This window comes from Henckelia pumila, chromosome 1 (genome assembly GCF_033568475.1).
Source record: "Henckelia pumila isolate YLH828 chromosome 1, ASM3356847v2, whole genome shotgun sequence".
In the NCBI taxonomy this organism is placed as follows: Eukaryota; Viridiplantae; Streptophyta; class Magnoliopsida; order Lamiales; family Gesneriaceae; genus Henckelia; species Henckelia pumila.
The window spans coordinates 93,736,354-93,808,031 of record NC_133120.1 but is presented as its reverse complement, the minus strand read 5'-3'; the positions used below and the strand labels follow the sequence as shown (position 1 = coordinate 93,808,031).

Sequence of the window (71,678 nt, the reverse complement as noted above, 5' to 3'; positions counted from 1 at the left end):
GGGGAAACAGAAAGGATCAGTACAAAGTAAGAGGTAAACAGTTCAAGAGGCAAGGAAATAGTTCGTCCAGATCCAGTGGTTCGAAGCAATTCGGTTCAGGACCGAGTTCTGGGTCATCATCCTTGTACTGCAGCAAGTGTGGAGGAAGACACTCACCAGATCAGTGTGTGGGAGTCTTCGGCAATTGTAACACATGTCAGCAACCGGGACACTTCTCTAAGATGTGCCCTCAACGTAACAGAGATAGAGCTCAGAGTGGGAGTTCGTCTAGACCTGCAGCTCAGCCTGAGAGGTAGTCTTCTGCAGTGCACTCTTTCCAGCCTCAGCAGCAGAACCGACAGGGAGGTAACTCTAGTGCAAATCAGCCTCCGAGACAGCAAGCACGAGTCTTTGCATTGACAGAGGATCAGGCTCAGGAAGCACCTGACGATGTCATAGCAGGTAACTGTTCGATTTTCGGTTATTCTGCTCATGTCTTGATAGATACGGGTGCTTCCCATTCTTTTATCTCTGAGAAATTCGTATTATTGCATGCTTTGCCAACTGAATTGTTGCCTACAGTAGTAGCTGTTACTTCACCTTTGGGTGGAGGAATTGTTTCTGTCAGATTAGTCAGGAACTGTGAACTGTGTTTTGAAGGAAATTTGTTAGAATTCGACTGTATTGTACTTGGACTGTCAGACTTTGATTGTATTGTCGGGATAGATGCTTTGACCAAGTACAGGGCAACAGTCGATTGTTTTCTGAAGGTTGTCCGGTTCAGACCTGAAATGGCCGACGAGTGGAAATTCTTTGGTAAGGGTTCTCGATCTAGAATTTCTTTGATTTCAGTGTTATCTATGACTCGTTTGCTACAGAAAGGTGCATAAGGATTTTTGGTGTATGCAGTTGATGTACTGAAATCTAGCCCAGCTTTGGTCGATATACCAGTGATTAGAGAATTTGCGGATGTGTTTCCGGAAGATGTTCCTGGATTGCCGCCTATTCGAGAAATCGAATTCAGCATTGACTTAGTGTCAGGTACTCAACCTATTTCAAAAGCTCCTTATCGTATGACACTTGTTGAATTGAGAGAGTTGAAGGATCAACTTGAGGATTTTATTGCCAAGGGATACATCAGACCTAGTGTATCGCCTTGGGGTGCTCCTGTTCTATTCGTTCGGAAGAAGGATGGTTCTATGCGGCTTTGTATCTACTACCGTCAATTGAATCAGGCTACAGTTAAGAACAGGTATCCTTTACCCAGAATAGATTACCTTTTTGATCAACTGCAGGGTTCTTCTGTCTATTCTAAGATTGATCTGAGGTCAGGCTACCATCAGCTGAGAGTGCGAGAGGAAGATGTTCCTAAGACCGCATTCAGAACGAGGTATGGTCATTTCGAGTTTATAGTCATGCCGTTCGGATTGACTAACGCTCCAGTTGTTTTTATGGGTTTGATGAACCATATCTTTCAGCGTTATTTAGATGAGTTCGTCATTATTTTCATCGATGATATTCTTATCTACTCGAAGAACCGTACTGACCATGCAGAGCACTTGAGGACCGTACTGCAGATTTTGCGTGTTGAGCAGTTGTTCGCCAAGCTGTCTAAGTGTGAATTTTGGTTAGATCGAGTTGTCTTTCTCGGTTATATTATTTCTGAAGATGAGATTTCTGTCGATCCCAGCAAGATTGAAGCGGTTATGAATTGGCCTAGACCTACTTCAGTGCCGGAGATCCGAAGCTTCATGGGTTTAGCTGGTTATTACCGTCGTTTCATCGAGGGTTTCTTGTCTATTGCAAAGCCAATTACCCAGCTGACTCAGAAGAATGCGCCTTTTGTTTGGACTCCAGATTGTGAGGCTAGCTTTGTTGATCTGAAGAGGAGACTGACCAGTGCTCCAATTCTTTCTATTCCGAAGGGTACTGGAGGTTTCACCGTCTATTGTGATGCTTCTAACCGAGGCTTGGGTTGTGTTCTTATGCAGCATAAGCATGTGATAGCGTATGCATCGAGGCAGCTGAAACCGCACGAGACTCGTTATCCGGTCCATGATCTTGAACTAGCTGCGATCGTCTTTGCTTTGAAGATCTGGCGTCACTATCTTTATGGTGAGTCTTTCGAGATCTTTTCTGATCATAAGAGTCTTAAATACTTGTTTTCACAGGCAGAGCTGAATATGAGACAGAGAAGATGGCTAGATCTGTTGAAGGATTTTGACTGTGAAATCAAGTATTATCCCGGGAAGTCTAATGCAGTTGCAGATGCCTTGAGCCGAAAGCTTTGTTCTTTATCTCTTTCTACTATCGGTGTTTCTCAGTTGATCGATGATTGTTGCACTTCTGGTTTAGAGTTTGAAACAGATAGGGAGACTATCAGAGTGTTTGCTATTCAAGCCGAACCGGATTTGTTTGTTGCAATCAGAGAAGCACAGAAGTCTGAGCCGAGCATTCAGGTTTCAGTAGAAAAGTCGGATCTGGGCATCAGTCAGAATTCCAGGTTAGAGATGACGTCTTGTTTGTGAATAACCGTATTGTTGTGCCTGATATTTCGGAGTTGAGACAGCGTATTCTCCGAGAGGATCATTGCAGTCGGTTCAGTGTTCATCCTGGAGGTCGTAAGATGTACAACGATCTGAAGAGTCAGTTCTGGTGGAAGAGAATGAAGGGCGATGTTGCGAGATTTGTATCTCGGTGTTTGAACTGTCAGCAAGTGAAAGCAGAACGGAAGCGACCAGGTGGTCTATTGCACAGCTTATCTGTTCCTGAATGGAAATGGGATCACATTTCTATGGATTTCGTCACGAAGCTACCACGATCTGTTCGAGGATGCGATGCCATTTGGGTAGTGATCGACCGATTGACGAAATCTGCGTGTTTTATTCCGTACAAGATGACGTATCGTCATGATCAGATGGCTGAGTTGTATGTTAGCAATGTTGTGAGACTGCATGGGGTGCCGAAGTCGATCGTTTCAGACAGAGATCCTAGATTCACTTCTCACTTCTGGCACAGTCTTCAGGGGGCACTTGGTACTCGATTGCATCTGAGTACAGCTTATCATCCTCAGACCGATGGACAGTCAGAGCGGACTATCCAGACGTTAGAGGATATGCTGCGAGCGGTAGTGCTAGACTTTGGCACTAGTTGGCAGGATTCTTTGCCTCTTGTCGAGTTTTCTTACAACAACAGCTTCCAAGCGAGTATCGGTATGGCACCTTTTGAGGCATTGTACGGTAATAAATGCCGATCTCCGTTGTTTTGGGATGACTTGTCCGAGTCACCAGATTTGGGATCGGATATGCTTAGAGATATGGCAGAGCAGGTTAAGATCATTCAGACCAGAATGAAGACAGCTCAAGATAGACAGGCAAAGTATGCGAATGTCAGACGTAGACCTCTGAGTTTTGAACAGGGAGACCGCGTTTTTCTTAAGATTTCTCCGTTCAGAGGCACTGTCAGATTCGGTAAGAGAGGAAAGTTATCTCCGAGATTCATCGGTCCGTACGAGATTCTCGAAAAGATAGGCGATCTTGCATACATACTTGCACTTCCTCCGTCTTTATCTGATATTCACGACGTTTTTCACGTCTCTATGCTGCGAAAGTATCATCCAGATCCTTCTCATATCCTTCAGCCTGACGAAGCCGAGTTAGACGAGACTCTGAGCTACTTTGAACGACCGATTCAGATCCTTGATCGGAAAGAAAAGCAACTCAGAACCAAGTTGATTCCGTTGGTGAAAGTGCAGTGGAGCCGTCACGGAGTCGAGGAAGCGACTTGGGAGACAGAGTCTGACATGAGACAGCGTTTTCCAGAGTTATTCGGATGACGTGAGTTCTTCTTACTGTCTTTAGTTCTTTATTCTATCTTATGAGTTGTGGTTCTCATTGATTTCGAGGACGAAATCTCTTCTTAGTGGGGGAGAATTGTAACGCCCTGTTTTTATCTTAAATGAGTTTATTTGAGTTAATCAGAGATTACAGAGTTCTCGAGCCGGTTTGATTTTGATCAGGGTCCTTTTTGCAAATTTTGGATATTTCAGGGACTAAAACGCAAATATTGATTTTTATATATTATCTACACTTGGATTTGATTGGAGAAGCCTTCTCCTCCTTCCTCAAGCACGCCTCCTCCATTGTAGACGCCACTTTTGAGCTTTTGAGCTTTGTGATTTCATCCCGGGCTCGATCCGTCCGTTGGAAATTATTTCTGAAGGCAGATTATCGATCACTGCAGTGAGAGCTCTGTTATATCGTAAGTTCTTCTTCGATCCGATACATTCTAGTTTTTGGATGTTGTTAGAATCGTTCTAGATTCGAGTATATTGTTCTTGGCAGAGTTCTGATCGTTAATTATCTGTCGGTTTTGAAATAGAGCGACGTTCGGAATTGTTATGATTTTTGGAAGCTATTTTCAAAAATGTGAGTTTTGAGATTTGTTGGGTTTGTCTTGTTGTTGTTGTATTAGCATTGAGTTGAGTTGATATCGGTATTGAACTGCTGTCTGCGTTGTCGGTTTGTTCAGTTTATAGCCGTTATGCCGTCGGTTTGAGTTTTGGGGATTTTGAACCGTTTTTGAGTTGTTGGAACTTGGCTTATAAGTTGATCTTGGTTATTGATCATTCATTTGTCTCCGTACAGATTCGTTTGGAGGTATCAAGCCCAGAGTTAGCAGTTGTTTGTTTGTTTCCGAGATTTGAACAAAGAACGGTATAGAGCATTTCCTTGAACCGTTGCCTTGTTGTTGTTAGATTGTATAGTTGTTGATACAGTCTCTTTTGTAGCGTATCCAGAATTGGAAGCTACTGCATTGAAAGGTAAAAGCAGTCATCGTAGCGGGATAGCATACTCGGGACTGTGGTTCTCGAGTTTTCCCTTTGAAATCACATACTTGCATTTACACTTGTTCTAGCATGAGGAACTTGTGTCTTGTTTGATTGTATTGGCTTTTGTTAAATGACTTATGTGTTATATTTATGTTATGCATTCATCTTGAGCCAATCTTGTTTTCAGCGGGCAGAACCGCCCCTTTTTGTTTAGACGTTTGGGAACTATGATTGAGTGGCCTAGGTTGTAGTATTTCGCCTAGTGCTAGCATACTCATTATGGTTGCTCAAAGTCTAGAGGAGTGGGATACGTGGCACCACCTCGATTGGGAGGGTCGGTGAGTTGTTACGTGATCTTATCCTCGGGATCCCAAAAGCACAGCAGCAATCCCTCGTTTATCAGATTGATATCCTGGTTTAAAATACATGCATTCATTACGTTGTTATTAATTTAATTGTTGTATTGAAAGCATGTTGATTTTTGTATAAATTGTTATGTTGCTTTTACTGGAAATGTCGTTCTCACCGGTTATCCGGCTGTTGCTTTGTTTTGTATGTGTACTTGGCAACAGGTGGGGCAGGATCAAGTCAGAAGAGGCATGGTTAGCTCCAAGAGAAAGTTGTAGCAGTGAGACTCGGTTTAGAAGTCGTGTCAGCATGTCTACCTAGTGTTGTTAGAACATGTTTAGATATCGAACTTCGTTATTATGTTGTATTGACATGCAAGCTTTGCTGTGTTGTTATCGTGGCATGTTCTATTTTGGAGTAGTTGTTAAACTCTAGAACTTCATGTATTAATCGGAGGAACTGCATTTATAATGTATGTGTTGATTTGGATTGCATTGGAATAGTTTTAGATGGAGTTGCAAGCATGTTTTCTGCTGTTCTGTTTCTGCTGTAGGGGGCGCCCGAGCTGCAATTTTTAGCAGCCCGAGCGCACCCCACTCTGAGATCAGTAGCGCCTTTGTCCAGGGCGCGCTCGAGCGGCGGTTTTCGGCCGCCCGAGCGCGGCCCTCTTAAAAAAAAAAAAAAATTCCTTTGCTTTGCTTTTAGTTCTTAGATTTTGGTTGCTTAATTATTGTTTACTCCTTAATTAAATGTTTAGAACCGAGGTCTCACAGTGGATCTTTGAGTTTGAGTCGATATGATAGTATATTGAATTGATTCTATGCCAAGGTTGCGGTTAACCTTATTTTCTAGTCGGGATGGCTACGATAGATGGATATCCATGTCAAGATCGGTTACGAATCTTGATGGCAGTGATGTTTTATGAATCAATTCTTAATCGATATATGCGTTATTTACTCTATTTTTGAGTCGAGTATGAATAGAGTTGATATGATTTCGTTAACGCTTTATATATATGTCGATTATACTGAGAATGATTTCTCACCGGAGTTTATCCGGTTGTTGTCTTGTTTTGTATGTGTGCATGACAACAGATGGGGCAGAAGCTAGTCATCGACGTCATTGACAGCTGGGAGAGAGTCTAGCACGTGAGGACTCGGGTTTTAGATGTACTTAGAAGTTTGGCAAGCATGATAGAATACTTTAGCATGATATATTGGAAGAACTTTTGAACAAGTTGTGTAATCTCATGCTTTTAATTAGTTTGTGATCTAGATGTAACACCCGGTATTTTTTTAAAATACGTAAATCCGCATGCATAATTAGGGTATTTAATTATTTAAATTTATGATTTATGGGTTAAATAATTATTTGAATTATTTATGCATGATTTAATTTATTTTTAAGCATTTAACCCATAATTAGTGATTTTTATGATTTTTAGTATTTTAATTATTTTATCGCGTAGACGGGACCATGGACGGACGAGATGATAACTTTCTATCCAATTTATTTCATGAGCCTTTTTAGAGCCCAAAAATATTATTTTGAGTTTTAGTTCCTCAAAATTTTTAGTATTTAATTTTATATAATTTTAGGAGTCCGTTTTTATTCAAAATAAGTCAAAATAATGACTTTTTAATATTTTTAAAATTCCCTTGATTTGTAATTTCGGGATTTAGCTATTTATTATGTTAGGAAATATCTTTATAAGTTAGGAAATCTTTTATTTATAATTATATTTATTTAAAAGTTCATTTTTAGTCAAAATGAGTCATTTTAATGACTTTTATTAATTTATAAAAATTCCCTAAATTCATATTTCGGGATTTATGATTTATGTTCAGATTTGTAAATTTATTAGGGAGCTTTTAAAATATATTTTTCCTAATTATCTAGTTTATTAAAAACAAATCAAATCCTAGTCTACCCAAGAATCCCCTATCACACGTTTATTTCCCATTCTCTCAACCTAGCCGCCTCCCTCCCCTCTCCATTCTCCTCCTTCAACGCAAACACCAGGGAAGCCATAGCCGTGGGTTGTTCAAGCTTCAAGCGTGATCGTTCTTCGTCTCGTCGTCCCGGATTCGCCGCTAACGCATTCGTCTTTTCTTAATCACGTTTAAGGCATGTTTCCTTCCACTTTTTAAGACCATATCAGTGGGTATATGTGTGAGTGTGTATGCATCAGATTATGTACTGTCCTGTTCGATTTTTGTAAGAAACTTTGGATTTTGAATGAACTATTCACGTTTTTCTGCATGTGTTGGCTTGTTCATGATGCATACTCATGTTTTTAAGGAAGGGGCCGATCCAGGGCTGCTGGCCACGTCTAGGGTGATGTCTTAGGGTCCCTAGGATTGAATGGCTTGCCTGGTTCGAGCCATGCATGGCCAGGAGAGGAGCTGGTTCAGAACAGGTCCTAGGGTGCGCAGGTTGAGCGATGTTGGGAGATTGGGTCGTTCTCGGTCCATAAGGCGTGTTTTAGACTGATTCCAGTTGTGTTAGAACCACAAGACATAGGGGAAGGTAATCCAAGTTGTGCTCCGGCCAGTGGTGGCCGGAGCTGGGCGGCCGAACGGTCGGAAGTCCGGCGTCGCGCGCAGGATGCGAGCAGATTAAGGGATAGATGGTTTTGCTTCGTTCTCCTTCGTTAGGGCTCGGATTGGGCTGGTTTTTAGCTTGTTGGAAACGTCTTGAAGAGGGCTAGGGGTAGGTGGTGGTGCTCCGGCCAGGGGATGGCCGGAGCATGGCGGCAGCAGCCCCGGAAAGCTGCTGCTCGCGGCCGAGGAGAAGGATAAGAGAGGGGTTCGGGTTCTAGGGTTTCTAGCTGGTCCGGGTCGGGCTGTGGGTTCCAGGTCGGGTCAGTGGGTCATGGGTTATGTTAGTTGGGTCCGGGTCCGGGTTAAATGCGTCGGGCTTGGGTATTTTTATTTTTAAGTTTTAAGTTTAATTAAGTATTTAATGGGCCTAATTAAATCCCAAAATTTAATTGGGCTCCATTTAATTATTTTGAGTCAAATTTATTTATTTTGGGCTTAATTAATTTAATTAAGTGAGTCCAATAATTTTTATGGCTTTAGGGCCCGTGAAAATTATTGGGCCAGTCTTTGGGCTTTTGGGCCCATTGGGCCAGAATTTGTTATTTATGGGCTTTAATTATTTAATTGGGCTTAGATCAATTTTATTGGGCTTAAGTATGTTAATGGGCCAGATTTAAGTAAATGTGCTTGAGTGTTAGGGCCAGCAGTCCAGGACCATCCATGAGAAATTTGCATGTGTCCTGAATATATATTTAATTATTTTTATGCATTGAAGTTATTTTAATATTTATATGGTAGTAAGAAATTAAATTAAATATATATGAAGGACACACATTTTTATTTAAGTACATGCATTCATGAAATAATATTTTATGCATGATTTAATGTTAAGGTTGAGCAAGAAAATATTTTATGTTGGAAGTTGAAGTAGTGTGACAATTTAAGGGGGATTCGTCCCCATATGATTGAAGGGCAGTTTACTGCCAATTTAAGAGGTGATTCGTCACCGGCCACGTACGTTGGTTTCCACGCTGATCAGTATTTAATGTATGATTTAAGGTTACACTACGGATACAACCATGCGATGTTAGAAAATAATTGCTCAACAATGTTTATGTATTATGTTATTTAAGTTAAGTTATGTTATGTTATGAAACTTTCAAGCATGCTCATTCATGTATATGTATGTATTAGTATTTAATTGTTTTAAATTATTTTAAACCCTTGTTATGTTAGCATGTTGGGCCTCTAGGCTCACTACACTGGTATGGTACAGGTGAGTTCGTTGAGGATGAGGTTGTTCCCACCGGAGGCGAGGATGTATGAGCGGGCATGCAGTGACCCCGTGACCATGATAGATGTCTGAGTCACGTGCATGTTTTATTTATGTCAGCATGTTACATTTTATATTATTCTTTCAGTGGTGGTGAATTTTGAATATTTTATGAAATATTGTCAGTGCATGCAAATCTTAATCATTTTATTTATGCAGTATTTTTAATTAAATGTTTGACTCAGATATTTATTTTATTTTAAAGAATGCAATTTTTATTTAAGTATTTAATTATTTATTTATTTAGTTATTTTTAAATCTTTTTATTCTGTGCATATATGTATGGGCATATATGTACATATTTTATTTAGTAAGTAAATAAAAAAAAAATTTCCGCATATTTATTTATTAATTATAGAGTTAGGGTTGTTTCAGTTGGTATCAAAGCACGGTCCTTGGAGGGGTCATTACTGCTATGCGAGCTCAGAAATCCACGCTACCGGTCTGTAAGTTTTAAGTGTTTATAGCATGATTCACTTTTAAGAATTTAAGTTAGCATTAATGTTAAAACACTTAGTTATGCATGGCGATTTACGTAAAGAAACATGTGGTGGATTACATTACCCAGTTCGAGAGAGGGTGTCGCTTCGTGCCTCTTTTGCTGAGTGCACCAGACAAGTTGAGACAGTTTGTGGATTGCGGGCTGACATCAAGCATGACGTTCGCATGTTGGATGTCACTACTTACGAGGCGGCAGTTAGCAGAGCATTGCGTTCTGAGGAAGGGAGACGAGAGATGCAGAGGTAACAGCAAAGCAAGAGGCAGTTCCAGCCAGGAGCTTATCGACCATCTTCGCAGCCTTCTGCGAAGAAGCAGTTTACTGGGCCGTCTAAGGGCCCGAATCAGCAGGGACAACAGCAAAGGCCTTAGGGGCGCCAGCCGCAGCAGCAGCAGAGAGGCGGGGCCCCTAAGACAGGAGTAGTTCCCTTGTGCCCATAGTGCTAGAGGCCTCACTCAGGTCAGTGTTTGATCGGTTCCAACGTTTGCTACCACTGCAAGGAGCTAGGGAATGGGGCATACAACTGCTCAAGGAAGAAGAACACCACTGGGCGGGTGTTTGTCATGCAGGCTGAGGAGGCAGACCCAGATACCTCCTTAATCATCGGGAGAATTCTAGTAGGAGGAAACTTCACGTTTGCGTTGCTAGATTCAAGGGCTACGCATTCGTTTATCTCCCTGGAGTTTATCAGGCGGGTAGGCATCACACCTGAGAGTAGTGACAGTGGGTATGATGTTACTATGCCGTCAGGGCATATTATTTCTACCTCGAAGGTTATTCGAGGACTGGAGTTAGAGCTGCAGGGACACTCCATTCGAGCAGATGTAGTAGTTTTGCCATTGAGTGGATTCGATTTGATTTTGGGCATGGACTGGTTGACAGTCAATGGAGCTTCGATTGATTTTCGTCGGAGATCAGTGTCAGTGAGACCTACAGTAGGCGACCCGTTCACTTTTCATGCATCTCAGAGCAGTGATATGCTTCAGGTGATATCTCATATTCAGGCGAGGAAGTTGTTGAGACGGGGTTGCCAGGGGTTTCTAGCGAGTATCGTCACGACTTCAGAGCCATCTAGCAGATCATTATCAGCGATAGAGGTGGTTCATGACTTTTCGGATGTCTTTCCGGAGGATGTTGCAGGAATTCCACCAGTGAGAGATGTGGAGTTCAGCATCGACTTAGTGCCAGACACCGTGCCTATCTCCAAGGCACCATACAGACTTGCTCCTACCGAGATGAAAGAGTTGAAGGAGCAGATACAGGAATTATTAGAGAAAGGCTTTGTTCGTCCTAGCTTTTCTCCATGGGGAGCTCCAGTATTATTTGTGAAGAAGAAGGATGGCAGTATGAGACTGTGCATCGATTATCGAGAGCTCAATAGGGTCACAGTGAAGAATAAGTACCCACTGCCGAGGATAGAGGACTTATTTGATCAGTTGCAGGGAGCTTCGGTGTTCTCCAAGATCGACCTGCGATCTGGTTACCATCAGCTGCGAGTTAGAGAGGCAGATGTGTCCAAGACTGCTTTCCGGACACGTTATGGGCATTACGAGTTCTTAGTGATGCCATTTGGGATGACCAATGCTCCAGCGGTTTTCATGGATCTCATGAACCGAGTTTTTCAGCCGTGTCTAGATCAGTTCATCATAGTCTTCATTGATGATATCTTGATCTACTCTAGGAGCGTTGAGGAGCATAGGCAGCATCTACAGATAGCCTTGCAGACTTTGAGGGAGCATCGTTTGTATGCCAAGTTCAGCAAGTGCGAGTTTTGGCTCGAGCAGGTGGCATTTCTTGGCCACATTATTTCGAGAGATGGGATTGCAGTGGATCAGTCGAAGGTTGAGGCAGTGCAGAAATTGGGCGTTCCGAAGAATACTTCAGAGATTCGCAGTTTCTTGGGTTTGGCAGGATACTATAGGAAGTTCATCAAGGGTTTTTTCTCTATTGCAGTACCCTTGACTTCCTTAACCAAGAAGAACGCGAAGTTTATTTGGAGTTCAGACTGTCAGAGGAGCTTCGATCAGCTGAAGGAAGCACTCACTACTGCACCGGTTTTAGCGATGACAGTACCACACGAGGAGTTAGTGGTGTACACCGACGCGTCTAAGCTAGGTTTAGGCACAGTACTTATGCAGTGTGGTAAGGTTATTGCTTATGCGTCGAGGCAGTTGAAGATTCATGAGCAGAACTACCCGACACATGACTTGGAGTTAGCGGCAGTGGTTTTCGCTTTGAAAATCTGGAGGCACTATCTGTATGGCGAGAAGTGCAAGATTTTCACTGATCATAAGAGCCTCAAGTACTTCTTCACTCAGAAGGAGTTGAACATGAGGCAACGGAGATGGTTGGAGTTGGTGAAGGATTACGACTGTGACATTAGCTACCATCCAGATAAAGCTAATGTAGTGGCCGATGCTTTGAGTCGGAAGTCGTCAGTGGTATCGTGTTTGTCAGTGCAGCTACCACTGCAAAGTGAGATTCAGAGGTTTGATTTGGAGTTTTACTCGAGTGGTCATGCGCCGAGCTTGTCAGTGTTGACGGTGCAGCCAGTTCTGCGAGATCGGATCAGGGATGGACAGTTAACTGATGAGGAGTTGCAGCGATGGAGACAGAGAGATGAGGCCAAGGGTAATCTTCTGTATACAGTTGTGGATGGCATTGTTCAGTACCGTGGTAGGATGTGGGTACCGAACGTCGATCAGTTGAGAGCTGAAATTTTAGCAGAGGCTCACACATCTCCGTACTCCATTCACCCCGGAAGTACGAAGATGTACAAAGACTTGCAGCTATTGTATTGGTGGCCCGGGATGAAGAGTGACATCGGGAGAGTGGTGTCAGAGTGCTTGACTTGTCAGCAAGTCAAGGCAGAGCATCAGCGTCCAGCAGGACTTCTTAGACCTCTTCCTATTCCGAAATGGAAATGGGAGAATATTACGATGGACTTTGTGGTTGGCTTACCGAGGAGTGCCAGAGGTTGCACAGCGATTTGGGTGATTGTGGATAGACTCACCAAGTCAGCTCATTTCTTGCCGGTGAGGACTACTTATACTTTGACACAGTATGCAGAGCTTTACATCAGAGAGATTGTTAGACTGCATGGCATACCAGTGTCTATTGTGTCAGACAGAGATCCGAGATTCACATCTGCGTTTTGGAAGAGTCTGCACACAGCTTTGGGGACGAGGCTTTTGTTCAGTACAGCATTTCATCCCCAGACAGATGGTCAGTCTGAGAGGGTGATCCAGGTTCTCGAGGATCTTCTGAGAGCTTGTGTCATTGATTTTCGGGGCTCTTGGGAGACTAGACTGCCATTAGTGGAGTTTACCTATAACAACAGCTTTCAGTCGTCTATAGGTATGGCTCCTTATGCAGCATTGTATGGGAGGAGATGCAGATCTCCTGTGCATTGGGATGAGGTTGGTGAGCGGATTTTACTGGGTCCTGAGATTGTGCAGCAGACAGCTGACATTGTGACTCAGATTCGAGATAGGATGCGGACTGCTCAGAGTCGGCAGAAGAGTTATGCAGATGCCAGACGACGAGATTTGGAGTTCGCTGTAGGTGATCACGTGTTCCTGAAGGTGTCACCTATGAAGGGAGTAGTGCGCTTTGGCCGGAGAGGCAAACTTAATCCGAGGTATATAGGGCCATTCGAGATCTTGGAGAGAGTTGGCACGTTGGCCTACCGTTTAGCTCTACCTCCAGGGCTAGCGGCAGTGCACAACGTTTTCCATGTATCCATGCTTCGGAGATATGTCTCCAACCCGTCGCATGTGTTGGATTTCGAGCCTTTGCAGTTGCCACCAGATCTAGTGTATGAGGAGAGGCCAGTGCGGATCTTGGCTAGGGAGGAGCGGAGGCTTAGGACGCGGGTCATACCGATGGTCAGAGTCCAGTGGCTGAATCACTCGGAGGAGGAAGCTACTTGGGAGACCGAGGCAGACATGAGGACTCGCTACCCGGAGTTGTTCGGGTAAGTACTTTAATTTTGAGGACGAAATTCAATTTAAGGGGGGGAGAATTGTAACACCCGGTATTTTTTTAAAATACGTAAATCCGCATGCATAATTAGGGTATTTAATTATTTAAATTTATGATTTATGGGTTAAATAATTATTTGAATTATTTGTGCATGATTTAATTTATTTTTAAGCATTTAACCCATAATTAGTGATTTTTATGATTTTTAGTATTTTAATTATTTTATCGCGTAGACGGGACCATGGACGGACGAGATGACAACTTTCTATCCAATTTATTTCATGAGCCTTTTTAGAGCCCAAAAATATTATTTTGAGTTTTAGTTCCTCAAAATTTTTAGTATTTACTTTTATATAATTTTAGGAGTCCGTTTTTATTCAAAATAAGCCTAAATAATGACTTTTTAATATTTTTAAAATTCCCTTGATTTGTAATTTCGGGATTTAGCTATTTATTATGTTAGGAAATATCTTTATAAGTTAGGAAATCTTTTATTTATAATTATATTTATTTAAAAGTTCATTTTTAGTCAAAATGAGTCATTTTAATGACTTTTATTAATTTATAAAAATTCCCTAAATTCATATTTCGGGATTTATGATTTATGTTCAGATTTGTAAATTTATTAGGGAGCTTTTAAAATATATTTTTCCTAATTATCTAGTTTATTAAAAACAAATCAAATCCTAGTCTACCCAAGAATCCCCTATCACACGTTTATTTCCCATTCTCTCAACCTAGCCGCCTCCCTCCCCTCTCCATTCTCCTCCTTCAACGCAAACACCAGGGAAGCCATAGCCGTGGGTTGTTCAAGCTTCAAGCGTGATCGTTCTTCGTCTCGTCGTCCCGGATTCGCCGCTAACGCATTCGTCTTTTCTTAATCACGTTTAAGGCATGTTTCCTTCCACTTTTTAAGACCATATCAGTGGGTATATGTGTGAGTGTGTATGCATCAGATTATGTACTGTCCTGTTCGATTTTTGTAAGAAACTTTGGATTTTGAATGAACTATTCACGTTTTTCTGCATGTGTTGGCTTGTTCATGATGCATACTCATGTTTTTAAGGAAGGGGCCGATCCAGGGCTGCTGGCAACGTCTAGGGTGATGTCTTAGGGTCCCTAGGATTGAATGGCTTGCCTGGTTCGAGCCATGCATGGCCAGGAGAGGAGCTGGTTCAGAACAGGTCCTAGGGTGCGCAGGTTGAGCGATGTTGGGAGATTGGGTCGTTCTCGGTCCATAAGGCGTGTTTTAGACTGATTCCAGTTGGGTTAGAACCACAAGACATAGGGGAAGGTAATCCAAGTTGTGCTCGGCCAGTGGTGGCCGTAGCTGGGCGGCCGAACGGTCGGAAGTCCGGCGTCGCGCGCAGGACGCGAGCAGATTAAGGGATAGATGGTTTTGCTTCGTTCTCCTTCGTTAGGGCTTGGATTGGGCTGGTTTTTAGCTTGTTGGAAACGTCTTGAAGAGGGCTAGGGGTAGGTGGTGGTGCTCAGGCCAGGGGATGGCCGGAGCATGGCGGCAGCAGCCCCGGAAAGCTGCTGCTCGCGGCCGAGGAGAAGGATAAGAGAGGGGTTCGGGTTCTAGGGTTTCTAGCTGGTCCGGGTCGGGCTGTGGGTTCCGGGTCGGGTCAGTGGGTCATGGGTTATGTTAGTTGGGTCCGGGTCCGGGTTAAGTGCGTCGGGCTCGGGTATTTTTATTTTTAAGTTTTAAGTTTAATTAAGTATTTAATGGGCCTAATTAAATCCCAAAATTTAATTGGGCTCCATTTAATTATTTTGAGTCAAATTTATTTATTTTGGGCTTAATTAATTTAATTAAGTGAGTCCAATAATTTTTATGGCTTTAGGGCCCGTGAAAATTATTGGGCCAGTCTTTGGGCTTTTGGGCCCATTGGGCCAGAATTTGTTATTTATGGGCTTTAATTATTTAATTGGGCGTAGATCAATTTTATTGGGCTTAAGTATGTTAATGGGCCAGATTTAAGTAAATGTGCTTGAGTGTTAGGGCCAGCAGTCCAGGACCATCCATGAGAAATTTGCATGTGTCCTGAATATATATTTAATTATTTTTATGCATTGAAGTTATTTTAATATTTATATGGTAGTAAGAAATTAAATTAAATATATATGAAGGACACACATTTTTATTTAAGTACATGCATTCATGAAATAATATTTTATGCATGATTTAATGTTAAGGTTGAGCAAGAAAATATTTTATGTTGGAAGTTGAAGTAGTGTGACAATTTAAGGGGGATTCGTCCCCATATGACTGCCAATTTAAGAGGTGATTCGTCACCGGCCACGTACGTTGGTTTCCACGCTGATCAATATTTAATGTATGATTTAAGGTTACACTACGGATACAACCATGCGATGTTAGAAAATAATTGCTCAACAATGTTTATGTATTATGTTATTTAAGTTAAGTTATGTTATGTTTTGAAACTTTCAAGCATGCTCATTCATGTATATGTATGTATTAGTATTTAATTGTTTTAAATTATTTTAAACCCTTGTTATGTTAGCATGTTGGGCCTCTAGGCTCACTACACTGGTATGGTGCAGGTGAGTTCGTTGAGGATGAGGTTGTTCCCACCGGAGGCGAGGATGTATGAGCGGGCATGCAGTGACCCCGTGACCGTGATAGATGTCTGAGTCACGTGCATGTTTTATTTATGTCAGCATGTTACATTTTATATTATTCTTTCAGTGGTGGTGAATTTTGAATATTTTATGAAATATTGTCAGTGCATGCAAATCTTAATCATTTTATTTATGCAGTATTTTTAATTAAATGTTTGACTCAGATATTTATTTTATTTTAAAGAATGCAATTTTTATTTAAGTATTTAATTATTTATTTATTTAGTTATTTTTAAATCTTTTTATTCTGTGCATATATGTATGGGCATATATGTACATATTTTATTTAGTAAGTAAATAAAAAAAAAAATTCCGCATATTTATTTATTAATTATAGAGTTAGGGTCGTTTCACTAGAAGTGGTTGTAAAAGCTAGTATATTATGCTTGAACTTGATTATATGTATATGTTCATGTTCTTAGCTTTTATAACAGGTTGGAATTGATTTTTAATGAAGTTCTTGCCATAGCATCAAGTTTTGACAGCAAGAGGAAGCTGCTGTGTTTTTCTGGAAATGAAGCCCGCTCGATCGATAGGATTTGACCGATCGAGCGAGGTCTGTTTTTCTTAAACAGAAACTTGATTTTTCTTGCTCGCTCGATCGGCATGATTTGACCGATCGAGTGAGACCAAAATATGCTCAGACCCGAGAAGAGAGATTTTCTTCTCGATCGGTAGGATTTAACCAATCGAGCGAGGTGCAGGATTTTTTTTTTAAAAAAAAAATTTATATTGGTTTGAGTATTTTTTTTAATACATGATTAATTGTTTATTAATCGCTAATTGCCCTAAGATGAGATTAGCAACCCGAGGTCCCCACAGACTCCAACAAAGAATAAGAGTCCATCAAAATCGATTGAGGTTGAATATCAAAACCTCAGAATCGATATCAAGAATTTCAAAAATCATGATTTTATGATGTAGTAACTTCAGCATAATTAAATAAAAGACTCATCTGTAACTGATTTTCATATCATCATCTATTCTATAAACCTCAAAAGCAGTATTCAATTCATAAACTCATCAATTCGCGATTAAATTCCAGTTCACAACTTAAACTAAAGTCGAGATGATATGAAAACTTACTGGAATATATCTGAAAACTTCTAACCATTGGCACATCTACCAATTTTGGTTTAGATCATGAACATATCTAGTGCATAAAATATTCTTATTTTGGAACATTTCTGTAATCAAACACCATAGATCAAACCGAAATCAAAGAATCTTAATTCTAAATCCCATAATATATCATCATATTCATATACACATTATGTTCTTGTTGATCTAATTTAATCGCTTCTTATCATCAATCTTCTGCTAATCTGTACTAGGTTATTGCATCATCATCTATCATGCAACATACACAGATATCTCAAATACGAACAAAATCATGTTCAGTTTCATTTCATCGAAGCAGTAGTTCAATTCTTCAATTCAATTCACAAATTCTCTTTTCTGATAAGAGTTTAAGATATAACAAAGCTTTCAGCTATCATATATCTCTTGCACCAATAACATAAACAGGTTAAAACAAAATAAATCGGTTACCTGTAGTTCTCATTCTCAGGTGCAATTTTATTCTGATCCTCTGTATATTTCTGGAACTGTTTTTCATTCGAATCTTCTCAGAATTTAATTTGCTTCAAATATATTCTAGCACATCTGCTTGAAATGTCTTTACACTGATTGCTAGGATATCTCCCTTCACAATGAGTGTAATAATTTATATCATACTCTGCAATCAAACTCAGGTAAATCTGTCTCGGTCCGCTAGAGTTACAGAACTACTTTCATTTCGTTTTCTTCATATTTGCTCTGGAATAGAAATTATAGTTAAAGTTGTGATTATCTCACACCTTGTGACATATCTATAATTCCATTCCTTTTGTGTCATCATTCAGCTTCAGTTCTCATGACCCTGTCTATATCTTTCATAAAATATTTCAGTAGTCAACATTTATTCAGACATAATCTTCAAATTCAAGCCATAATAAACAACTCAATCTTGAGCTTCTTCATCAAAATACATCAGCTGGTTGTTAGGATTCGAAGTTAGTATATAATCAATCTGATGCATCATACATATGTATATTCAAAAGATTGGCACAACTGATTCAGCTCTGCAAAACAACTTCTACCTGCAATAACATCTATTCATTCGCTGATATACTGTTTCGAAGTTAGTATATAATCAATCTGATGCATCATACATCTGTATATTCAAAAGATTGGCACAACTGATTCAGCTCTGCAAAACAACTTCTACCTGCAATAACATCTATTCATTCGCTGATATACTGTTCTGTTCAATCGGAGGTACTTCATTCAGCTGAGCAATACAGTTCTGTTCAATCTTACCATACAATTCTGTTCAGTCTGGGTGCTTACGTCACCCAAAGAACACTGTTCTATTCACTTCTGGGTGCTTACATCACCCGGAGAAATCTTATAAAAAATTAGTAAGAAAATTCAAAAATTTACAAATCAGTAAATCAGGCAGTTTAATTTTAATAGTAGATCATGCTCACATGCAATTTATCAAATCATCAAATCAAGTAATGCATAATCATGCAATACTATAAATGCATGTGACTCAATCTACCCCGCTCAACTTCTATCTCAGTCCAAGAAACTTACGCTCTGATACCACCTGTTGTGGGGCCTCGGGTTGCTAATCTCATTCTTAGGAAAATTAGAACTTAAACATCATTAATTAAACAAGGAAGGAATAAGATCAAACAAATTTTTTTTTTCAAAGGGGAGTACGCGGGGTCCGTCAAAAACAGCAGACCGAGCACAGAGGGGTGCGCGGGGTCGGTCAAAAAGAGCAGACCGTTTGCCCCCTCTAATCCAACTCTCGGTTTGGAAAATTTTGGGCTGCGCTCGGTCTGCTAAAAAGAGCAGACCGAGCACAACTCTGGGCAGTCTTGTGCTCTGGTTTTTTACATCAAAATTTGATCCTTCAACCCTTCCAATTCAATATGATGATGTCCCAAAACATGTAAACATACATAGAACAAGATCTAAACATGTTTATAACAAGTTAATACATCAAACCAACCATTAGTAATCCAACAAAAGCATGAAACTATACAAGGTGTTCATCAACTTCTGAAGAACAACATTTATAAGTGTTTCCAACATGCTTGCTAGTCTTCTAAACTCATCAAATCAACTACACAACCTGAGTCCACATATCTATCCTCTCTCAGGAGCTACCCTCGATGACCTTGGCCAGCTCTTGCCTCATCTGTTGCAATGCACACATACAAAACAAAGCAACAACCGGATAAACTCCGGTGAGAAAACATTCTCAGTATAATCGACATATAAATGCGTTAAATAAATCATATCAACTCTAATCGTAAACGACTCAACAATGGAGTAAATAACGCATATATCGATCAAGAATTGATTCATATATCGTCATTGTCATCAATATTCGTAACCGATCTTGACATGGATATCCATCTATCGTAGTCATCTCAGACTAGAAAATAAGATCGCCTCAGATCTTGGCATAGAATCAATTCATATCATCATCGTATCATAATCATATCGACTCAAAATCAAAGATCCAATACCTGAGATGGATCGACAACATCAAAATCAAATCGAAACATACACAAGTATGTGGTTTTTGCGGGACAACTCAAGAATAGTCGTTCTTGAGTTTCAAATCCCTGACTCGCAATGTCGTCATTATACCTTTGTATTTCTTCGGTTTTGAACACTTCAAATCTGAAACATAGCATCAAAACATTCATATCAAACGTCATTCTATTCAATCAATTCAAAATCAATTCAAAATCATCAATAGATCTTCAATCAAAATCATTTCAAACTTTCTTCAAATCTTTCTTTGGTTCAAAGTCGTCAATCTCGAGTCATCACATCTTATTACCGCTGAAATGAAGTAATCAAATGATATAATCATCATCACTAGTTACAAACATATTCGGCTCGACACTCCATACTCAAACTCAATCAAATACACAAATCAACGGCGTAGCGATTCAAAATCGATAACCGACGACATATCGAAACCATTTTCAACTTCAATTATGGCTTCTCATCCACATATCAGCAAAATAACATCATATTCTCAGCATATCAGAAGTATACATTAGAGATACATGCTGTGAAAACTCATTAGAAGTCATACGACTTCAAATAACCGATTCGACATCGATACGAAAAGATATAAACCATAAAAATCAAGATACATGCTCAACGTCTGATCTTTCCAACATACTGATTTCGAAATATATCAGAAACCTCACAATACTTAAATCAAATCGAAGTCCTTGTCGCAAGAATTCCAGAACTCTTTTCGACATCGAAATCGGACGATCGGATCAAAAGTTACGAGGTTTTCAAGATCGGAAATCAAATGAAAAGAAAGGTATCGGCTTCCTCTCTTCTGAATTCTACATTGCATATCACATATCCACGTATCAACTCTGAATAATATAATTACCAATTGGATATGTATCGTATAAATTGCAATTTAGTTCTTGAAATTTCAAAAATTGTAATTCAGTCCTCGGCCCTCGTTTGCATTTAATTTCAATCCAAAATAATTTAAAAATATTAGAATTTAAATCAAAACTCTAAATATTCCCAAATTAAATATACTCGGATTAAAATTAAATAAATGCGGATTAAATCAATTAATCCCGACCTTTTGCACTTCAGCCCTTGAAACTTCGATATTTCAAATCAGTCTCTGATCGGGTTTCACCTTCGAATTAAATCATATTCATTCTCGAAACTTGGAATTTAATCTTAAATTTCATAAATATGCAAATCGAATATTTAATCTTTTAATTTAAGAATTCCCGAAATTTAAATCTCAAAATCCGTAAATTCTCAAATTAAATATTTTCGGCTTAAAAATTAAATCTATAATTTCCATAACTTCTCAAATCAATATTTGCCCAAAATATGGAATTTAATTCTCAAATCCCATCATTAATAATTTAATATTTTTGGGCTTTACAGAAGATGTAAAACTTGAATTCATAATATAGATATATATACTTTTTTCTATTTATAATAGTTCTATTTCACAATCGATCTGATCCATCGTTACATTGAAAAATAATATTTTTGATATCAAAAGTAATTATTTTTTTTCACAAATTGCATCGAACTGAAAACATATTTCACAAAATTAACTTATGAGACAATTTCATGAGAGTTTCTATAATTTATTAAAATATTGTTAATCACAATTGTGTCAATAACTTTAAAAGAAAAAAAAAAAAAAAAAACTAGTAAAGTAATCACAAATCATGCCATATTGCCATTATGAATATTCAGCTAAGTAGATAGTTACTTAACTAGATGTAAAGTTCCAATTTTGTTGAGCAAGGGTGAGGTACTACACGAAAATAAAGATCAAATAATGATTGAAAATTTAAAAAGTTATACTTCAAATTTATAGGTAGGATCTCACTTACCTATTTTCTGATACAGGTATAATTTTGTTTCAAATATCTTCTTTCACAAATATTTTTTGACAAGTACACGGATTATGTGACTACGGCTTTATAATTTTAAACTAGAGATCTACACGAACAATATAGGATATATTTAAAATAGAATATTTTTTTGGAAAAAAATTATTTAATTTAAAATGAATATTACATAAAAGTAAAACCACCTTAGCGCTCCCCGAACGCAGTCCCCGCAATTTAATAATAAAAACCAATGAATCAATAAAGCCCAAAAAGAGAGCCGAATACAAACTGCGCTATCAAGAATTAGAAAAACCACGTTAAATGCTCAAGTTTGTTGGGACATTACAACTTTGGTACAATGAGATGAATACTTCTTCTGCAATCTCCCTCTCAACTGCCTTATTTTTGCGTCAACTCTTGCCGTGAATCCGATCTTGGTAGTCTGTCGTGCCTTGGACCGTTCCCTCCTCCACATATGTCGATCCTTGATGTCTCTTTTGTAGTACTTGATCTCTTGGATCACGTGATGATCCAATGGATTGAATGATCTTTGGAATGAAATGTGAGCAAGGTATGGAAGATTACACGCCACTGTTACCAACAGGGTGGCACACCAGTATATTGGGGCCGGAGCCAAGACTTCTAAGAGGATTCTAAAGGCATTTACATTGAGCGATAGATGTAGTTCACCGTATATTAAAAGGAAGAGGTACCAAGAAGCGACGCTACCCCAAACAAGAAAGTGTTGTATCCAAGTAAAATGGCTCATTGTCAGCGCAATTTGGCAGTTAACAGCCCAAATGACGCATGTAAACATTACTGTACCTACGGCAATCATATCTGCCGTCTGGCCTCCAGGCCGAAAAGCTTGGTCATAGAAGATGATGATGTTGAGGAAGAAAATGATGAGAGACGCGTATAGACCATTTGCCATCCACCCAAATATTCTGTACCAGTCGAAAAATAAATTTTTCGGCCCTTGCTGATATAAAGCTGGAAACTGCATTATGAGTAGCAATTTGATTCAGTACCGTGTATTACACCATCATTGTTGAAAAGCTGTATAGCTTGTATAAACAGCAACACAGAACAATACCCACAGTCGTTACAACCCATCAATACACGAAAGAATTAGAAAAAGTGTGGTGGAAAGACAAACCTGCAAGCACACTTCTGAATCTACATCCTGTTCAAACACTCCAAGCGAAATGACAGGCAAGGAAGTTAGAACAACGTTGAAAAGAAGCATGTACCAGTCAACATACACTGACTGCCCAGAAAATCCAGCAAATGCCTCAAAGTAGAATATTGTCAAGCCGAAAGCTATGTTCTTGTAAAAGAAATAGCAAATCTATAACCAAAGAATCATGTTCTAAGTTAGAATTAGATATGATAGCATGAAGGAATATCATTTTGTGGTGACGTAATTACCATCTGAGCTATTCTTTTGTAACACCAATGCCCATGTACGACAAGAAGCCTCTCCAAAAACCGGAACTGAGCGATTGCAAAGTCACTTGCCATTACAGCCTGCAAAACTGCTAATATTATGTCCCACTGTTTTGGATAACATAAAAGAAACAGATTTTCACAGAGGTGAGAAAAGAAACGTTATCGCTAATTTCCATATCCAGTGTGAATTGAACTCGGATAAGCTAGATTCTTCATGATTATTTATTTGAGAACATAGCGCCTGGAGACTCTATATTCCCACAAAAAAGGTTCATGGAAACTTTAATCTTCTAATCATTATGACAATGATTTACCTTACCATCAATACCTGATACCAGATAACTACCAACCCTATGACACAAAATGAAGCCTGTTTAACTCTGCGATCCAACCAATAACATTATAGTTTATTAAATAATTTACTTGATTTAATTCTTCTGTAATGCCATCAACAAGGATATCAAGCAAGAACTTGTGGACAAAAGAGAAACACGACAATTTTCTGAGCAACTGATGACGTCCTTGATTTCTGTAGCAATAGAAACAGGACAGATATGTTACGAACCTGCATTCCTTCACATCCACTGATGCCAACACCAATATCTGCTTCTTGAATCATACCAACATCATTCGCACCATCACCAATTGCTAATGTGGTTTTTCCTGTCCCTTGTTTTACTAATCTTGTTACCTAATTGCCAAATAATATGAGCATAGGATGCAGGGAATGGTAATTCTAGATTAGCAACGAAAATAACAAATTGGTTAATAGGCTCAAGAAACGGATAGCATAAGTAGAGAGTACGGAACTCTTTGAGAAGAAGATAAAAATGCTTTACCAGAGCTTTCTGCTTTGGAGACACGCGACAACATATAACTGAAGCACAATTAATAGCCAAATTTAAAAAGCTATGCTTCACGTCATCCTCAAGAGCATAAGTTAAAGTTTTCCCATCAATTATCAAAGCAAATGCTGCATGGGGATCCTTTTCTAACTTGATCATTTCAGACCCATCACTAATTTGCATCATTATGTTCTCCTTCACAGTCTGCTGAACAACAGAAACAAAGGAAACAATAAATTATTTTTCACCACCAAAAACATAATGGACATTTCTCTACTAAAGAGTACCTGTTTAGAATTTTGGGCCAACGCATCTACATTAGCAGTTATACATATTTGCTTCATGCCTTGTCGAAGCAAACTACAAGCAAATCTGCATCATGATGACAGTATTTCAGTTTAGCAGTTCAGATGCTTTGATTATCAAGTTACTATATCTTCAATCATTAAAAGCCACTTTCTTATGGTAAGAAACTGACCCTATATTAATTGCAGTTTCCATTTTATCACCTGTCAGAACCCAGATCTTTAGACCAGCCTGAGCCAATTTGTCTATGCATTGCGGCACCTACCAAAAACATAATATTTTATGCTTAAAATGGGAGTCTACGAGAGAAAATAAAAATAGCTTCAGAGCAACAGAAACGCATCACACACCCCTTTCTGTAATTTGTCCTCCACAGCAGTCGCACCGATGAGTATCAAATCCCTTTCCATCATATCAGAAAGGCGCTCGAGCATTAAGTCCCTGTCACCACCAATTGAGGTCTTTGCTTTCATAAAATCTTCATTCCAGGCAGAATACTCGGCCTCGTCAAGTTTCTTGTATGCAAGAGCTAGAGTACGTAGTCCAACCTCCCCATAATCATTCAAATGTTTAGTTGTGGATTCCTCATATGTTCTCCCATTCCTGGATAACCTATCAAAGATGATGCTGCAAAGTAAAGTATGCATTAATTCAAGAGAACATTGATGTGGATAGGAATCAAACCAAAGTTTGAAGGCTTCAGCATCCATAATGGGGAAAAATTACCAAAGAGAGAATTTTAAAAAATATTAATTTGTTATAAAGTTATTCATTTTTTAAAAAAATTCAGGTTGGAGTGGGTGTTTTAACAGGCTTTGAACTAAGACCTCTTCTCTTAATTAAAGCCGGGGTGTGCCACTAGTTTATTTGGGGTCTTGGCATAAATATTGATTCAAAGATTAAACTTGATACTGCCACAAATAGCTGGAGAACAGTTTATTTTCTTTTCTTTTGGTAAAGATCCTTTTACTTTTTTTTGTTGGATGGAAGGAGTTGGAGTCGGCATCTTAAATTGAACTTCAATCACCAAACATATTTTGAGTTATGACACACCTGTCTGCTCCTTTGCACAGGAGAAGGATTTGACCATTCTCATCCCGAACAATAATAGACATTCTTTTCCTTTTGCTAGTGAAATCCAATAAATTAAGAACTTTGAATTCCCTGAATAAGAAAGAAAACATGTGTAAGATTTTAGCTCTGAGGTAAAACAATCTTCACAGCAGAAATGGCAATTATTTATTCTTGGTCTCACCTTTCAACAGGCTCTTGAAAGGAAGGATATCTTTCGCGTACAAATATGCTTGACTGTGTTCTTTTACAAAATTCAAAACCAAATTCTCTGGCAGCAACAAGAAATGATCCTTCATCTGGCGATTCTGCTTCATAGGTGAAGACACCAGTCTCTTCATCCTGTTCTGGAATTGCAGTGTGACAAAGTGATAGTATCCTGAAAAATAATAGTATGGCATCTGCACTAGGTTCGTTGAACCAATTCCCATTCATGAGGCGGCTATCCTCAAAGTTAAACCCCTTTAATGCAGGCTTACGGTTCTCTTCATCTTTTGATGTGATGACGGTCTCCAGTTCAATTTCTGATTCCCCAGATCCTTGCCGACTTCTCCCCCATGACGGAGGCGTGCCAGCTTTGCTCTGCCGATCTTCATCCAGAGCCATCTGTTTTGCAGCAGCAAGCTCTACGTCGCTGGAACATGCGCCGTATGCAATGCCGGCGATGGAGCATTTTAGAAAGTTCATTTGATTACACGTCAAGGTGCCAGTTTTATCAGAGAGGATAGTATCAACCTGTCCTAACTCCTCGTTTAAGTTTGATGTCCGTGCTTGAGCAGGAGTTCCAGTCTCTTCGTCATACATATGAAGATCCTTGTTTATGAACAATGCTTGAAGTACTTTTACAACCTCGATTGACACATAGAGGGAAATTGGTATTAAGTATCCATATAAAATAAGAGCAGTGACCAGATGATAAAACCCCGACACCAATGGCTTACGTGGATCAAAATAGCCCCTATCATCAGGGACCTGTAAATACCACCATGTTGGCAAATCATATTTAGTTTTCACGATAAAACCTACAGAGCTTATGAATGAGATGAACACCAGGAGGGTGAAAAGGATGTAAATTATTTTGTCCATTTGTTTTTCAACCCTGCTCCTTTTGGAAGGTGATTTAGTAGCATTTTGCATGACTTTACTATCATGTCCGGTGAATACCACTACCCCATAAACATAGGCCGTGTTCCTAAGCTTTGAATCTCTCAGGAGAATCTGACTTGGATCAAGAGGATAGAGCTCGCGATTATACTCAAAATTACCAACAAAAGTGTAGAGATTCGGATTGGGATCCTCACATTTTATGGTCGCATTGAAATCTTTAAAGGTTGAATCATCATCAAGAGATAATGTCGCCTCCAAGGATCGTTTTACTTTCAGATTTGTCTCCCCGTCTAAGTTCATAGTTTCGACATAGCAAATACCATCTTCATAACTGGAAGACAAGAGAAGTAAATCCGCAGGGAAGAACTGATCCTTTTCCACTTTCACTACATTTCCGACCTGAATTTTCATCCATGGTTTTTGACCAAATGTACCATCTTTTTTATGCACAGTGGCTCTACGCAAATTGACCTTCATGTCCTGTATGAACCGTCGCCAGTCTTCCAGAGCTTCTTTAGCCATACTCAATCCAACCACAAAAGCCAATGGAGCGATCATACTTACGGCAGAGAAAGGTGATATAGGAGTAATTGACAAGACTGCTGCCAAGAGAAAGTACAAGTTGGCAACACGTCTGAACTGTTCGAATATGGCCTTCGGAAGAAATGTAAGGACATTATACTTGGTGGTAGAAATATAGTTTGAGCAGTATCTAAGAGGTTTTTCCAGGTGCATATGAGGCTGGTTACAATAAACCATTCGAGAGTAACCAGGTCCTTCAATGTCATGTGGTCCTTCTGCCTCGGAAGGATGTGATTGGTAACAAGCAAAAGTGTACAGACTGCTCCTACGGATCTTTGCCCTTATCCTACCCCCAGCCATTTTCAAACAAGTCTACTCTCAACACAAAACTCACCACAAAACTCACCACAAACTGAGAGTTACAGAAAGGAACCCCTGAAACTCGCCTTCACCATACAAGTGAAGGCTTTCTCATGTGACCATATTATACTTAAGTGATAAACCAATATTTCCAAATGCAGATTTCCTCTCCCTTAAAACTCCATACTTGAGATATGGTAGAAATGTATCACCTGGATTCCCAAAAAAACAAATAAAGTCATGTACCACCTGTGAACACAGACAAGATTTTCAATAAGAATGGGCACAAACTAAATCCGCAACACATGAACCGAGTTTGCAACAACAATAACTTCACTCTAATGTCACAATATCAATTACAGTTCAGTGGAATCTTTATGCTCAAGACCCAAATATTCTTCTTTATCGAAGTTCATATTATCCACAAGCAGATTTTCCGAAACCTTTAACATCTTCATATCAATTTTGACCAAGATAAACCGAAAAATCTACATCCCACCAACCCCGGATACAAATCAAATTTGACGCATCAATAAAGCAGAAATCATCTCAAGAAACCATAAATTCAAGATAAAAGAACTATCCACGAAAAGGGGTAGAAACATATTCAGGGAAGGAGAAGAAGAATAAAGAAGAAGAAAATTGACTACTTTCTCAAGCATTGAAGACGATCAAACCAGGGAAACATAAATGCGTCGCAATCTCGAAAACATCGTTAGAAAGAATAAAGAACGTCAACGATCACATAGCCACAATGCAAGCTAAGAAATTGCTCCGGTGCACCTTTGGAACATTCGAGAACAAATGCAATAAGACGAATAAAACAAAACTCCACATTCTTTCTCAACAATTCACGTGCCCATGCTGATAAATACACAACATCCACATAAACACAGGCCCACAACATCGAAACTATTTTCTTCCGTTCATACCTGAAAATAAAAGACATGTACATCGACAAAATGGAAATCAAAGGGAAGCCCGGATGAAAATCAAGCTGGAAAAAGTTGCAGAGATCGCAATGGACGGGAGACGAAGGAGAACGAAGGCTGGAAAGTTGATGGGTCAGAGGAGAGAGATTGAAATTTGGGCAATCACGGGTATTTATTGTTTTTCTCCAGTGGTAGTCCGGAACAATGCCAGTGTTTCGGGGTCAATTCTCCCAATTCACTACAGAATCATCGATATATATATACGCAAAAAATTGGAGTGGTCAATTTCTTGAAAATATATTATTTTTAAGTTAAAAATACTATTTTTATTATAAACAAATGTGGGATTTGATCGTCTTATGAATAAAGGAAAAAGATATATGATTCGCGCAAAACGAAATATTATGAATATCTTGTTATATAAGGATTGAATATCGATGAAATCTCAAATTTTTGAAACATAATTACGTGTATGGAGTGTGTTGCAAGAAAAAATTTATTAGATGGAAATTTCCAGTGAATGAAGCTTGCAATTTTCCAGCATTTAATTAATGATGCTGATGATGATTTATTCAATACTTAAATTCAACTAACCTTCTTTGAATAGCATATATGTTATATGACATGTAATTAACTCACACTACCTCTTATTCTACGGCCAAATTATATCAAAATAAAATTATTATTTTATATCTTATCAAAGTAAATTTTTACAAACACGTAACAAGTCGTGCAATGAAAAACTAGTGTATATATACATACATACACATCCATATATATGTATGTGATAGTGTATGTGTGTGTGTTATTTGTGCTATATAAACTATGACATGGTAAATCAAATTTGAGATGGACTTTTGTTTATATTTAGGTCTCAAAAATGATATAATATTTTCGGACTCTTTATTGACGGTTCAAGAAGTAATCAAGTCAGTAGAAGAATTTGGACTAGAGGGAGTGATAGCATTGGAGATTCGGACAATTGGATTCACATGGAAGAGATTATGATATTGTATTGAAGGATTATTTTTTTAATTTAATGGAATATGGTTTTCTTTTAAAAAAAATTCATTTTGCTTTTAAAAAAAATCCATTTATAAATAAAAGATAACAAATACGTGTTTCTTAGAAAATTACCTACAAAATTATTGTAGAAATTTTCATATGGGCCCGTGTCAAGTAATTCAAGTCCCGTAAGTTTTGAACCGTAGCATATTTAGCCCTCCCATGTGTATTTAATGTAACAAAAATTAATTTTTATTATTAATTGATCGGTTCACTTAATTCTTATATTATTGTTGTTGTTCTAATTAAACAATATTTATCCCAAAATTCAATACCAAATCTACACCCAATCAAATATACCAAACCCATTTTATATAAACGGAAATAAACTAAATCCATTAAACACTCAACCACCAACCATGAAGCATCCTCAAGTACGAAACATTTTTTCTTTCTTTTAATTTGTATAGAAAGCGATGTTCATCTCAAATTTGTTTATCATTATTTAATCAATTAATTACACCACTTTTTATTACTTTAATCCAATTACTACCATTTTTGCACACAAAATGATGCAAAATTTTCACCCATAATTTGTTTTTTTATGTCCCGAGAAAACTTAACTTGTTTGGCATATGTTCTTATTTCCTCGAATGTAATTCTAATGGTGTTGTGGGCCACTTCATATTTACTATTTTAATATCTTTGTATTTTTATGTATCGTCCTATCTTATGGTCTTACATACTACTAAATAATCGAATAATACTTAAGAAATTGAGTATTTGATAAATGATAGTGTTGAAATCACTATATATACTTTTTTGTAGATGATACTTACAAATATACACATAGTGCATTCACAAAATCAAATATTTTCGTTAAAAAAAAAAACACAGGGATGACAAAATGACTTATTTAGAAAAAAATCCAAACTAATAAAAAGAAATGGATGGATAAAATTGACTTATTTAGAAAAAAATCCAAAATAATAAATAGAAATGGATGGATATAGACACGCAAAAATATTGTAATTGCCGTTGTTAGTGTGAAGAGCTAGACTTAGTACTGGCCGGCAGTTGATTAATATGGTTTTACTATCTATTAATGAGTGGAAGAATGAGACACGGTCGGGGAAAAATAATAAGAGTGAATTGTCCTAAAATTCCTAATACCCTTTTTAAATTTATTATAACTCTCTAGCCAAAAAATTATTTACTATAACTCCCTAGGACCACAAAACTTGAATATTTTAATGTTTAATTCTTGTACTGGATTTATGCTAATCTATGCTTGAAATCTATAGGTTTTATGCTTAAAATTTAAAGGTTTTATGCTTGAATCTGAAGATTTTGTGCTCATTTGCAGTATAAAGAATTATCCGCAAAATGGTATCAAAGCTTTAAGTTAATTATTCAGACGTAATATTATTCGTTAATTCATGTTTTTCTTTGTTGAGGAGAAGATTCCTACAAAAGATGACTTCAAACGAAGGTTTGAATCAAGAGGATTTTATCCATATGAAATCGTATAAACAAGTTAATCTATTCACAATAGATTACTTACAACAGGTTGTGATTAATGCTCTTAATTTTGAAGAGATAAAGAAAAATGATTTTTAACTCTCAATTTTTAGAGATTACCCCAGATTCCTCTAAACTCTCCGGAGATCTTAGAGAAATTCAAAAGACGGTACAATATTACAGCAATCAGCTGTATGAAATACCTCGGCAAATTGATGAAATCCTTAAGAAACAAGAAGAAATTCTTGGAACTCTAAAGGATCTTCAAAATAAAATCATAAATCTAGAATACACTTCGGGTTCTAGAAAAGGAAATACAGGAGGAAGGTTACCACTCTCATTTGGTACCGAACCTTTGTTACATCAGAAAGGTAAAACCAAAATGGTTCAAAAACCTTTAACCAATGATGAAATGATGATTAATCTTATAAAAGCAGTATCAGAGAAAAACACTATCTGATGACTACTTTAGAAAGATTAAATCTCGAGGATCTACAAGATCTTGCGGATTCATTTGCGAATCTGAAAGTAGTAGATCTAAAAATGAATTTCCCTGAGGGTGAACAACCCATAGGAAATCCCCCAAGATATGTGGTTAAAACAGAAGAACCGCATAGTGAGTTCCAGGTTAGAGAAAATTCACATCCAGCAGAAACCAGATCAAGAAGGAGTAAAATCTCACTCCATCAAACTCTTTAGAACCAATAAATCCTTACGGGGTTATGTTAAACCTTGATGTTTTGGACTTCAAAAACAGAAAAGATCTTATAGATGATTGGACGTCAGCTATGAGAATAGCAGCAGGGACATTAGATCTCAATAAAGAAGGATTCATTAAACTTCTAGAAATGAGTCTAATGGGATCTGTTAAGATCGCATGGGAGATGACTATGCTAGAAACTAAGGAATCAATCTTAGCAGGAGAATCCCTCAGCGAGATTGGAGAAAGAATGGTCACCCTATTTAAAGAACAATTCATAGGGGTAGATTATTTCAATAATCAAGATACAGAGAAAAAGAGAAGATATACTCAAGCTCTTTATAGCCTCGAGTTACATGATATATGTTTAGTTGATGAATACATTATGTTATTCACTAAATACAGATGAATTCGGGAGTCGAGGAAAATATAGCTATTCAGCTATTTTTCGCAAAAATGCCAAGTCCCTGGAGAGAAATGTTGATCAAAGAATATGTTGCAGGTAATCTTGATACATTGGCAAGACATGCCTCCTTTTTGAAAGGAAAATTAGCAGAATGGTGCCATATGGCAGCATTACAGAAGAACTACAAGAAAATAAGGGGTATAGATAAGCGTACACCTTTGTGTTGTAGAGAAAATGATCTTCCAACAATCATTGGAAACAGATCACAGGGATTTAAAAGGAAGAAATTCAGAAATAATCTCTATAATAAAAGAATGAAAAGTTCTTGGAAACCAAGAACATTTTGGTCCAAACAAAAGGTCAGATCTTATAGATCGGGTAGAAGAAGTGGACCTACAAGAACATCCCCAACAACAGGCTTATCACAAAGCAGGGAAAAAACACCATCAAAAAGAACTTTCAGAAGAACTCATACAAGAGCAAGTGAAAGTTTCAAGGATTTCAACTGCTGGACATGTGGAGCAAGAGGACATATATCTACAAATTATCCAGAAAACGAGAAAAAAGGAGTTAAACTCTTTGAAGCAACACCAGATATGGATGATGCGGTCTTCTTTCAAGATCTAGTCCAAGTATATCAATTTGAGGATATTCCCTCAGATGAAAGCATATACGAAGAAGAGATATTGTTTAGTCGAGAAATTTCTGAGGATGAATTAGAATTAGAATCAGAGTAAAGAGGAAGTGTTTCGGCATGAAACACATGAAAGTTTGGCTGGGTTCTTTAGTCAAACCACGATATCTCATAATATGGTTCAAATGATTATGAGAGAAAATCCAACATTACAAAAGTACCAAAGATTTTCGGCAGGACAAGTTGAAAGAGTCTTAGGAAACCTAGGGCTAAGACAAAGAAGACATAATTTGATTTATAAGGTATCCAGAAGGGAAATGGCGATCCCTATGGAATTAACCGGTAATAAAATTGAGATGCAGTTAATTCCCTTTGAGGAAATTCGAGAGGAATTACAGAAATTAAAAGCAGAAGTAGCAAAGACAATATATTGGATTCATATTGGAGCAATCCAGATTATGATCAAAGTTACTTTTAAAGAGGAAATAGATTCACTCATAGATATCGTAGTATGCGATAAAAGAATGGAGAATATACAAGATGCGGTTCTAGGAACTATCTCGGGAAATTTGTGTGCAGGAAAAATTGTGGGAGTTATTTATCCAAGAATAGCCTACAATTTAGCTGATAGAGATTTTAGTCGAGCATTGACGTTGCATCAAAACTTCAAGGAAAAAAGACTAATGAAGGAAGGTAATAGGTCATATTCTATTACGTATCAAATTTCATATGCTCTTTCTAATACTCACCATTCTGAATTATTTATTAGAAATGAGTTCATTGAAATTCCAGAGATCTTTGGGAAAGTTGCTCAATTAATATACCCGGAAAGAATCGAGTTTCTTTTAATTCAGGAAACAGACATTCAAATTCAAGACAGACCTGCTCTATACAGAGACCTTAAAATAGAACCCCGAAGGTTATCTTTCCAAGAAGACAGAATGACAAGCAAGAGATGGGGCAAATCTCCTATTCAAGAAATTCCACCAGAAGAAAAAGAGTTTTCTATAATAGGAAAACTTAGATCTCCAGAAGGATGGAAAGAAGTGAAAATAGTATTCGAAATTACAAGTCATCGAAACCAGTTCCCTTGTAACTCGATTTACTATTTGGAACAACAGAAAAAAGAAACTTACCAAGGAGTGATAAATATTGGAGAATTGAAATTTCAAATATGGGGAATTTCAGGAAAAGAAATGGATCAGCTCATTCTTGGTCTAGAATTTCTGGAGGACCATAAACCATGAAAACGCCTTGAAAAGGGAATAGAGTTCATGGCAAAAGAAAATACTTGGAGGATTCAATAAGAATTCTACAAAATGGAAAACTAAGAGAATTGGATAAGGGACAATCCCTTAATTAGATTCGAAAAATCTGTTCACAAACAGAGGAAGAAGCAACTGCTGAAATTAATAAGTCATGAACATGATTTACTAGAACGCATTGAAGAAGTAGAAATGTGTAACCATACTCTACCTTCTGAGGCCTTAGAAAAACTAAAGGTAAATAGTCTTAATCGGATTACTGAATTACAACACAGTCTGTTAAAAATGGCGGGGCCATTTAGTAATCCCTTTAAAAAATGACAACAAGTCATTTTTCCATATACATTCCGATAGGGTTGTTGTATGAACAATATAAGGCTGAGTACTTTGCAGCTTATATTGACTCGGGAGCAGAAATTTGTACAGCAAAAAGAGGAGTCTTCCCTGAAGAATGTGAAAAAGAATTGCCAAAAATTGCTGGACGAGATTTCTCTCGAAGAATTTTAATTCTTTGCAAATGAATAAAACAAGTAGAGATCCTTATTGGAGGTGCAAGTCAAACACCTTGGTACAAGGTAGAAACACCACCAATCTATTTTCATGATACAGGAGCTGATATCCTGTTAGGAAATAACTTCTTACAAATGTTTAAGAAGTACACACAAGACAATGAGTCAAGAAAATTTATGTTCACTACAATTTGTGATCATAAAATTATAGTTCAAAGACTCAAGGTTGCTTTTTATCGACAATTGCCGATAATATTTCGCAGCCAGCGTGGTGATAAAGGACAACTTTTTCATCCAAAAATGAAAGATCCAAGAAAGTTTGGAGAAACCATGTTGAAAATAACAACAGAACAAGAACTCCAAACAGAGGATATGGAGCTTCTCAAGGTAACTCTAAATCACAGAGATATAGAGTTAGAAAATAAGGTATCCCTTGAAGATGTCAAAAAGAGACTCAAATAAAGTTACAACGAGCATCCTTTGGCATGGTGGGATAGAAATCAACTCAAAGTCAGTCTTACTCTAAAGGAAGGTAAAGAGTATGAATTCGTCAGATATAAGTCTGTCCCGATGAACATAACAGATTAAAAGGATATGAGAATGATTATCAATGATCATTTGGACCTTGGTTTAATCAAAGAAGAGTTTCACCATATAGCAGCCCAGGTTTTCTGGTTAGAAATCATGGTGAAATAAAAAGAGAGAAACCCAGGCTAGTTATTAACTACCAAGGTATTAATAAAATCCTCAAGTTTGATGGGTACTTCATACCAAGTAGATAACACCTAATTAGCTGTGTACGAAATGCTATAGTGTTCTCAAAATTTGATTGTAAGTCTGGATTTTACCAGATTCGAATGGAAGAAGGCAGTAAGAAATTCACAGCCTTCTCCACTCCACAAGGACACTATATTTGGGAAGTTATGCCTATGGGATTGGCTAATGCACCCTAGATATTTCAAAGAAAGACGGATAACCTTTTTAAAGATTATTTCAACTTTATGTTTGTTTATATTGATGATATTCTGATAGCATCAAAAAACATAGACGAACACGTTAAACACTTAGAGATTTTCTCTAAAATTTGTAAACAAGAAGGACTGGTCTTATCTGAAAAGAAAACAGTCATAGCAACAAGGAAAATTGAATTCCTTGGTATTGAGATTGATGAAACTGGAATAATTCTGCAACCCCATATTGTGGAAAATGTAAAGAATTTTTCAGATAAACTCAAAGACGTAAAACAACTCCAGAGATTTCTTGGAGTAGTTAATTTTGCAGGTATGTTCATTAACAACCTAGCAATGTACAGAAAGGTGTTCAGTCCTTTGTTAAAAAAGAATGCTAGGTTTATATGGACCGATGACCATACTAAAAGGGTAAACCAATTAAAAGAGATATGTAAGAATCTCCCAAAAATGGCTATACCCTTAGATAAGGATGATCTGGTATTATTTACGGATGCCAGTGACGATTGGTGGGCAGCAGTCCTTACCAAGATCACTCCAGATGGGGAAATACCATGCAGATACTGTAGCGGTCTTTTTTCAAAATCAGAGGCCATCAGATGGCATATCAACGAAAAGGAATTTTATGTAGTTAAAAGGGCTTTTGAAAAATAGACATTATTTTTACTTGCTAAAAAATTCACTCTGAAGGTTGATAACACCCAGGTAAAAGCTTTTCTAAGAAATAAAATTGAATCTAAACCTGAGAAAGCTAGGTTATTAAGATGGCAAGCATTATGTCAAAATTATATTTTTGATATTGTTATTATTAAATCTGATGAAAATATTCTTGCAGATTTCTTAACAAGAGATGGAAGGCAGTGACGTGGATTCCATCATGAAAATGCAGAGGCATCTCAGCCCTCAGGGAACACCTTGGGTTGCTTCAAACCGAGTTCAACCAGTTAGCCATTAATGTTGAAATGGTCGGCAGGTTACAACAAGCTGATCTGATCAAAGTATCTAATCGAATTACAGGATGTATGCAAGCTCAAACACAGCTATGGGCTGCTATTCAAGGGCCAATTGTGAAGGCTATAGAGAAACCATTGGTTTCTCATAAACAAGATATGATAAAACCATTGGTTTTACAAAAACAAGAAATACAACCACCGGTTGGGAAACAAGATGTTGAGGAAGCTAAAACTCAAGAAACAAGTGATAATCTATCATCAGCTTTTGATGATCTAGATGAAGCAACAATTGATGAGGATTCCTCATCAAGTCAACCCTCCGCCTCTGGGGTAAAAGAGGAAGAGATCAATCTTAGGCCCAACACTGACAAGGGCAAATCTAAGATCGATACTAACCCAACTATTATTTCTCCATTTCAGGTTTATCAACAAAGGTGGGAGAAATTAAGTACAAGAAGTGAAATTAACCCTAACACTTGTAGGGTTGATGTGGCAGGGATATATCCAAGGGTTTGGCTAAAAAACAATGTCAATCATAAGGATGTAAAGCTCTGGTATGAATTTGGAACCTTGGCCTCAGTTTATACAACGTCACCAAGCTTCCCTGAGATATCTCAGTTACCAAAATGGATTCAGGAAGCAGTCCAAGAAACATGGGCAAATAACGACCATTTGTCCAGAGGAGATGTGCTTGAGTTATACTTTTTCAGTGCAGCTCCGGAACCAACAGTGAAAGGATCACACGAACCCTTTCATTTCATCAAGCTAAGGAGACCTGATATAAATAGTCACAAATTTATCAAGGATCCTAAAACTGAAGAAATACCCTTAGTGTCCACTTTCGGAGAAAATGAGATCTCAACCAGAAGGACATGGGGTATTTGGGTCTGTCTTACTGAGATGGACAAAGTCAAGTTTTCATTTAAATTTTATCAGAATTCTGTGAATGGATCGTTCCTGTTAAACACAATGACAGGGAAAACTACAGCCTTTGCGGAAGAACTCTTTGAAAAGAAGAGAAATCTTTTGTGGAACAACAAGCTGCCAGGAATAAAGAAACTCGCCGAAAATTTTGTAACATGACTCATATTGGACGATGGTCAGAGAATATCTGCTCAGAATGCCCAAATCAGAAGAAGCCAGAATTTGGAAAAACCTTTAGACCCCGAACGGATCGAAAGGATTTTTTCGAGACAAGCAAAGGTGGACAAGGACCACTGAAGATGCGTTTTCACATGGGCCTACTTCAAAAGCAAAAGATGCCCCGACAACAATAAAGCAAACATGTGAGGATAATAAAGTCAAAAGAAAGTGTCAGGCATGTGATTCCTCCACTAGTAAAATATGCCATCAATAATGACATAAAAAATACAAGACAGTTGTCTCCTCCACTAGTAAAAGATGTCATCAATAATGGCATAAAGAAATACAAGACAACTGTAAGATTTCCTGAAGTTTCTCGGTAAAATGAGTGGAACCTCAGCTATAAATACAAGCGTTCAAGGAAGCTGAAGACATCGATCATTCCCTTCAGTTTTCTTACAAATAAATTGTTGTAATATTTTTCTTTCTATTGTATTAAGTTTTCTTTCATGTATTTCAAGAACAAAGCTACTATAAGTAGCTAAACAAGTTGTCTTCTCCTCTTCAAAGGAGTTGATTTATGTAATAATATTATGTATGAATAATTTCTTTAAAGCCTCTTGTTCTTTCATGCTCATATTTTATAATTAAATTTATATATCATACGTCTTAAGGTAGAAAACGAATTAAGGTTGTGCTGGGTGTCGTTGAAGGAGCTTGTGCAGAAACCATCTGTTGCGACTGCGTGGTTGGAGTGTGAGGAGCACTTCGTAAAACTCGGCAGGTATGACCCGATGACATTTTGGTCAAAGAGGTATTTGAATTTAATTCATCTTACGAAAGCATGTTGGACCCTAATTCGGAGTATATCGGCTGGAAACCTTGCGTAACTGATAGTCTTGCATGGGCGGGACTGTTTCGATATAGGTTAACAATGCCACGTACAAAGGATTAGTTACTAAATAATATTTAATTCAAAAATGGGGACCACTAGAGAGTTGAAATAAAAAAAATTGTGGTTAGGGAGTTAAAATAAAGATTGAAGGGTTGGTAGGGATTTTTAAATCATTTACCCAAATAATAATCTTTTCAACTATCAATCTTCTGGAAAAGTATTTTATTTTATTTTTCTAAATTGAAGTTCGATACATGCATTAATATTATCTCATATAAATACTATAATGTATACGAGCTATCTGTATTTCTATGTTTGTACACACAAAGAGTGTGTTTTTATATGATGAACACTCAATGTCAAGATTTCAAACAATCTATGTATTATGTTTTTATATGATGAACACTCAATGTCACGATTTCAAACAATTTGTGTATTGTTTTCAGTTTTATCTATTCCCCAATATTTAGTTTCCATCAGGAAAACTAAGAAGAGAATTTTTTTTTTTTTTTTTTACGAATGAGTTCACGAAGAGTTCGAACTGTCCTTTGGTTCCCAGGCTCTCGACAATTCCAAATGAGATAATTCATGGAGACCTAGGGCCAGACCCAATCTCCGTCCAGTTGAAAAATGATAACACGTTTGTTGGAATCTATCTATGTGAGTATCACTGAGATGACATCCATATACATTTAATAGATACATTTCATCTCAGCCGATACTCGTATAGATGTCCACAGTGTGTACCCAATTCTTAGCTTAGTATATGTAACTAAATTAGAATAATTGATATGGCACTAAGTAATTTCTTGAAGTGGGAGGTGTATATGTATAGTATAATAGAATGGAGTAAGATGCAAAGTAGTGTCTTTGGAAGGAGGTTTACTTGATGAACTAAACTGGCATTCCACGTGGAAAACAAAGTAAATAGCAATAAGTCGGCAAAGCATATTCTCTGCCGGCAAAGGAGATGAGAGGAGTAAAATAGTCGTGGACTCGTGGTGAAGACAAAATTGAAATTGATTAATTTCTCCGTTAATTCGATATTTATTCAGTATGCACCAAAAAATTTTAGCTTTTGGTTATCATGTTATTAAAAAAACTCGATTAATTAATTGAAAACGATATAAAATAAACGAGGCACATTCATATCCATTGACTAAGGCATTTTAAAACTTTCGAGCCATAATGTATTGGCATGTTGCAGTGCTACGAAACAGAATAAAAAGGTTCTGTTTTTTAATTGATGGATAAAGTTTTGAAACAGTCGTATGAAATAAACATGAACGTGAAAGTGACCTACTTTTTTTTTTTTTTTTTTTTGAAACAGAAAGTGACCTACTATTAGCGAGACTTATTTGGTAGACAGGGCCAGGTCAATTCACTTGACGGCCCCAAACCCATGACCCATCATGTAATAAATGAAAATAAGTCTACGAATTAAATTTTTTATGCAAAATAAATATTCACAACATCGTCTACTTTATTTAGAAATGCCAAACTCTCTGTGATTTACATAAGCCATTATTTTTCAGAATTAAACTGCATGGTCTTAGTTGTATGAGCAATTGGTTCCTCTATCTATTTAAGTACATGCAATTTTCATTGTATTTCACCTTAGTATATCTAAAATTTTGTTCCAACGTGTATTTTAGAAACGTGTTTAGTTTTTTATAATTAAAAATAATTAAAAGTATATGTTTGGATAATAATTTTTTTAAAAAGTTTATGATACTATTCGAAAAAATTACCCTCCCGAGTCTAATTTTAAGAGAATAATTGGGAGATGTTTTGTTTGACATTTTTTTAGTTGATTGTGATCTAGAGAGATGAATATAATATTAAGGTACTTAAGCATTCCTCGTGCTCTTTTTGACGACTTTGTTGTGTTGCACATGATTGTTGCAACTTGTTTCTATTACTTGTTGGTTTTACATTTTATTGTTGATTTTTTTAAGGCATTTTATTGTTGATTTTTGAAAACATGAATAAGTTATAAATTTTATACAAACACAATTATTTTATTTATTTAATTTTGCATTAACCGAGAAAAATGAAAATGAAAATCAAATCAAATGAATCGAACAAATTCATAAACCAACTTTTAAAATCTTTTATATATATATTTTTTTAAAATATAATTTAATAATTTTTTTAAGTATTCATCGAAACGAAACCTTATTATATTTGTATTGTTTAATTCCGACCTTGATTTACGGATTTTTCTCTCAGGGGAAAAAACCCAAAACTTGCACTTATAACAAACTTTTATAGGCCACTTATCGATGGCACTGTTCCAATACAGGCACCTAAACAATCGCTGCAACTGCAAGTAAGCAAGAAGCTAAAAAAATGTCGCACCAAAAAAAAAATCTCAGAAAGCATCCATCTTTTCTGGAAACAAAGACTAGGTAGCAAAACAACCTACAAACATGTCTGTAACAGACAACTCCAAACAAGAGACCTAAAATTATGCTATTTCCCACGGACACCAAGTAACACGGGGCAGCAGCATTTGCTGCAGTAGAGCATTGAAAGATCAAGAATCGAAGTAGCTGCAGAAATGGAAAAGTAAATAAACGAGACCTCGCCTGTTGACAAAATAGGTTGACAAAAAATGTGCAACGAGGGCTCACTGAGACACCAAATTTTCAGATGTGCAGAATCACACTAATGACTTAAAATTCAAAGGTTTTTCCTATTGACCAGCTTGAAGAGCTGAAGAAATCCAGTCTGAAGCAGTGGTTATGGTCTCTGAATCTAAATGCGTCGCAACAGTAAATGGAGTCACCACAACCTATTCCAAGATGAGAGGATTGATCACATACCATTGGACCCGTAAAACTCAAATATCATCAGAGAATCCAAAACAACTTAACGCATATAATAAGAAATATGTGTGTAATACCAAGGATGTAGATGTTATACTTACAAAACCATTTCCAAGTGCTCTAAAATCCATATCCTCGCTTTCTTCTATCAGCTGCTCATCATGCATCTGAAGATATTATCAGGTTTAATTAACGGAATAAAAACCATTTGGCAATTCTAAGAATTATAAATATACAATGAAAATCATTAGAGAACTATAACCAGTGAGTTACAATGCAAGCACTGAACAAATGTTCTTTAGCCGACTTTTTAGGTGTAATGAAGAATACCGATCTCATAAAATTGGATCAAAAGAACCAATTGTCTTAATTCTAACATTCTTGTCACACTTAGATTCATGTGCACACATCTGATGAGACCAAGAGAAAAACAACACGAGAATGAAACAGAGTCTTTAAAGAGAGTTGGAACTCTGCTTCAAGTTTGACTTTGGGTTTCTACTGTCAAATTCAATGATTTCTAACGGAAACCATGCCTTACATACGGACTCACAATCCTCTTTATTCTGATAAGGTTAGAATACATAAGCAACCCCCACTGAACCACCAAACAGCAAAGAAGCTTCATATTACACTGGAAACCAAAAGAAAAATGTAAGAAATACCTCCAGCCGAAAATGTTTCACTGTCCTTTTAAAATCAGATTTCCCTGCTGCACCAACTGATTCAACAACCTCAATATCCTTTTTTTGGGTGGTCAGACGGCGAGCAGCACCCTGAAAAGGAATATAAAGATCATAAAACTTGTACTAATGAATGCCTTGAGAACAAAGACACACTTGATGTGACATGTCTATAAATGGCTAAATACTCCCATAAAAGAGATACTTACGGCAGCAGAAGCATCACGACCGAGCTGTGCAAACTGCATGCCCAGGCCTGGTGGCCCGCCCATGAAGCGTGAAGAAGCCTGATTCTTGGTGGCTGAAATGGCTTTCCAGCTAAAAGTAGACCTCCAAAGACTTCTCTTGGCAACCTTGAATCCCTGTGAAAAGATTTGTCCTCAGTCAGATGATCTAACTAAATGAACTAAGCTGATAGTTATCCAGTTACTTCCACATCTATCTTCAAAAGCATAATAATAGCATTACACACAAAAAAAGGTTCCATCAATAGAGAACCACTGCAATAAATGACATCATAGAAACAGACCTTGTTTTCCAGCGGCGATGTTGGAATTTCCAAGTTCAGTGAGAAACCTTTAACAAAAACCCCCTTCTCTATGTCTCGGATTGCTGCATTTATTATCGGTAAGCACACGGTGGCCGCATCCATGAAGTCATTTTCTTGACTCACATCCTTTTTCCTGCCATAAATCTCATAGCCAACTTATCAGATACATCCATACTCATATAACATAGTAGAGAAGTAGAGAAAAGGTCTATCAGCATACCAGTTCAGGGATATTGAAATGGACGGTACATCATTCAATATTGCCTCTGTAGCTCCAGCAACAACACCAGAATGAAACCTATATGTAATGGAATCATCCTTACAGGTCAGTGCTTCCAAAAATCAATTCAAACTCCAAAGATAAAACTCATCAATTACAAAAATCATAGGCAACATAAATTACAACATACATGTGGTGACCACAGCTGGAACCTTTGTTAATACCACTTATCACCTAAATATGAATCAATGTAAAGAACATCAAAACAGCACCAAAAACAACAAGACTTCCATAGACAAAGCATGAAACACATACCAACAGAGGCTTGGACCATGAAAATAGTGCACCGGACAGCGCTAATGATACACAATCCGCAGGAGTCCCTGAAAGTTGCACAGAGCAAACAGCATTTACTCCACATTAATCCACTTATATAGAGCTCATGTAGGATCTCAAATAACTCCTTAACATCCAACCCATTAATAATTTCACAGCAACGGGGATACGCTTGAATTTTTTCCCATTATAGATGGACATGGACCACTACGACGCTACCCCTACTGGGTCCATCCAGCTAAAATCAAACCCATACATTAACAGCAAATATCAAAGAGAAAGACGCGGTTGTACCAGAAATTTCATAAGCAACGGCACCGTTAACTTCCACCGACACCACCTCGACTGTCTCCTTCGATGACAAGGCATGCCCTGACGAAGATTTGTCCCTGGAAACCCATCACCACCAGAAAATCAGCAATAAAAAAAAGAAAGAAAACATGCCCAAATCTCAGAATGAGAAGGTGAATTACGACTGCGGAGCGCAAACATGAACACTGTACAATCCCAGACGGACAATGGAATCCACCAAAGAACGAAGACCGGGTGATTCAAGACCATCGCTGTTGGTGAGCAATATGACAGGCTTGGACCCATCATCGCAACCATTACCAGAAGAAGAGGGATGAGCCGAATCATCGTCACGGTTGCTGGGCTCCGACGATTCATTGTCACCATCGTTCCCACTCATTTTCTTGCGGTTGGAGAGCACGTCCTGCAGATTGGACACTAACTCAAGTGGCAGCTGGTTGCTCATTTCAGGAAGAATCAATCAATCAATCGGGTAGGTTAACGATTCTTGGATTGAAATTGAAATTCAAATGAAAAGAGGAGAGAGGGGTGCGGAAAACGAGGGTCTGAAAATGGATAGGGAACGGTTAAAAGGGAGTTACGAATTCTACGAGCCTTTTGCTTTACAGGAGCCATGACCTCATGCTCAATAAGGACTATAATAATAATAATATTTTTTACTATCTCATATTTCACGAATCCGTGAATATTTAAAATAACAAATAATATGTTTAACATTAGTGGTAAATAGTTTAATAGATGATCAGAAATAATAAGTAATATTTTTAATATTAAAGGTAAATATTTTAAGAGTAATATTTATTTGAGACGGATCAACTCTACCCATATTTATAATAATAAGTAATATTTTTGGCATAAAATATAATACTTTTTAATGGATAAGTCATGTAAGAGACCCGTCTTAAAAAATGACCTTTGAGACCTTCTCATATGAATTTTTGTTATATTTTAATAGATGACCATAATAACTGATTTATGTTACAATACTCACCTACATGATCATCTCATTGGAGTAAATATTACTATTTACTATCTTCATCTGTGAGACCGTCAATTTTGCTCATATTTATAATTAAAAGTAATATTTTCGACATGTAAAGTAATATTTTTCATGACGGTCCAAATACGATATTCGTCTCACAAAATTGACTTGTGAGACCGTTTCACGTTATTTTTGTGTTAATATTATTATTACATTTTTGTTTGTCTTGATATATATATATATATATATATATATATATATATATATATATATATATATATATATATATATTTATATATATAATGTTTTTGAAACCGGACCGGACCTGCCGGTTCGACCGGTCAGAACCGGTAAAGAACCGAAAAATCGGTTGAACCGGTTTTTCGAAATTTTTTATTTTTATTTTTGAAATTTAAATTTTTTATTTTTAAAACTTTAAATTTAATATTTATATATATATACATTATTATTTAGAATTTTTACTTCATTTAAAAAATTATTTTAAAAATTATTTTTTTAAAAGAAATAATTCATTATTTAAATAATTTATAACTATAATTGATATTTTGAATATATTTACATATTTATTTAGCTTCAAACTATGTTAAATATATATATATTTTTGTCTATTTATATAAGTTTGGATTTTTTAAAATTCAAAATATATTATTTATTATATTAAATTATATAAACGGTTTTTCGGTTCGATCGTCCGATTAAAACAGTCCGATCGGTTGGACTGTTTTAACCGGACGATCGAACCGGAAAACCGTTTATATAATTTAATATAATAAATAATATATTTTGAATTTTAAAAAATCCAAACTTATATAAATAGACAAAAATATATATACGTTGGACTGTTTTTTTAGGTAGGCCGATTCGATCACCGATCCGGTTATAAAAACACTGTATATATGTATAAGAGTAAGTCTATTGCGAGATGGTTTAATGAATTTATATATGTAAAACGAGTCACCCAACTCGTATTTATAATAATACAAAATATTTTTTTATTGATAAATCAAATATTTTTTTATATATCAAAAATATTATTTCGTACTACATATATAACTCTGATTGATTTATTTTTCTCACAAATATAAACACGTGGTATGTCCCAAAAGAGGCCTTGTTATGCATGTCTATGGCATTATTTTCCATCATTTGACGTCATACAAATTGTACGTGTCGCAGTAGTTTATTTTTGTAGCGAGCAGGTGGTTGGTTTGAGGCCATCGACCCCCCTAAAATTTAATTTTCTTATGCTTAAGTAAAAATAATTATTATTCTTATACGTGAATATAGAACAAATATAATGAGTCACCGACTCACCAATTTATATAATGAGTCACCGACTCACCAATTTATATAAAATTTATAATCCCAGGGACTTGATGTTTCGAAATAGTGAGGTGTTTTTTTTGGGGGGAAAAACACTAACGCAGTGTTTGGTACAAAGGATTAGGTAGGTTTGTGTGTAATTTTTTATTTAATCCATTGTTTGGTAGGATTTTTATTAAAACAAGCTAATCTAACCTAAAAAGGATAAAGTTGTTTTATAGTAGGTTAACTAAACCCTCCTCTCATCCTAGTATTATTTATCCTTGTTTTTATCTTATTCATAAATTCCATAATTATCATTTTCCTCCAATCTAAAATTCACCCATCTAATAAAATATAAATGGTATTTTTGGCAAAAAATTTTAAACCATTATTTAATCTTATTCCTAAAAATCAAACCAAACACAATACTATTTTTAACACAAATTATCAATCTTTATTTATCATTTCTTTTATCATTCATTTAATAATCATTCAATAATCATATCAATTGAACCAAACACTGTCTAAGTATTTTTTCCAGTCCAATGGATCGATGCCCACGCAGCCAGGATATAAAAATAATAATAATAATTTAGTGTGTCAATGGTATAAAAAAAAACATATTTTGAGGGATTGTGGCCTTCTTGGCCCTAAATGGACCCGCCCTTAGATCAACAGGCTCAAAAAAGACAATCTGCGAGTTCGGACCCACCACACTCCCAAGGCCCATTGCGATGCCAATATGGACACCCACGCATAAGGCCCAATAGTAATTGTTCCGAGCACAAAATATCACATTATGATTTGTGAGGAGGCAAATATACACCGAGCCATTTTGAAAATTTTATTATGATTATTATTTTATTATTTTATGCAATTGATTCAAATATATAGATGTAAAAATATCTATATGATTCTAAAATTTCGGATCTTATAATACACGATGCTAAAATTAATTTTTTTCACGATGCTAAAATTAAATTTTTTGGAGAGATTAACACAAAATTCCATTTTAGTGAAAATATGTAACGAAATAGTGCGATTTATGCATCAAATATTATATCAACAGAAAAAAAATCGTGAAACGGTTTCACTAGTCAATTTATGAGACGAAATTTTTATTTGGGTGTCAAAAGTGTTACTTTTTTTGTAAGTATAGACATGTTAACTCGTCTCATAGATTCTCACGAATAATGATCAATGACACCATCTTACAAGAAACCTACTCAAACTGCACAAAATCTAAAGTAAGATGGTATCACGTGTTAATCTTGTGAGACAAAAAATCTTCTATTGGGTCACTTCTGAAATTTTCTATGCCAAAATATATTTTTTTAGTGCAAATATAAACATGATTAATTTATGTTATATATTTCTGATTTATCTCATGGTTAAAAATCGATAAGAACTTTTCAGAGAACTAACCTCTAGTTTCTCGTCAAAAAGTTACACTTGTCGAACCTGATTTCACAATGTAAAGTCAAATGCGACTTCTTGAAAAAAAAAAAACAAAAATTTTAAATGCGACTTTAGTCAGAATTGACAATTTTGGTCAGCAGAGAAGGGGGATCGAAATTCTAGGATTGGATTGGAACTCTTCCCGCAGCACGCGCTTCATCCCCACTCTGTATTCTCATCACAGAGCTATTGTCTTTTTTTTTTTCCGCCATTTTCAACCTCCAAGGTTGGTTCTGTTTTCTTTGCCAGTATAATGAATGGGTTTCTTGAAAAACCCTTTGAAGAAGCTCCTTAACAAGAAATTTGGCCCCGATTGAAGGTATTATTTCATTGGGTCTGCGGTTCTCGAGCTTAATTTTTTTGTTTAAAGTTTTTGTAGATTACTGCTTGCAAGTTCAATTCTTTGGTCCTATAATGATATTCACGAGGCTTTGATTTTGCTTAGCACGGAACGGCTGTTCCTGCTGGTTCTTTGTTTTATTCCTGTCGGAAATGGATTCTAGTGGCGGTATTGTGCTGGAAAATTCAAATTTAGACCCTCGAGATGATATGGAATTTGATACTCACGAGGGAGCTTATGAATACTATAAAGAATATGCAAAATCAGTTGGCTTTGGAACTGCCAAATTGAGTAGTCGTCGCTCAAGAGCGTCTAAAGAATTCATCGACGCCAAATTTTCTTGCATTAGATATGGGAACAAACAACAATCTGATGAAGCTATTAATCCAAGGCCCTCACCGAAAATAGGTTGCAAAGCTAGTATGCACGTGAAGCGGAAGCCGAATGGGAAGTGGTATATTCATAGTTTTGTTAAAGAGCATAACCACGAGCTTTTACCGGATCAAGCTCATTTCTTTCGGAGCCATAGGAATACAGACTCCGTTTTTGTTGATTCTAAAGCTAGGAAGAAAAAAGTGGTGGCTTCCATGTCGAAACAGTTTGGCGCTTATCAATTTTCGGGGACTTCTTTAGAGAATTTGATTCGGAATCAGCATGATAGGGGCAGATGTTTGAGTTTAGAAGAAGGTGGCTCTCAGGTTGTGCTTGAGTTTTGTGCGCAAATGCACGAGGAGAATCCTAAATTTTTTTATTCTTTTGACTTCAATGAAGAGCATCGGCTGAGAAATGTGTTTTGGGTTGACGCCAAAGGTGTGGAAGATTTCACATATTTTGGGGATGTTGTATCATTTGACACAACATATTATGCGAGCAAGTACAAGATTCCGTTGGCTATTTTTGTAGGGGTTAACAATCATATACAGCCCACATTACTAGGATGTGCATTGATGGCCGATGAGACAGTGTACACATATGTTTGGTTGATGAAAACATGGTGTTTGGCGATGGGGGGACGAGGTCCTAAGATTATACTCACTGACCAAAGCGAGACAATCAAAGCTGCAGTCCCTGTGGCCTTTCCCGAGACTCGGCTATTTTTCCATGTGTGGCATGTACTAGAAAAGATTCCTGGACAGCTAGATTATCTTAGCATCTGGCATGATACTTTCTTGGAAAAGCTCAAGAAATGCATATACAGATCTTGGAGTGAAGAACTATTTGAGAAGAGATGGTGGAAACTACTTGACAGATTCAATCTTCGAGATGACGAATGGATCCAGTCATTGTATGTTGATCGAAAACTCTGGGTGCCTATCTTTTTAAAGGACATTTCGTTTGCCGGGTTATCTGTAGCTTCAAGATCTGAAAGCTTGAATGTGTTCTTTGATAGATATATTCATGGGGAAACTTCTTTGAAGGATTTAATAGGAAGATATAAATCTATTCTCGAAGACAGGTATGAAGAGGAGGCCAAAGCAAACTTTGATGCATGGCATGAAACACCGGAGCTAAAATCACCATCACCATTTGAGAAACAAATGTTACTCGTTTACACACATGAAATATTCAAGAAGTTCCAAATTGAGGTTCTTGGAGCAGCAGCATGCCATCTTAAGAAAGAAAGGGAAGATGGTTCTACCGCTACATATGGTGTGAAAGACTTTGAAAGTAATCAAGAATTTTTGGTGGTGTGGAACGAACTAAATTCGGACATATACTGTTCGTGTCATTCATTTGAATACAAAGGTTTCCTTTGTAGACATGCTATTGTAGTTCTCCAAATGTCTGGTGTATTCAGTTTACCATCTAAATACATACTGCAACGGTGGACAAATGCTGCCACGAGCAAAATTCCCCTCAGTGAGAAATTAGACGAGGTGCAAGCTAAGGTTCGACGTTACAATGACCTGTGTCGACGGGCTATAATATTAGGTGAAGAAGGGTCGTTATCTCAGGATAGTTATATCAATGCTGTCTGTGCTATACAAGAGGCATTGAAGCAATGTGCGAATTTGAATAACCCTTCTGAGGGCGACTTGAGACCGAGCTCCTCTATTACTCGTGTTGTGACTCGTGCTGTGACTCGTGCTGTTCAAGATGTTTCTGGAATGAACCATGATAACACTGTGACTGGTGGTGAGCAAGTCCCTAAAAGTAAAGCGAACAATATAGGCAAGGGTTCCAAGAGAGTGAATCACGGCGATGATGGAATCTCAAACAAAAAAGGAAAGGTTGGCATTTCCCCCCATTGATATGTTACTTGGTTTTGAAGAAAATTGATAATTGCATTCGTCTATGCATCAGGTGCCACTCGAGCCATCAATTGCTAGTGTTGGGGCGCAAGGTGTTTTCCAGCACATGGTTGGTTCCTGTCACTTCCTATTTATGCTTTGCCACCTCTGCTTCCAGTTACAAGTCAAATAAATGTTTTGCTTGATTTCTTCATTTGCTTCTTGTTGAGATATAGTAATAACTTCTCCTTTGCTTATGTTATCATAATTGAATCAGTGTTTCTCTATATTCTTAATCTGATCTCTGTTGCTTTTGATATTTCATTTGTGATACCTTTGTTTGTGAATTATGTGCTACTGAAAGCAGTTTGGCTTTTCCTATTTACTTCACAGCTTTGCAAGAATATGCAAGGAAGCGTATGATCTTGAAACAAATACCTATCTCTACTATATGTTAAGCAACAGATCCTTAACCTAGCTCAGGTGTCTTTCATGGCTAGCATCGTTAATTAAAATATTAGTGTACTTTTAAGTGCTGTTCAGTTTCCCCATGTTTCTTGAAAGTCTTTGCAATTCCATGTGTTGGCTCGACGTGTGTCAAATTCATATCTTGAACTTCGTCCACTGAAGGTTCATTTTTTATTTTCTTCAAGTAGGATATGGCTGGTGGACTTGATTATCCTACAATGTACCCGAGATTTCTCACGACACTGCTAAAAGGTGGTGAAATTTCCAAACGTGGCGTGGAGATGCTCGGGGAGATGTTGGAGGAACAAAGTTGAACGTGCCTTAGTCTAATACCCGAATCTTGAATTTGCTTGGGAAAAATCTAGTTACTCACGGGCGACATGCTTTTGTGAGATTTGATCTCTAACAAGCCATATCATATCATTATGCTTTCCGCTCCAAAACCAGCACAAACGGCGTGAGAATTATTCGGTCTTTGCTATGTTCGAGCTGATAACCGAGCAATTTTTACATTGCTTACTCGTATTGAAAGCAGGCAGTCGATTTTGCGCACAAGACTACTGCAAAAACAAGAACACTTAGTGCCAATCCAAGGTACTGTCGCAATGTCTAGTTGTTTCTTCGTGGACTTGAGCTGTAAATTTTTGTAATATATATATGTGATTGCTAGGCAATAAACGTTTGATTTTTTTGAACATCAAATTGCAAAATTTATTAAATGGGTCATTTGATGCATACTATCAACATTAATATCACTAATGTGTTGAGACATGGATTGTTGGATATACGATTATAATACTACCTTAAAAATAACATCCCGTCGACCTATCAATAAAATGACAAAAATTTGGACTTGGGACAAGTTGGAATCGTAGGATTTTCTATAAACCATGATTAAGAGTCGTGAATCCAACCAAAGGACAGCTAAAAAATAATAATTTACCATATTAAAAAACTATAGTTTTATGAATGATTTGAGGTGACAATCCTTCCATTTAAAGCAAATGCATGTTGCCTAATCCTTGGCTTATGAAGTTGGCCCCATTTCATTATTTATTATGAAAGATAAATTACTTGTGAAATCCTTAAATTTTAAAGTTTGTGGGCTCTTTATCTATTTTGTTTCTTTGTGACCCTTCGTTTTCAAAAATGTGTAAAAAAATACCCCATTTATTAGGCGGGGGTAATTTTTAATAGTTCGGTTCGGGAGGGGCTATTGCGTTGGAAATTAAGACTTGACTTCAGAATTGATCTTGGAGTTTGTTAGTCGTAATCTTTCATCTTTGCTTCGTAACATTGCCAATCGTAATTCAAACAATTGTATTCTATTGATGGTTTTTGTATTTCAAAAAATAAAAATAAAATTTGTTGCGGGATTGAAGAGAGCAAGTAGAGTCGGTCATTCGATCCGTTGGGTCAATTCTTGATTTATGTTTTAAAAAGTTCAAATTTATGACATGCGTCAAATTTTCAAAATGATGGAACTAAAGTTAGACGTGAGAATTCGAAGGAAGGATTTTTAATTCATCGTAATGATTTTAAAAAAATAAAGACTTATTATTTTTCAAACATAACTTATGGATTAGTTATATATCCAATTAACCGAAGATTTCCAGAGTCTTTAAACAATGAATCAGGTGCTATCCCACTCGGAGCAAGTAAAAACACAATTCATATCCCACAAAATCCAATCTGTTGTGAAAAAGTAAAAATTTACGGTAAAAAGTAAAAACTCAAAAACTCAAAATTTATCAAATTCTACACTTTATAAAATTTTTCTCTCTTCACAATTGTATTTTTCTACACAAATGGAGAGACCTATTTATAGATCTCAATTGGAGATTAGTCAAAAATTAATACATCATTAATTACATCATCACACACTAATTTTCAATATTTTACAACTCAATTTTCAACTTTCAACCTTCAACATTCAACAATAAATAATAATATATTTATATATATTTTCAACACTCCCCCTTGTGATGATGATCATGATAGAATGACTATCTCCATTACGTGTTGTATACTGCCTCGTTAAAAACCTTACTAGGAAAAACCCATTGGGACAAAAACCATAGTAAGGAAAAAAGAGTGCAGCCACGTAAACTCCCCCTGATGTCAACATGAATGATTCTTCACATATTTCGTAGATTGCGCATCCCAATATTATAAATGTGTTTTCTGAATATCGCCGTGGGAAGTGCCTTTGTGAAGAGATCGGATGAGTTCTCACTTGATTGAATGTAACAGATATCAATATCTTTATTCTTCTCCAGCTCTTGAGTGTATGCAAAGAATTTAGGAGGAATATGTTTAGTTCTGTCACTTTTGATGTATCCTTCTTTCATTTGGGCAACACATGCGGCATTATCTTCATACAGTGTGATTGGATTCTTGTCCACTGATAATCCGCAAGAAGTTTGGATATGCCGAGTCATTGATTTAAGCCAGACACATTCACGGCTTGCTTCATGTAGTGCAATAATCTCGGCATGATTTGATGAAGTTGTAACAAGTGTTTGTTTCTGTGATCGCCAAGAGATTGCAGTGCCTCCACGAGTAAATACATATCCGGTTTGGGAACGTGCCTTATGTGGATCAGATAAGTATCCAGCATCAGCATAACCAATTATTCTCTGATTTGTATCTTTTGGATACAAAAGTCCCAAATCCGTCGTTCCTCGTAAATAACGGAATATATGTTTAATTCCGTTCCAGTGCCTCTTCGTTGGACATGAACTGAATCTTGCCAATAAATTTACTGCAAAAGATATGTCTGGTCTAGTGCAATTTGCAAGATACATAAGGGCACCAATGGCACTTAGATATGGTACTTCAGGACCAAGAACAACTTCATCATCTTCACATGGACGAAATGGATCCTTTTCTATATTCAATGATCTGACAACCATTGGAGTACTTAAAGGATTTGATTGATCCATATTGAAACGTTTAAGGACCTTCTCTGTATAATTAGACTGGTGAACAAAAATTCCACATTCTTTTTGTTCAATTTGTAAACCAAGACAATACTTGGTTTTTCCAAGGTCTTTCATTTCAAATTCTTCCTTCAAGTATAACATCACTTCTTGAATTTCTTTATTCGTTCCAATGATGTTTAAATCATCAACATATACAGCAATAATCACGCATCCCGATGTTGTTTTCTTGATGAAAACACAAGGGCATATTGGATCATTTACATATCCCTTTTTCATCAAGTGTTCACTTAGCCGATTATACCACATTCGGCCGGATTGCTTTAACCCATACAATGATCTTTGTAATTTCACAGAATAAAATTCTCTGGGTTCTGAACTTTGTGCTTCTAGCATCTTAAATCCTTCAGGGATTTTCATGTATATATCACTATCAAGTGATCCGTATAAATAAGCTGTAACAACATCCATTAGACGTATGTCCAAGTTTTCAGACACTGCTAAACTGATCAAATACCGAAACGTAATTGCATCCATAACAGGAGAATATGTTTCTTCATAATCAATTCCAGGTCTTTGAGAAAAACCTTGTGCAACAAGTTGAGCTTTATATCTCACTATTTCATTTTTCTCATTTCTCTTTCGAATAAAAACCCATTTGTACCCAACAGGTTTAACACCTTTAGGTGTAAGGACTATAGGTCCAAAAACACTACGTTTATTTAGCGAATTTAATTCAACCTGGATGGCATCTTTCCATTTTGACCAATCCTTTCGAGTTTTGCATTCACCAAAAGATTTTGGTTCATTATCTTCATTTACGATGTCACATGCCACATTGTACGAAAATATCTCATCAATATCTTGTACATTCTTTCGGTTCCATATTTTTCCAGTATTAATATAATTGATAGAGATTTCATGATTCTCGTCAGTTTGTGGTTCTGACAAAATATTTTCATCATCGTGTGTTTCTTCTGGAACACCATTTTCTATTTTCTGATCATCATTTTTCTCTATGTATTTTCTTTTCCGAGGATTTTTATCCTTTGAACCGATTGGCCTTCCACGCTTCAGGCGTTTTATGACATCATGAATGTCTTCATTTTGTTTCTTTGGAATTTCAACTCGAGCAGGGGCATTTACAGCAGGTATATATGATTTTGTTACCCCTTTTGTGTCTGCAAATGCATCTGGCATTTGATTTTCTATTCTTTGCAAATGCACAATTTGCTGTACATCTTTATCACATTGTTTAGTTCTAGGATCCAAATGTAATAATGATGGTACATACCATGTGATTTCTTTTTCGATGTGTTTCTTTTCTCCCCCTAACATTGGGAAGTTATTTTCATCAAAATGACAATCAGCAAATCGTGCTGTAAACACATCGCCTGTCTGAGCCTCAAGATATCTAATGATTGATGGACTATCATAGCCGATATAAATACCATTCTTTCTTTGAGGTCCCATTTTTGTTCTTTGAGGTGGTGCAATAGGCACATACACCATACATCCAAAAATTCTCAAATGAGAAATATCTGGTTCTTTGCCAAATACAAGCTGCAATGGGGAGTGTTTATGATATGCACTTGGCCTGATGCGAATCAATGCAGCAGCATGTAAAATTGCATGTCCCCATATAGAAATAGGGAGTTTCGTTCTCATAATCATTGGTCTAGCAATCAACTGCAGACGTTTAATCAATGATTCAGCTAATCCATTTTGTGTATGAACATGAGCTACAGGATGTTCAACAGTAATTCCCATCGACATACAATAGTCGTTAAAAGTCTGGGAAGTAAATTCTCCAGCATTATCAAGTCTTATTTTCTTGATCGTATATTCGGGAAATTGATTTCGCAATTTTATTATTTGAGCCATCAATTTTGCAAATGCCACATTCCGAGTGGACAATAAACATACATGTGACCATCTGCTAGAGGCATCGATCAATACCATAAAGTATCGAAATGGTCCACATGGTGGATGAATTGGCCCACAAATATCACCTTGAATACGTTCAAGAAATATGGGTGATTCCTTTTGGATTTTAGCTGGTGATGGTCTTATAATAAGTTTCCCCAGAGAACATGCTTTACACTGAAACTTATTATTCTGAAAGATCTTCTGGTCTTTCAGTGGATGACCACTTGTATTTTCTATAATCCTTCGCATCATTATTGAACCAGGATGTCCCAATCGATCATGCCAATTTGTTAGTATTGAAGAATTTCCAATAACCATATTTGATTCGATTGGACTTATATGTGTATAATGCAATCCAGTAGGGAGCATTGATAATTTCTCAACTACATATTTCTTTCCTGATTTATATGTAGTAAGACACATATATTTCTCATTTCCTTCGGTTATTGTTTCCGTATCATAACCATGAGAATATATATCATTAAAACTCAACAAATTTCTTTGTGATCGTGGTGAATATAAAGCACTATTTATCAAAAATTTTGTACCATTAGGTAACAAAAATTGTGCTTTGCCACATCCTTCAATCAAGTCTACAGGACCTGATATTGTATTCACCATTGTTTTTGTTGGTTTTAATTCCAAGAAATATTTTTCATTTCTGAGGATAGTGTGCGTTGTACCACTATCTGGTATGCAAACTTCCAGTGCATTATTTCCATCTTTGATCATAGCATTTTCCATAATGATCTTCAAAAACAATATGCAATAAAATGAATTAAGAAAGATACATGCAAATTATAATATGTTACAATTTAATTGCAGAATAAAACAATACATGCAAAATATAATATGTTTTACAATATAAAAATTACATTGTTACATTCTTTTCCCACCAGTACATTTAATCAATATCTTCGAAATCATTCAAAAAGTAGGCAGCATCTAAATTCATTGAACCACTTGCATGGTCAATGTTTTCAGTAAAATTGGTCTCTTTTTCTTTCCCCTTTATTGAATCTTTATAGAGCTTACACAGATGCTCAGGGGCTCGACAAGTTCTTGACCAATGTCCTGGAGTGCCACATCTATAACAAACACTCTCAGTTCTTTTTGGATGATTTTTATTTTCACCCGTATTATCATGCTGCCTCTTTTGTGGGTGGTTCGTGACGTTCCTTTGAGATGAGTTATTGAAATAACTATCTCTTTTATTTTCAAATCCACGGCCTCGACCACGACCGCGATCATTTCTACGCCCACGTCCACGCCCACGTCCTCGTCCACGACCTCGACCAAAATCTTGTCTATATCTTTGATTTTGGTTTTCATTTTTACTTACGACATTTGCTTCAGGAAATGCCGTTGAACCAGTAGGTCTGGACTGATGATTTCTCATGAGCAATTCATTATTCTTTTCCGCCACGAGTAAACATGCGATGAGTTCTGAGTATCTTGAAAATCCACGCACTCTATATTGCTGTTGTAGAGTTATATTTGATGCGTGGAATGTGGAAAATGTCTTTTCAAGCATTTCCATCTCAGTAATATTATGCCCACAAAATTTCAGCTGTGAGACAATTCGATACATCGCAGAATTATAATCACTCACCTTTTTAAAATCTTGGAATCTTAAAGTATTCCATTCATCTCGTGCGGTCGGAAGTATAACTTCCCGTATATGCTCAAAACGTTCTTTTAACCCTTTCCACAAAATCATTGGGTCTTTTTCGGTCAAATATTCACATTTCAACCCCTCATCAAGATGTCTGCGTAAAAATATCATCGCTTTTGCTTTATCTTGTGAGGATGATATGTTATTTTTTTTGATAGTTTCGTTAAGACCCAATGACTCGAGATGCATTTCTACATCGAGGGTCCATGGCATATAATTCTTTCCGGTTATATCAAGTGCAATGAATTCGAGTTTCGTCAAGTTCGACATGGTGGTACTAGAAAATAACAATGCATTTTATTAGTTAATTTCCATAAATATGACAATACAAAATAATGGAAGAACGTAAATTACAAGTGCGTATATAAATAGAGAAAAAATATGTGTTGGAAAATCGCTGGTGAGTAAAAGACCCGTGAGCATGATGATCATAGTCGTTATGAAAAATATCCTTATAAATGTCATCATCTCCATCTTCGAAAAAACCGAGGATAAAATATTTTGAGAGAAAGAATGAATTTGGTGTGATTGAAAATGAGTTTGAGTGAACATATTTATAGGGCAAAAACTAGCCGTTTTGTTACCGTTTGTGACCGTTGGGGGTAAAGAAAAAATTGAGTATGTGTTGAATAAAAATTCGTGATAATCATGTAATGCATATAATGATAATCATAGTTAAATAATTATGTATATCATATCACATTATTATAAGATCGGTGTCGTAGACAGCCTTTTATATAATGTTGTGAAATTATACCAATATAGTTAGTATAAAGTCAGGTATAGTATATCATATCACATTATTATAAGATCGGTGTCGTAGACAACCTTTTATATAATAACATGAGATTATACAAATATGGTTAGTATATAAATACACAATAATATATATCATATCACGTTATTATAAGGTCAGTGTCATAGACAACCTTTTATATAATAACATGAAATTATATATTAATATAGTTAATATATATACATAATAAATATATATCACGTTATTGTTTAAAAACCTTAGAGGCTTTTATACTTGTCGTATCCCTTACCGGGAGTGTGGGATGTCGTCTTAACATCCTCCCAGGATTTATAACAAGTTTTGAAAAAAAACTTATTTTTTTCATAACATGATATTATATATTAATATATACACAATAAAAATATATAAACAGTAAAATAAAAATTCTTACTTGTTGAATATTTTTGACTTCTTCTTGTATTTTGGAGCGTCGGAAAATATAGAGAACCTTCGAGCGACCGTGCTGATAACGTGTTGTGAAAAAGTAAAAATTTACGGTAAAAAGTAAAAACTCAAAAACTCAAAATTTATCAAATTCTACACTTTATAAAATTTTTCTCTCTTCACAATTGTATTTTTCTACACAAATGGAGAGACCTATTTATAGATCTCAATTGGAGATTAGTCAAAAATTAATACATCATTAATTACATCATCACACACTAATTTTCAATATTTTACAACTCAATTTTCAACTTTCAACCTTCAACATTCAACAATAAATAATAATATATTTATATATATTTTCAACACAATCAATTATTTTGGGCATATTTTGTTTTTAAAAATAAATATTGGCCAATTATTCACCCATCGCTCTTCCATCCAATCTATGATTCAACCATGTTCAAAAAGAATAATTCTAATTTTGCAATAAAAATCTCTGACAATTGGGAGGTTGTTCACATGTCCCGCCTTTTTAAAATCTTATTTTTTCCAACGTCACGCCAAATTTTGCAATTAAAATGTTTAATTAACTATTGGTGGGTGGGTCCTTGATGCACACCACCAATCCCACACACACACACCTATTTATTTACATGTTTATATTTAATATTATTATATTATATGTATTATGTAGCAAATTATCAAATATCAATTATTGTAGCCTTTCCATTGATCACCGACACCGCACCATCCGAAGCTTGCCAAACCCCCCACCTAATTATTCCATTCAACTCCCACCACTTAATTCTCCCACTTTTCCATGTTATTATTCAAAAATATTTATTACCTTTTTTCAAATAAAATTTTTAATTATTCATTACCACTACTTTATATATATATATATATATATATATATATATATATAGAAATGTTCAACTGTCCAACCATGTTTTTCTACTTGGTCCGCGACCAGAGTTTTAGTGGTTTATTTTTTTTTTTTGCATCACTAAAACCTGGTCGCGGACCAAGTGAAAAAACATGGTTGGACAGCTGAAAATTCATCTATATACATATAATACATCTCGAATACATGTACTAGTTTCTCGATTACTTATAGTTACGCTTGGGTTTCGTTTGATTTGAAAGAAATTATAAATAATACATAGATAAGTAATTTAATATAATAAATAATAAATAAGAAATGATAGTTAATAACTTAATATATTATTTGATTTGATTGATAGATTATAGTTTATTTGATTTGATTGATTAAATTTTATATAAATGATAAATTACCATTTTGTCTTTTTAATAATAAATAAAATATGAATAATATTATTTATAGGAAGTAATATAGTAATTTAAATTTAATGATTTGATAAAATAAGTTATAGATTGATTAATAATAACCCTATCAATTGAAATATTTCTCTCTCATAATGTGATCAATTGTGAGGACCTCACCCAATTTAATGATATTGAAATAAAAAAAAACTCCCGAAAAATATTATAGTTGTTGCTTGTGTTTTTATGTTGTAATAAAATTTAATGGACTGACCTTTCGACAAGCATATGTTGTGATTTTGTAATTTCATCAATAATTATTGATTACGTTTCAAATTTCATTAGATTGTTTGGATGAATTTCTATTGGATTAATTTCTCTTGGTTAATCTGTATACATGCAATGTTAATTAAGATATTTGAAATACATTCTACATGTGTCGTTTCAAATAAACTTTTTTAAATCCTTCTTTATATGAAATTTTCGTCATATAAAATTCTTTTATCCAAACACGACTGAAACACCCGAAAGTCAACTATGAGGTAATTGTAGTAATAATTAGCAGCCAAATTTCCTCCACTCAAAACACGCAATAACCATTAATGACACGAATAATTGAACCCAAAGATTAAGAAATTAAGAGAAGTACTCGATCATCAAAATTCACAAATCTGAAATATATATTACAAGAAAGTTGAATTTCAAATGATTAATCCTATAAAATCACGGTGAAACTATGCAAAATATATGTATCACATATTAAAATTAACCCCCTAATTTGCTCCTAATGGCAATCATATCATATACCAAAGTAAAAATGAATCAAATCAAATCCACGAGAAGAAAATTTCCCAAAAAAAAAATGAAAAAGAAAGGAAAGAAAATCATAACACCTTTGGCATTTATTTCGATCAGACCGTCCACTTGATGATCTTGACTCTCGGATCCACTTTACATTTCACTTTCGAAGTCGTCGCGGCGGCAGTTGAATTGCCTGACGGAGGAGCAACCTTGATTCCGTCGCAAACGACCCTGATATTCAGCTTTTTCGTTTTCAGTTTCCCGACTTTCGCCTTCACTTTTGAATCCAGCTGAATTTTAAGGGGGAGATTCTTGTTTTTCAAGCTGGATTTCAACGGCGAGATGTCGGTGCCGTCGGGGATCGGAGCTGCCGAACTCGAAATGACCGATCTCAGATTCGTCGTGTTTTCGGTGCCGTGAGTGAAAGCCGGGAAAGATCCGGAGCCGATGGAAATGTCGCCGGAGAGTATTTCCACCGAGATCGGATCGTAGAAGAAGGTGATCTTCTTGTTAGGGTTACGAGCAACGAGGGTGAAGTTGAAGGCGGCTGTGACGGTTGTGTCGGTGAGGTTAAATTTGGAGAGCTGGAGAGATGTGACGGAGAAGGAAGGTCGGTGGGGGCGGTAAATCACGTAGAACACGACGCCGGCGATTCCGGCTAGGAGGAGCAGGATTAGGATTGCGACTGTGGTCCAGAGGCAGCAAGCGCAGCATATGCTTCGTTTGCTCCGGCGCGGCGGAGGCTGAGGACGGTAGGCGGGGCGTGTGGCATTATAGAGCTGAGCTTTATTAGTCGGGAATGTAGGGGCCGCAGTGCCGTTGGTTGCGCTGCCGGTAGCGGCGCCGTTCGCCGCCGGCTTTGCGGATGGGTAAACTCTCTCCGCCATCTGAGTTGTGTTCGTGCTAGGTCTGTTTTTTTGTTGGTTCTTTGAATTAGGGATTTATTTATTTAATGCATGAACATATATATATGGGCGGGCTAGACGTATACATACAGGGATGAGTAATGACAGATGAGACAACTACTGCTTAACTACTGCCTAATTACATTCCATAATCCACTTGACATTTTTTCCCTCAAAATACTAGACTATGTCTTTTAAACAGTCTAACGATTCTAAATCCACGAGGAAAGGTGTCAAAATATGTTAGATCCATCGTGTTAGGCCACTCTGTCATAAAATTAATGAGTTGGGTTGACAATTTTTCAACCCGTCTAAAAAGGTGGGCGATCGATCCTTATTCTTATTAGCGGACGGCTCAATTGACTAGGAACTGTTTAGAATATACAGTTGTAACGACCCATTGTATCAAGACGGGTCTTTTCAGCGTGCTTATGTACTCACTCACAGAAACTTCCCAGGGGGTCACCCATCCTATAATTGCCCCAAGTCAAGCACGCTTAACTTTAGAGTTCTTATGTGATGAGCTCCCGAAAAGAAGATGCACCTTCTTGATCCTCAACCATGTAGTCCCATACCTACACAGTCTCAGAAATCCCCTCTCATTCCGGAACGGGATCGGTTCATTCATGTCTCCCTCCGCCTAGAAGCCTACCAGGAGCTGCTCATTGTCCGTGCAAACTCTTTTGGCACCCGCGATCACTCCCTGCCTCCTCAGCCCCGGGCGTCACATGCCCACCAGCTTCCGCTTGGTTCGTCCCCGAACCATACCGTACTAAGAGAGGTCGGCTTTGATACCATTTGTAACGACCCACTGTATCAAGACGGGTCTTTTCAGCGTGCTTATGTCCTCACTCACACGCACCCTGAGAAACTTCCCAGAGGGTCACCCATCCTATAATTGCCCCAAGTCAAGCACGCTTAACTTTAGAGTTCTTATGTGATGAGCTTCCGAAAAGAAGATGCACCTTCTTGATATGAATAGTACATATGAAATCTTTTAAGCCCTCCTCAACCATGTAGTCTCATACCTACACAGTCTCAGAAATCTCCTCTCATTCCGGCACGGGATCGATTCATTCATGTCTCCCTCCGCCTAGAAGCCTACCAAGAGCCGCTCATTGTCCGTGCAACCTCTTTTGGCACCGGCGATCACTCTCTGCATCCTCAGCCCCGGGCGTCACAGCCCGCTTCTTCTAACGGTGGGTTGTAGCGATTGTGGGTCGACACGTTAAAACCCGCAAAATTATACGTAAGTTCGTCTGGTTAGTCCGTTTCGTCACCTAAAATAGATAGGTCGGGTTGATGTTTTCCCAAATCGCCTAAAAGATGGGCCGTCTTGTCCCGTCTAATTATGGGTTGCGATGGGTTGTGGACCGACCCGTCTGCTAATTCGTTTTGACACTTATATCTACGAGATGACTGACTTGATCTATATCTGTAATGAATAGTACTATCTTTAACATGAAATATAATATTTTTTTATGCTCGGATCATACTAGGGATCCATTTTATAAAAATTTCTGTGTATAATTTATAGTTCGTCTCACAGAACATTCCTAAATTTAAAATGAGGTCTTACATTTTTAAACCAAGTAAAAAAAAAAGAAATAAAATTATAATATAGTGGAGGATCACTATATCAATTGATAATGTTAATATTATTCTGGTAGGTATGCATTTGCCAATAAAATATAAAATTTGTCATATCAAGTTTACATAAATTGCTCAATTAATAAATATGATTCTGATTTTGATTTTGACTTTAAAATTAGTTTACCCTAAAGTGCTTTAACACTTGAACTTTTTCAACAATATCAAATAGGTATATCCTTTTCCTAAAAATATGTTAAGCGGTGACAAATTTTATTAAAGTTTTTAAAAAAGCGATACAACCCTAGGCCATTGAGCATCCATTAAAGACAACATCTTATAAATTATTTAAGTATTTATTATTATTCTATTCTATTCTATTCTATTCTATTCTATTCATGGTCTTAATCTCCATATTTTCATGTAATTATAATTATTATTAATTTTGTGGATCATTACCCTTTGGTTTGTATTTCTTTATCAAGTGGTTAGAAAGAAAAAAACGGCCCACATAAAAATTGAACTACCAATTGTAATGTTTAAGTTGATAGTGATAAATATTTCTTATAGGGTAAATAGTGACAATTAGAAAAAAAAAAATTCAATTTCGTTTAACTGAAATATATATATGTATTGGTGTTTTATAAAATAGCCACGCAATATCTATCTAAGAGGTGCTGTGGTCTCTATGCATGCCTACGATTTGCCACTAATTTTGTTTCCACTAATTTTGTTTCCAAGCGGTGTGTGTGTGTTTTGTGTGAAGAAGACTTGTGAATTGTGATTGATTTTTAACCTAAAAAAGATGTTTCCAGCTCACCAAAAATTGAATAAATAATCAACATTCAATTTATTATTGGAATCTTAATGTGTGGTTGCGTGGTTGTTAGCCGCGTGCGTGTGAGAGCGATTGCCATACCATAACATATCAGCTCCGATCCACATTCTTCCAATCTAAACAAACACGTATTCGTCGTTGTCTCAACTCCGACCGATTTCGGATCGATGGAGTAAGTCAATAATTAGTCCATTATCAAAATTCGATTAATTCTATTAATATTTTTTCAGATGAACTCGTCGAATGTAATTTATGTAATTAATATATATTGCAGGTTATAAAATTTGCTCAAGACAGGAGTTGCTGGCTGTCGTGTGTCATGAAACAAACAAATAAATATACGCGCATACATAGGCATAGACGAGTTGGTAAGACCTGAGTTGACGTGAGAAGAGATTCCTCAGCGTTGCGGGTTCGATTCTCCTGTGGAGCATATTTCCTGCTGAAACATGGTGGGGTATGCTCTGGAGGTTGGATCATGTTGTTCCCTCCTTCAGATCCCTCCCGCTCGTGCACATCCCTCGATTTAACTTCTGTCTAAACCAATGAACTTCTAACTTATGTGAAATAGAGTCTCCTTCAAAGTCAATCTTTTTCAATAAATAAATATACGCTACGATAATCAAATCAAATATACTACAACAAGTCAAACATTCCACTAACGAGATATAAATTTAATGGAAAACAATGAATAATGAAAAATAAATGTATAGGTTTCTAAACTCAATATTTGTCCCCAAAAATTTTTTAAACTTGGAAGTTGTAAACAAAACAAACATTTAATTAAAATCAACATTATATGAATTAATATAATTTTAAACATTGTTGGCACTAAAATGGTGATGCATCCCTACCAAAATAGGACGTAGGTGGGTGGTGAAGCAGCCGGTCAAGAAAGAAACCCCACACCAGTCTATCATCACCTAATTGTCATTTTTGGTTTTCATTGACAAATAAAAACAATTTCAATTTTAATAATATTAAAAATAAATTTAAAACAAATATAAAAAAAATCAAAATTATTCGAAATGAAAACCGAAAATTAAATAAAAATTTGTGCCGGTATTGTTGGACTTGAAATCCAGCACCAAAAGGCAAAAATGGCCAATTGGGTTTTATTATTATTTGCCTTATAGCTTTTCTGGTAGGCCAATAGGATTTTATTAATTCTTACTTGTCTCCCATTTTATATTAATCATTTTATTTATATTCTTTAATGTGCTTTTCATTCACGTTAATCTTTTCATTCACGTGTTTAGGGCTAACCACAGGTTCTCAAAAATAAATAAATGGTGTTTCATAATACTTTTTTTCAATCATATTTGGCTATTTGCATGCATTAAAAATATATTTGTTCCACAAAAAAATATTTTAAGACTCAATTCGATCCGAATTAATATATTCAAACTTGAGCTTGATTCGAAATTTAAAAATTTTAAATTTTGTTACTATCAAATTTATCATTTGCGAGCTATTCAAACAATTTCATGAATGCTCAAAATTTAGAATTATATTTTATATATATATATATATATATAATAAATAATAATATAATAAAACACTGTAACTTGAGACTATTTCATAAAATAATTTAATGAATTTCAGCCAAAACAAAGTGCAAACATATTTGACTTGAGTTTAACAACTATGAATATAAATCAAATTAACATTTCGAATAAAAATTCATGAGTTCGCCATATTTGTGTTAATAATTCTCAAGTGTGTCTGTGTGTCTGTTTTTTTTTTTTTTTTTGAAAGAGTATCTGTGTGTTTTCATTTCTAAAGAAGGTTAATGCTAAAAAGATTCTGAATAAATGAGTTTTTTTTTTCAATAAGAGCGCGTTTTTCAGAAATCATTTTTTCCTGGAATAATCATTATATCATAACATGAAAAACACAGTAACACCCATTCACCTAGTACCAAAAACAATCTTGGTGATGTGCACAGAGTTTCCTAGCTCCATGCCAAAACACATATTTACCCATATCCGATACTCAAATTCACCGAGAGTTGCCATATGAATTACTAGCATTGCTCGGTTTCACTGAAATTTCGATCTTGAGCTGAGAGAAAGCTTCGAATTCAAATGCTGGGCCGTCTTGTTTACAGTAAGGTCCATGACCATATGCTGTTCATTTTGTATCCGGTGATCGGACCACATCTTCCCACTCGCGGACCTTTGCGTTGAACCTATGACTTCGCCTTCAAGTATCCGGAGCACCTATTCAGCGAAAAAAACAGTTGATGGTCTTGTAAGGTAAAATCCAGTTTTTGAGAACCAAAAAGATTCATGGGCTTAGTGTTTGTTTGGTGATTCAACCAGATTCTAGTACCTGCGACATACGAGGTCTTTCCAGAGGATCCCGTCTTATGCACAAAGATGCAGCCTGCAGCATGCAGTAAACCTCGTTCTCCAAATACTGGCTGCCTAAGCGTGGATCTAGGAGTTCACCAATGGCATATGCTTCCAATAGAGGGCGTGCCTATAATATATCAGTTCCCATAAAAAATTTACATTCTACTTTCCTCGCTGCTGTAAATATAAATATCTCCGCGAGAAGGGACGTACCCATTCTGTGAGACATTGCTGACCCTTTGGTCTGTTTATATCGATTGCTTTTCGTCCAGTCACAAGCTCCAGCAATACCACACCGAATGAGTAGACATCGGCTTTCTCGGTGATCTGACCACTTTGAGCATACTCGGGAGCCAAGTACCTAACGACACAACGCACTCCTGAGTTTGGAATTGTATACCTTAGTAGATTACAGGGACCTTAACAGACGAACTAGTGCTAAAGAATATTACCCGAATGTCCCGATTACTCTAGTTTCAACCCCTGTTTCTCCATCAGGCTGCCACCTTGCTAGACCAAAATCTCCCACCTTGCAGAAAAAATAAAGATTTAGATACTTTATGACTATAATATAATAAATATTGAAACATAGTTTTAGCGTCTTGATCTAAGAAGATAAGTACCAAGGGCTCAAAATCATGAGTAATAAGAATGTTATTAGGCCGCATGTCACGATGCACAATGCAACCAACTCTGCATTCTTCATGAAGATATCGTAAACCTCGGGCACCTCCGACTGCAATTTTCTGGCGTGCAGACCACGGTAATGTATCTGGATGACGTCCTGGAAGTGCGCAAAGCAATTGCATTAAGTATAACCAGACCACAAGAATAAGGAAGGAAGCTGAGAGTCTGTTAAAAAGAGTGATTTTGAAAGCATACCGTAAAGATACGAATCCAGTGATCCGTTGCAGATGTACTCATACACCAACAATCTTCTGCCATCTTCGATGCAGAAACCAATTAACATAACAACATTGCGGTGCTGAGCACAGCTTAGCACTTCAACTTCTGAGCAAAATTCTTGATCACCTTGAGAACTCGCCAATTTGTGCTGCTTAACTGCAATAGCCTGGCCATCCGGAAGAACTCCTTGGTAGACAGATCCGAACCCACCTTCGGCCAAAAAGTTCGCCCGTGAAAACCCCCCGGTTGCAAGCTCCAGCTCGGCATACGTGAACCACCTCGGAGGTTTACCAAATACAGGAGCCTTGTGCTGACATATAGAACACAAGGGAGGGGGACCAGGGGGAGCAGTCTTGAATGTGGAAATTACTTCCCTCAAACTGCCACTGAGATCTTGATTCGACAGATACCTTGGCGATCCAAACCTTACTTGGTCATCTAGTTTAATAAGCTTTTCTAGAAGGGTACTGGTTCCAGAACTTAAAGATCGGCTATGAGTTCGTCTTGAGCTTTCCCCAATATGTTCCAAAGATGGTTGAAACCTCAAACTCGAGGAGGACGACAAATATTCTGTTTCAGTTTCTGAACCCGAATCACCACTATCTTGATCTTGTTTCGAATCTAATAGGCCATCTTTCTTGAGGCCACCTTTTACCGTGGTAATGAAGAAAGGCGAAGTTCCAAGATCAGAGCTTGAAACCGAAGAAGTTCCTGCTTCTGTTGCGGTGAATGTTTCAGGACTACTCGAGGGGGTAACAAGAGGACCACGAGTCGAAACCAGAGGATCATTGTTATTTTCTTTTTCCTTCGATGACTGATCCTTATCAGTATTCGTAGCCAACTCTGTTTCCTTTTTAGGTGATCCAACTAAATTCAATCTAAGAATCTTCGGTTGGGACCGTTTCATAACCACAATGTTGCATTGCAACTCTTCCATACAGCGTTTTTCTTCATGTTTGAGATGTCTGCACAATATTTGAACAAAAAAAGTCACATTGCGTCACAGGCTAATGATTTAGATGGAACAACAGACAGAAAGAATCGCCATTCTTACTTGTCCAAGACCACCCAATTCACATTATTTCTTTTTGCACCAGCAGCCACAGCTCCACTAGGGGACCCCGGGACGATATTTATCTTCACACTGATCTGAATTATCATTATCAAAAACATATATCATCGCAATTATAAACGGGAAAACTCAACATTTAACAAAAAGAAATCTTGCTCACTTCATTTGGGTCGTAAACATCTTTCAGCTGAAGAATCATCTGAGAGAAAGAATCTGTTATGTCCGATTTGCGGTCCACACTTTTAGTAGACTGTGAACTCCGGTGGACACTAGCACAGTCGCCAGCCAGTCTAGGGAAGCCCCATAACTTTCTACCTGGTTTAGTTAGAGATTAATCATGTTAGTGAACTATCTATCATACTTAGCGCACTGTATTTTTTTCCGGAAAAAGTCTAAAAGATTGAATTGAATTGCATCTCGTAAAAAAGCAGGAACATAAAAATGAACCAACACCAGAATACAATTAGAAAATAACAAATGCAATCAAACAAAAGATTGAATAATCTCACAAGAATTCTGGGAATTGGTGACAACAAGAAGTACAATGCAGTCTCCAGGCTTAACAACATGGGTCAGGGCCCAAACCAGAGCACTCTTAGGAATCTCCTTGGATGCCTTAACAGCAACCACAACCTTTTCAGCAGCATCACAACCCTTGTCTTGTTGCTTTACCCTTTTCTTCGAATCTCTACTCATTATACCAGAAGAAAATTATCCCACTTCAGTCCACTTTTTCTTTTTCTGAAGTTCCAAAAAGTTATCAGTAACTCAAGACACCGCTTCCAAGTGCATAATCTGTAAACCAAGAACCAGTGTTTCCTCAATGAGATTTGCTTTCCTTTCTTTTCTTTGCCAGTCAAAGATCAGAAATTAAGTAAACCTCTGTTGCGATTCAGAAAGCAGGAAAGGTACCATGTCAGCTATTCGCATGGACCTTTTTTCAAGCACAAGACTTTATTTTTTGGCAGCAGATAGGACACACAATACTTCCGGTTCCGCCTTCAAAACATGCTCTAAAACCACAGAAGTGAAAATTGGGCACTTTCGTCTTCCTTTTTCCACTATTACCAATAAAGCAATAGCAGGAAAAGTGAAACCCAAACTCGTCAAAAAAATCAACTTTCTAGTGCCACCTAAACCAGTGCTTTTGTTTTCGGCTTTCACATCAAGATACTCACAAAACCAGAAATCATCATAAAGCTCAATAAATTGACATGAGGAGTGGAGCTTTGTGTTGTCAGGTATACGACTCCTCAACTCTTAAATCTTCTTTTACAAACCAAAAATGACCACAACCTCCCACTCCTGCAAAAAAGAGAAAACCCACCAAACCAAACAATCAGCCAATCACATAAACTCACCGCATTTTTACACAAGAAGATTAAAATGAATTTTGGCAACAGGGCGATGGGGATTATGTAGCCTTCGAGTAATTTTACCATCTTATCCACACTTTCTTGCCCCTTTCGTCACATCAAAACAGCTAAAATAAAACGACAACTACCGTCTACAAACAAGAGAAAAGGGCCAATGAACAGCAACAATTTTATGAATAGTCTGAGTTTGTGAAAGAGAGAGTGAATGACTACGATTTTTCATACATGTTCTGACCTGAGCTTTCAAATTGAACAGTGACAACTTCAGATTGATGAAATTGAACATAAATGTCCGCAGCGGGACAAAAACCAAAGAAATTCAAAACATTCTTTTGTACCGCACAGATATCTACTCTACAAGTAAATTTTTGGAGTAAAATATAAATTTGGTATGAGTGCGTGGGTGCGTGAAAGAGAGAGCGAGTCAATGAGATATCGCAAATTCGCAATTCTACATACATCACCCCCTTCACTCATGGCCTGAGCTGAACAGTGAACAATCCAAATTCGTGAAATTAAGATTAAAAAACATTAACCCAGATCACGTACCATCAAAAATGCAAAAAAAATCAAACGATCTTTCAGTACTACTCAAATTCTACACATACACCACACCCCACATATATATACGATGATTCTTGAAAGAAGGAAAATACAGAGATTTGTGTAAGAACAATATAATGATGCACTGACTTCTGTACCGATAATTAATTATGTATAACGTTTATATGGAAACATAAAATTACAAAAAATATATTCACAAAATCTGCGCCAATGCAAATGTGGGCTGATTTCTGAATTTCATTCAATTCTTGTCTCCCTTCGCTTCGATTGGCTTACTGACACTACTGTCACTACAGGTCGCCGTCGAGATACGCAGCTTTTACCTGGAATACCCTTCAATTCTTCAATTAACTACAACTCCACCGTTATTTTTTTTTTATATAACATTAAATTTACAATATATTATGTATTTGATAAATAAAATTTTTATATTGAATTTTTTGGTATTGCATAAATTGATAAATGACTTTCGTTGTTCCTGTAACATTATTCTTTTGTTTTTTTCCAAAGTATGTTTGTTCATTATTGGATCGGTCGGAACACATGCAAATTGCAATGCATTTTTTAGACTATGAAACATGCGATTCATATAATCGTAGAGATTTGAGGGTTGATTACTTCTATCAGAACGTGATTTTTTTATTAAAAAAAATTATGATGGTATGATTTGGATGAAAAATTAAATATGTTGATACTATAATGTATTTTGTCATAAATAGAAATATTTTTTTCGTGAGTCGGATCAAATAAAAGATTATTCAAAAAATTAACATGTGATAGTGTCTTACAAAATTTTTGTGTTAATTTAGCTGGTAAAAATCAATAAACAAAAACAGGTCAGAAACAAGAATATACCAATATGATTTAATTTAGCATATTCTCCTTAAATTATAAATTAGCAAAACTTCAAAAAATAATAAAACACTGGAGGGTATGCTCATTAAAAATCAGCGTTGTGATCAAAAAGAAAAAATTATCCAGTGTTGCGGGTTCGATCCTCGTGTGGAGCATATTTCTCATTAAAATATTTGGGATATGCTCTGGAGGTTGAACCATGTTGTTCCCTCCCTCAGGTCCCTGCCTACTCGTGCACATTTCTCGATTTAACACCCGTATGAACCAATGAATCTATGGCTCATGTGGGATGAGATTTCTTTCGGGATCGACTTTTTCTAAAAAAAATAAAAAGAAACTTAAATTTAAAAGTCATAAAGCCCTTTGTTTGAGAAAAAAAAAGAAACTTAAATTTAAAAATCATAAAGCCCTTTGTCTGACAGTCATTTATATTTTGTGAGCAGTTGGAATTTAATAATAATCCTATGTTAAGCAAAGACATTGCATTGAATCATTGATGTGACAAATCAAATATCCATCCATTAGTTAAATAGAACTGCACCAAGAACGTGAGCACAATTTAGTGTCCATTCTGTAAATTTTAAATATAATATAAATTTACATCAAACATATCTACGTTTTTTAAAAACTGTATTCTTTATCTAATAATAATTGTCTCTTTTATTCTTCTATTCTTTGAAATTTGGTTTTAGTCCTATAAATTTTTTTTTCATTTTTGACAATTTTAAATAATTATTTTTTTTGAAAGTATTAATGTGACACTATACACACAACACACATTAGTTCTATGTCTGCACGGAATCTATACAAGCTAAAATTGTCATAAAAGAAAAAAAAACACAAAGATAAAGAAATAAAACTGAAATTTAATCACATAAAAAACCAAAATCGTACATACATATAAAATCAAAAAATCAATTTTTCTAATACAATGTTTGTGAAAAATTTATTGTCTAAGTTTGAAAAATTTTGTCGAGAAAAAATTGATAAATACTTTTTAAAAACTATCTAAAGACAGCTTAATTTAACTAAATTGGGCACACAAATGGCATTTGAACCCAAAATCACATGAAAGCAAAAAAAATTCTTGGCCAAACATATCAATGATTCATGTCCCCACCAAAACTGTGTTTCACATTGTTGTAAAAAGACAATGAAATCTTCACCTTTTTGGAAATCAAATGAAATTATGACTTTTCTCTGTGTCCGGAAAGTTTTGTGAAATTTAAGTCTTTTTGAAAAAAAATATGATTCCTCAGTAAAGACAATCTCGCAAAGTATCCTTTTTATAATTTAGTAATTTACCTTGCTGGAATCTATTTTCCCAACTTAAAAAAGTTGTGCATATATAAGAAAATATTGAGATAACACATTTAGTTTGAAATCACAAAGTCATCTTATATGTATTTTTGAAATATTTTTTTTCAAATAAAGTACATATATATTTTTAAAATTCAAATGCAAGATGTAAACTGATGTGTAACTCTCAATATATATGT

At 36.4% G+C, this 71,678-nt stretch overlaps 5 protein-coding genes across 16 annotated transcripts; 1 reads left to right on the top strand and 4 right to left on the bottom strand.

Moving 5' to 3' along the window:
• Positions 1 to 21,836: 21,836 nt before the first annotated feature.
• LOC140877820 (probable phospholipid-transporting ATPase 4) lies at positions 21,837 to 28,494 on the bottom strand. 5 transcript variants are annotated; one of them, XM_073281403.1, is made up of 11 exons: positions 28,227 to 28,494; positions 25,490 to 27,543; positions 25,288 to 25,398; positions 24,585 to 24,861; positions 24,407 to 24,495; positions 24,216 to 24,300; positions 23,923 to 24,135; positions 23,649 to 23,774; positions 23,063 to 23,161; positions 22,791 to 22,982; positions 21,837 to 22,631 (listed from the first exon to the last, which is right to left on the bottom strand). In XM_073281403.1, exons 2-11 carry the CDS (start codon positions 27,292 to 27,294, stop codon positions 21,957 to 21,959), a joined length of 3,672 nt encoding a protein of 1,223 aa, XP_073137504.1. In that variant the 5' UTR covers positions 27,295 to 27,543; positions 28,227 to 28,494; the 3' UTR covers positions 21,837 to 21,956. The 5 variants fall into 5 exon arrangements, with proteins under 5 accessions (XP_073137504.1, XP_073137508.1, XP_073137523.1 ...); XM_073281407.1 differs by having other exon boundaries at positions 25,490 to 27,506; XM_073281422.1 differs by having other exon boundaries at positions 23,923 to 24,132; positions 28,227 to 28,493.
• An 11,925-nt stretch (positions 28,495 to 40,419) lies between these two features.
• On the bottom strand, positions 40,420 to 43,691 carry LOC140875210 (uncharacterized). The gene is made up of 10 exons (XM_073278813.1): positions 43,259 to 43,691; positions 43,080 to 43,174; positions 42,765 to 42,832; positions 42,640 to 42,683; positions 42,450 to 42,527; positions 42,209 to 42,362; positions 41,889 to 42,041; positions 41,662 to 41,772; positions 41,098 to 41,163; positions 40,420 to 40,962 (listed from the first exon to the last, which is right to left on the bottom strand). Exons 1-10 carry the CDS (start codon positions 43,540 to 43,542, stop codon positions 40,864 to 40,866), a joined length of 1,152 nt encoding a protein of 383 aa, XP_073134914.1. The 5' UTR covers positions 43,543 to 43,691; the 3' UTR covers positions 40,420 to 40,863.
• A 3,298-nt stretch (positions 43,692 to 46,989) lies between these two features.
• Positions 46,990 to 50,619, top strand: LOC140880410 (protein FAR1-RELATED SEQUENCE 4-like). 3 transcript variants are annotated; one of them, XM_073284839.1, is made up of 4 exons: positions 46,991 to 47,182; positions 47,309 to 49,434; positions 49,508 to 49,564; positions 50,091 to 50,619. In XM_073284839.1, exons 2-4 carry the CDS (start codon positions 47,356 to 47,358, stop codon positions 50,214 to 50,216), a joined length of 2,262 nt encoding a protein of 753 aa, XP_073140940.1. In that variant the 5' UTR covers positions 46,991 to 47,182; positions 47,309 to 47,355; the 3' UTR covers positions 50,217 to 50,619. The 3 variants fall into 3 exon arrangements, with proteins under 3 accessions (XP_073140947.1, XP_073140940.1, XP_073140931.1); XM_073284846.1 differs by having other exon boundaries at positions 46,990 to 49,434; positions 50,088 to 50,225; XM_073284830.1 differs by having other exon boundaries at positions 46,991 to 49,434.
• Positions 50,620 to 59,532: 8,913 nt separating this feature from the next.
• On the bottom strand, positions 59,533 to 60,696 carry LOC140874697 (NDR1/HIN1-like protein 13). The gene has a single exon (XM_073278053.1). The coding sequence runs from the start codon at positions 60,601 to 60,603 to the stop codon at positions 59,827 to 59,829; it is 777 nt and encodes a 258-aa protein (XP_073134154.1). The 5' UTR covers positions 60,604 to 60,696; the 3' UTR covers positions 59,533 to 59,826.
• Positions 60,697 to 64,893: 4,197 nt separating this feature from the next.
• Positions 64,894 to 69,641, bottom strand: LOC140891765 (inactive protein kinase SELMODRAFT_444075-like). Of its 6 annotated transcripts, none has more exons than XM_073300718.1 (10): positions 68,297 to 69,641; positions 67,894 to 68,179; positions 67,545 to 67,699; positions 67,367 to 67,461; positions 66,289 to 67,277; positions 66,030 to 66,190; positions 65,859 to 65,935; positions 65,620 to 65,767; positions 65,384 to 65,533; positions 64,894 to 65,271 (listed from the first exon to the last, which is right to left on the bottom strand). In XM_073300718.1, the coding sequence occupies exons 2-10, from the start codon at positions 68,078 to 68,080 to the stop codon at positions 65,092 to 65,094; spliced, it is 2,142 nt and encodes a 713-aa protein (XP_073156819.1). In that variant the 5' UTR covers positions 68,081 to 68,179; positions 68,297 to 69,641; the 3' UTR covers positions 64,894 to 65,091. The 6 variants fall into 6 exon arrangements, with proteins under 6 accessions (XP_073156819.1, XP_073156535.1, XP_073156672.1 ...); XM_073300434.1 differs by having other exon boundaries at positions 67,894 to 68,689; positions 68,824 to 69,641; XM_073300571.1 differs by having other exon boundaries at positions 67,894 to 68,689; positions 68,986 to 69,641.
• Between the last annotated feature and the right edge of the window lie 2,037 nt (positions 69,642 to 71,678).

Bases quoted from the DNA above. Each gene is read 5' to 3' on its own strand.
- LOC140875210 (XM_073278813.1), bottom strand. From the start codon at position 43,542: ATGAGCAACCAGCTGCCACTTGAGTTAGTGTCCAATCTGCAGGACGTG. The intron at 42,363-42,449 runs GTATGCTGATAG...GATTTATGGCAG, and splicing joins ATTTCAATATCCCTGAACTG to GAAAAAGGATGTGAGTCAAG. The intron at 42,042-42,208 runs GTCTGTTTCTAT...ATCTTTTCACAG, and splicing joins CATCGCCGCTGGAAAACAAG to GGATTCAAGGTTGCCAAGAG.
- LOC140891765 (XM_073300718.1), bottom strand. From the start codon at position 68,080: ATGAGTAGAGATTCGAAGAAAAGGGTAAAGCAACAAGACAAGGGTTGT. The intron at 67,278-67,366 runs GTAAGAATGGCG...AATATTGTGCAG, and splicing joins AATTGGGTGGTCTTGGACAA to ACATCTCAAACATGAAGAAA. The intron at 66,191-66,288 runs GTATGCTTTCAA...GCGCACTTCCAG, and splicing joins ACTGGATTCGTATCTTTACG to GACGTCATCCAGATACATTA.
- LOC140874697 (XM_073278053.1), bottom strand. From the start codon at position 60,603: ATGGCGGAGAGAGTTTACCCATCCGCAAAGCCGGCGGCGAACGGCGCC.
- LOC140877820 (XM_073281403.1), bottom strand. From the start codon at position 27,294: ATGGCTGGGGGTAGGATAAGGGCAAAGATCCGTAGGAGCAGTCTGTAC. The intron at 24,862-25,287 runs GTGTGTCATAAC...TTTACTTTGCAG, and splicing joins CTGTGCAAAGGAGCAGACAG to CATCATCTTTGATAGGTTAT. The intron at 22,983-23,062 runs GTAATTACGTCA...CTTTGGTTATAG, and splicing joins ACAAAAGAATAGCTCAGATG to ATTTGCTATTTCTTTTACAA.
- LOC140880410 (XM_073284839.1), top strand. From the start codon at position 47,356: ATGGATTCTAGTGGCGGTATTGTGCTGGAAAATTCAAATTTAGACCCT. The intron at 49,435-49,507 runs GTTGGCATTTCC...TCTATGCATCAG, and splicing joins TCTCAAACAAAAAAGGAAAG to GTGCCACTCGAGCCATCAAT. The intron at 49,565-50,090 runs GTTGGTTCCTGT...TTCTTCAAGTAG, and splicing joins AAGGTGTTTTCCAGCACATG to GATATGGCTGGTGGACTTGA.